At 38.3% G+C, this 72,089-nt stretch overlaps 3 pseudogenes; all 3 read right to left on the reverse strand.

Moving 5' to 3' along the window:
* Positions 1-5,104: 5,104 nt before the first annotated feature.
* Positions 5,105-6,597, reverse strand: LOC126063651 (olfactory receptor 6C3-like; annotated as a pseudogene).
* Positions 6,598-32,757: 26,160 nt separating this feature from the next.
* On the reverse strand, positions 32,758-41,070 carry LOC126064041 (olfactory receptor 6C1-like; annotated as a pseudogene).
* Positions 41,071-48,668: 7,598 nt separating this feature from the next.
* LOC126064040 (olfactory receptor 6C3-like) lies at positions 48,669-49,587 on the reverse strand (annotated as a pseudogene).
* Positions 49,588-72,089: the final 22,502 nt, after the last annotated feature.

Consider the following 72,089-nt stretch of genomic DNA (forward strand, 5'->3'; position numbering starts at 1 on the left):
AGCTTGGCTGCTAACGAAAAAGTCAGCAGTTCAAATCCAAAGCAGCTCCTTGGAAACCCTATGGGGCAGTTCTACTCTGTCTAGGGTCGCTATGAGTCAGAATCGACTCAAGGTAACAGATTTTTTTTTTTTTTTTGGTTTATCACTTCAAAAATTGCCCCCTCCTTTTTTTTTTTCCTTTCTTTTTCTGGAACCCCATTAATCCATCTGGTAGAAGTTCTCGCCTTATTCTCTTTGTCTCTTACCCTCTTCTCTAGTTTTCCTTTAGTATTTCTCAAATATTCACTCTTCTGAGTTCTGTTTCAGTACACTAGCTCTTTCTTTGGCTATGTTAATTTGTTCTTGAACTCCTCCACTGAGTTATTAAGGAGAGCTTTAAATATCAGATTTTTTTTCCCTCAGTAATTCTAAGAACTTGAATCAAAATTACAATTCTTGCTGTGATCTTTTGAATATATTAAGCATAGCTAATTTAACATTTGTGCCTTTTGAGTCTATTTTCTATAGCCACTCTCCCTCTGTTTTTATTGTTAGCTTTGTTTGATTTTATTTATATTGCTTTATCTGCTCATGTGCCAGGGTATTGTTTCTGATAGATGAGAGTTGTGTGACAAAGTTATAGAAATATATTGGTGTTTAGGGCAATGATATCTTCCTACAGAGACTTTATGCTTTTTTCTAGCAGATGATTAGGGACACTAGTATTCAAAGGCATATTAATCTAAATCTGTGAATTGATGTAATTTGAAGCTTTTCTTTAGGGTAAAGTCTATCTTCCCTCCCACTCTTATTTCTACGGCTTAACCTTTTAAATAAACTTTGGAAGTATAAAAGTTTTCTAGCTTCACAAACTTGGCAGGTCCTACACTCCAGTTTTTGTTCTCATAGTTCTATAACCTGTTAGAAATGATTTTCTGATTTATCTATTCAGCTGCCTCTTCCATTATGGGCAGGGAAAAGTGACCTCCTTTGCTGGGATTATCATTATGAATTCTTTATCGTATTTTAATCCTAAAATACTTTGCTTTTTTTTTTACTTTCCAATATCTTCAATAAAATGTATTATTATTTTTGCTTTCCTTTTGTTTCTGTGCAAGGGTTGTCTTGAACTAACTGATAATGAATACACTTGTTATCTATACTTTCAGATTTACTCTGAGGATAAACAACTGAGTCAGTGCATCTGAGGCTGAGTGAGTTTAGATGCCTTTTTAACTAATCAATGCGATGATAGACCTTTCCTTTGCCTAGTGTACTGTCGTACACCATAATTTTCATGAGAAAATTCACTTACGTGTATTTACTCATTCATCTGAACTTGGATGCTGGTTCCTCTACTGTATCAATTTACAAAGATATAAAAAATGGAAATAGTGCCAAGCTGTTTTCATGTCTTTGTAAGAGGATGCTAAGAAAATTTTCTTCTGTGTTGGCATTGTGGTTGACTTTCCAAAGCTATAAAAATCAAATGCTTAGTCCTCGTGTTTTAATTATCTTGTGTTGCTATAACAGAAATATAATAAGTGGGTGACTTTAACAAACACATTTATTTTCTCACATTTTAAGAGGCTAGACAGAAGTTTGAATTCAGGGCACCAGCTCTGTAGGAAGGCATTCTATCTATGTCTCTTCTAGGGGTAGGTCCTTGTCTCTTTTCAGCTTCTGTTCCTTGGCTCCTTGGTGATCTTCAAGTGGCATGGTATCTACCTTCTCCCAACTATGCTTGCTATCCCTGGCTTAATCTGCTCTTTTATATCTCAAAAGGGATCAATTTAAGACACACCCTACATTATTGGAAAACCTGGTGGTGCAGTGGTTAAGAGTTCTGTTGCTAACCAAAAAGTTGGCAGTTTGAATCCACCAGCCACTCCTTGGAAACCACATGAAGCCGTTCTACTTTTATAGAACGTCATACAGGGTTGCTATGAGTTAGAATAGACTCAATGGCAATGTTTGTTTGTATTTGCTACATTATTAACATAACAAAAAAACACATTCCCATATGGAATTACAACCACAGGTAGAGGGGTTAGGATTTGCAGCAGATATTTTGGGGCAGACACAATTCAATTTATAACGCCCTACAATCAAGATAATTTGGGGGTCAAGCAACCATTACAGAGCTAAATAACTGGCAGTTGGTCAGATTCTCCTACCAGCAATCATTATCTAGAATCTCTCATTATTCCATATACAGTGGAGTTTGCTAAAAAAGAAAGATTAATGGAACCATGTAATCATCAGCTTAGAAAAGATTTTCCCTCCATTTTCTGTGAATGTTGCAACCTGACAATGACTCTCAAGGTCAAGTAAGAAAGGTCTTAGAGAACCAGATACATGACTATGCAGTGCTTCTGAGAAGGACAGGCTTCTCTTTGCGATGATTTAGTATATCACACTGTATTTGCTGCTCTGCCCTCTCAATTTGAGTAGAAGAGAAAGAGAAGTTCAGAGAAACACTTGGGTGCAGAGAGTGAGCAGAAGTGAAGTAGTCACTGCAATCATTACTTGTTAAACCAAGAATGCGTAGGTTTCCCTTAGATCAATTAAACATCATAAAAGATAATCACACTTTAGGCATTTTGCAAGAACCCTTTCAAGTTTAGCTCCTTCCAGATTAAGGGACACTAATGCAATTTTCTATGTTGTGTACCTCAGAGTTAAATACTGTTTAGGGATTGGTTGTAGCACCGCAATTTGTGTGAAGTCCATTGAATTTACTCATATGCACCATATAGGGGTATCTGTATTTAGACACCCTCCCACAAAGATCCAATGTTAATCAAAAGAGATTTAAAGGAGCACCAGATAAATAAAAGGTGTTTGTCCTTTTCCATCTGTCTTCTGCCTTTGTCCCAACCATGAACTACCTCTGAGTACAGAAGAAGTAATGAAAGGAGCCCAAGACTCCATCCAAATTTCAATGCCTGGCCGAAGCTAGTTGAATATGAAGTTGATATTTTTTAATCGACCAGGCTAAACTCAATGTGACTAGCAAGCAATGGCTTTACATGATATGAAATTACTAGCTGGGAAAGGAATTTCACCTGTGCACAATAGGCTGAAGTGCCTAAAAAAAATTATAAATATATGTATATATATATACATACATATATATATTATTTCACATATAAACAGACAAAGTCATAGATTTGGAGCAAAACCTAAGCCCTTCATACTGTTGGATTCTTAAACATTAGTGTTACATTTGAATAACATTTCTTACTTTTCAAAAATTAATCTGTGTATATCCTTTATAATTTTATCTCACGGTAAGCATATAGCATAAAAACTAAAGTATTTTAATCCTTATTTTAAAAATGAGGACACTGAAGTTTGAAAAGCTAACATGCCTAATTTTCTTAAGTTCTTATGGATGGTAAGTTGAAAGTTAGATATCATAACTCAGTATTTCAATAACAGTCGTTCTCTCTTTAACCAGAAAAAAAGTACCTTATTGCTTTTAATGTGTTAAATAATTATAATTATGAATCCACCAAATATAACTCAATTTCAGATGGAACCCCAAATCTACATACATGGATAAGTATTTCTTTTTGTCTATAGTTGCAAAGACTGTCATTTACTTAGTTTGCTCAGAATGACAGCTATTGTTCTGGCATGCCAGATTCCAGTCAAGTTTAAAAACATAAAATGTAGTCATGTAGAATGATTACTACGTATGTGGTTAAAAAAAAAACTTTTGCTGTCCAGTCGATGGCAACCCCAAGTGCCTAAGAATCAAAATGTGCTTCATAAGGTTTTCAGTGGCTAGTATTTTGGAAGTAGATTTCCAAACCTTTCTTCTGAAGCAGTTTTGGGTGGACTCGAATCTCCAACCTTTTGTTTAGCAGTTGAATGCAGCGTTAATAGTTTGTACCACCCAAGGAACCTACCATGTCATAAAAAAAATTTTTTTTTTAGTAGTGTGTAAAAATAATTAAGCTTTTATACTTGGTAATGTATATAATATTTTTAAGTATTAACTAAATGTTAGTTATTAAAAGAATGTCTAGTTATGCAAAGCTTTGTAATGTAGCAAATTTTTCGCTTTATCTGCTGTCTCTATCATGACTGTAATCCTAATATAATACATAAAAATAACAATGATTGTGCCTTCCTTATCGCTGTAAAGTTTTTTCCAAATTCTGAATGATGTGGGCAAGCCTATTATATTCAAAACCTTAATATCCTCATGTGCCCGTATGGTGTATTCTCCATAGAGATATTATAGAATTCATACACAATTGGATTATAATCATCAATTTACTTCTTTTTTTGCTTACACTGGATATGAACAAGCACAAAAGCCATTCTTTTCCATTATTGAATCATTTCCTACGTAGATACTGAAATTTGGGAATAAAGAGATGAATAAATACGTGAATAAAAGGGATATGTAAAAGATCTCTGAGACTATTTAAATCACAGACAAGTGTAATGTATCACCAAGACTTACAGGTTTTAAATTCCTCAGAGAGAAGTCACCATGTTCATTTCTCATATTGGAACGCATTGTGTTCCAGATCTTAAAAGCATATAAAGACCAAAACTTATTGAATTATACTAGAAATCTGCATAACAACACTTTTCATGATTTGACAAGTACTTCAAATTTTTTTAAATTTTATTTTCTTATACTTCGCTTTGTAAGTAGTCTACAATTTAACAATGAAGTCTGTTAAAATTTTCTAGTCAAAGTAATTGGGAGAACAAGAGAAGAAAAAGAAAAATTGAAATTGTAATTCTTCTAAAATATAGCCATTAATTAATGTTTTATATTTTAAGCCAGATGAATCATTAGCACAACACTGTTCATATAATTAAAATAATCATAAAACCAAAACCTGCTGCCGTCAAGACGACCCCGACTCCTAGCGACCCTATAGGACAGAGTAGAACTGCCCCATAAAGTTGCCAAGGAGCGCCTGGCAGATTCGAACTGCTGACCTCTTGGTTAGCGGCCATAGCGCTTAACCAGTACGCCACAAGGCTTTCCAAAATAATCATAGTGTAGCCTAAATTTATTTTTGTAGTTTGCAACGCGGAACTTTTATAATTTACAGAAAAAATAGAAGTGAAATGTGTTTTAGTTTTAGTGCATTTACTTTGCATGTTTTAGAAAAACTATGAATATCTCCTAAGAAGTGACAAAAACATGAAAATTTTATAAAAATAACTTCATATCATGATCAATATTTATCCAGAAAATATACATTAAATTTCACAAAGTATAAAGCTCTGTATTCAAAGTGCAACACAATAGTATGTATTAAACTGAATTTAATGACGATGACACGCATGGAAATTCTATAAACATTACTGAAAACACTATCAATATTCATCCTGAAAATACACACGAAATTCCATACGTTTGAAACACTACATTTGAAGTATGAAGCAATAATAACGGTATCTTTTAAGAGCTGAGAAATTAAATAGAATTAAAACATTTTTACTCCATCCTAATTACAGTGTGCCTTCAAGGAAAATGTAAGGTTTTCAGAAAATTCAGTAGGAGAAATAAACTTTACCATATTTTAAAATATGTTAATGGACACTGCATTGGAGAACTCAAGCACAGAAGTTAAAGTGAGGGATTTGCTAAATATCAGATCAATTGATGTAACAGGTAAAGAGACTCTAAAAGAACAAGCATGCCTGTACAAACATCTATGAATTTCAGGTTTATATTTAATTGTTCTTTATACCCCCCCAAAAAAAGCAACTGTTGGTGTGCAGTCGATTCCAACTCATGTCAACCACAGGTATCTGTATTTTTGCTAAAAAAAAAAAAAAAAAAAAAAAGCTCCCAATTTCCTACATTCTGGAGGAAGTCTTTGAAGACTTGTTTTACTTGCTGGTTCCTCAGGGAATAAATGAAGGCTTTCAGCACGGGGGCAATAGATGTGTTGAGAATAGTGACTCCTTTGGTCAATGATGCTTTTCCCTTGCAGAGGGATTGGCATACATGAAGATGCAGCTTCCATAAGAGATGGAAATGACAGTCATGTGGGAGGAACAAGGGGAGAAAGGTTTTTTTCTCTGACTGGCAGAAGGGATTCTCAGAATAGTCCTGATGACATACATGTAGGACAAAATCATTAATGCCAAAGTGAATAGCAAAGTAACCAAAGCCACGTAAAAACCAATTACTTCTAGGGGCCATGTATTTGAGCAAGATAGCTGTAAGAGGGAAAAATAGTCACATGCAAAGTGATCAATGACATTGGAAGCACAGTAATCCAAGGGGGGAGGAAGCATAAGGGGTGGGAATATGGTCAGAAACCCTCTCAGCCACACACATGACACAAGCAGGGAGCAGAGTTTCCCGTTCGTGGTGCTTGCATAATGCAGGGGCTTGCAGATGGCCACATAGTGGCCATAATAGGTCTCCCTTGAGAAGAGTCGTGTTCATCGTTGTATCCCACAGAGGACCTAAGGTGGTGACTTTTACTTGCCATTCCCTTCTTTGACTAAGTCACAAAATATTTTATCATTATTTAATATTTCATGAATAATAAGTATGAAAGCCACTTTCTTACAAAAGTTGAGGTCTTCATCTAATTTGTAGCTAATCATCTTCATTAGAAACATGTTTCGGACGTATGCCTTTTTGTTGTCTTATTACCCTTATGTTTTGTTAGATGTCGAAACATAGACAAATGGTTATTTCATCATCCTTAATTGGTATCGTTAGGTTCCATCGAGTCAGTTCTGACTCACAGCAACCCTATCTGCAACAGAACGAAACACTGCCTGGTCCTGCATAACTTCACAATCATTGTTATGCTTCGGCTCATTGTTGCAGCCACTGTCAATCCATCTCCTTGAAGGTCTTCCTCTTTTTCACTGACCCTCTACTTTAGCACGCACGATGTTCTTCTCCAGGGACTGATCCCTTCTGATAATACGTCCAAAGTATGTGAGATGAAGTTTCGCCATCCTTGCTTCTAATTAGCATTCTGTCTGTGCTTCTTCTGTGTTCACAGTTTTTGAGATAAAAAATTACCCTTTAAATATGTGCTCAAGATCTTTTAGAAAAATTTTATTACATGGGTTAATTTGTTTAATTGTCCGTACAGATGGCAATATTTGTCAATTTTGCCCATCATTCTTTTCATCTTGACCTTTGAGTTCGTTTATCGACTTTTTAAATTCTGATGAAGTATATCACAGGGTATTACCCATTACTTACATGAAATGTGGTTAGTGGGGTTATTATTCATTTTTCTTTATTGTTGTTTTTATGTTTTCCAAATATTTTGACATTAGACATATAGGTAATATGAAGTCAGATAATAAGTATATATTTAATATGTAATCAAATGAATTTATAGAATTAAGTATAAATTATGTGCTTAAAAGGTACTTGTTAAGTATATTTGTACACAAATATTCATAACAGCATTATTCGCAACAGCCAAAAGGTGGGAACAATCCAAGTAACCACCATCATATGAATGGATAAACAAAATGTGATATAAACCCACAGTGGAATATTCTTCAGCCATATAAAGACTGACTTTCTGATACGTCCTATGACATAGTTGAACCTTAAAAACATTATGATAAGTGAAATAAGCCAGACAAATTGACAAATATTATATGATTGCACTTGTATGAAATATGTACAATAGGCAAATTCATAACGAAGTTTTCAGGAGCTGAAGGGAAGAGAGTATGGGGAGTTATTGTTTAATGGTTATAATTTCTACTTGGGCAACTTTGGCCTGTATTCCAGTAACAGTATACTATGCACCAATATCAGCACTCCATGGACTATCTCATTGGTCTATGTTATGTAGATGCATTTCTTAATATTTTGTAAGCACACAATCTTCTCTACCAGGTTTCCATAGATAGCCCTAATTAAAATTAAATTCCTCCTCATCTACTTTGGAATTTTATGTGTTTTTTCAACATTTATCATAATCATTTTATTTTTATATTTATTAAGTACTTCCTGAGTAGATTTGAAAATAATGAATGTGTTTGTCAGCTATAATAAACTGTGAAGTCCTAAACGGCTAGAAAAATGTCTTTTATTTCTGAATATATTCATAACTATCCCAGACTGATTTAGAAAACAACAATAATAACACTTTTTTCATCAACATAAATGGTGACTATACATGTGGACCTCTGTGGATGGAAAACACAGAAACCACATTGACTACATCTGTGCAAAAAAATGATGGAAAAGCTGAATATCATCAGTCAGAACAAGGCCAGGGTCTGACTCTGGAACAGACAACCGACTGGTCACTGGCAAGTTCATGTTACAGTTGAAAAAAAAATCACAACAAAGCAATGAGAGCCAAAATAGGACCTTGAGTATATCCCACCTGAATTTGGAGACCATCTCAAGAATAGATTTGAAGCACTAATGACCAAAGACCAGACGAGTTGTAGGATGATATCAAGGACATCATACACTAAGAAAGCAAAAGGTCATTAAAAATACAGGAAAGAAAGAAAAGACTGAAATGGATGTCAGAAGAGACTCTGAAACTTGCTTTTGAAGGTAGAGTAGATAAAGCAAATGGAAGAAATGATGAAGTGAAAGAGCTAAACAGAAGATTTCAAAGGTCAGTTTGAGAAGACAAAGTAAAGTATTATAATGAAATGTCCAAAGACCTGGAGTTAGAACACCACAAGGGAAGAACAAGCTCCTCATTTCTCAGAATCAAATAACTGAAGGAAAAAAAATTACACCTCAAGTCGCAATACTGAAGTATTCTGTGGACAAAATCTTAAAGGACACAGAAAGCATCAAAAGAAGATGAAAGAAATACACAATCACTGTACCAAAAAGAACTGGTTGACATTTAACCATTAAAAGAAAAAAAAACCCGTTGCTGTCAAGTCGCTTCCAACTCACAGCAAGCCTATAAGACAGAATAGAACTACCCCATAGGGTTTCCAAGGAGTGGTTCATGGATTTGACCTGCTGACCTTTTGGCTAGCAGCAGAACTCTTAACCACTGAGCCACCAGGGTTCCCTCAACCATTTTAGGAGGTAGCATGTGATTAAGAACTGATGATGCTGAAGGAAGAAACCCAAGATGCACTGAAGGCATTGGTGAAAAACAAGACTCCAGGAATTGAAGCAATACCAACTGAGATGTTTCAACAAAGAGTTGTAGCCCTGAAAGTGCTCACTTGCCTATACCAATTAATTCTGAAGACGACTGCCTGCCCAACTAAATGTAAGAAATCCATGTATGTTCCCATTTCAAAGAAAGGTGATTCAACAGAATAGGGAAATTATCGAACAATATTATTAATATCACATGCAAGTAAAATTTTGCTGAAGATAATTCAAAAATGGTTGCAATGGTACATCAAGAGTGAGCTGTCAGAAATTCAAACGAGATTCAGAAGAGGACATAAAACAAGAGGTAGCAGTGCTGATGTCAGAAGGATCTTGGCTGAAAGCAGAGAATACCAGAAAGATGTTTACCTGTGTTTTATGGACAATGCAAAGGCATTCGACTACACAGATCATAACAAATTACGGATGACATTGCTAAGAATGGAAAAGCAGAACATATTTTTGTGCTCATGGGAAACCTGTACGTAGACCAAGAGACAGTCCTTCAAACACAACAAGGGAATATTTCATGGTTTAAAAACAGGAATCATTGCCATCAAGTCAATTCCGACTCATAACGACCATATGCTGATGAAGATCAACCACCACAACCTTCAGTATGGATTACACCTCAATATAAAGAAAACAAAAATCCACACTACTGGACCAATTAGCAACATTACGTTAAATGGAGAATAGATTGAAGTTGTCAAGGATTTCATTTTACTTGCATCCTTAATCAACACCCATGGAAGCAGCAGTCAAGAAATCAAAAGGTGCATTGCATTGTGCAAATTGGCTGCAAATGACCTCTTTAAAGTTTTGAAAAACAAAGATGTCACCTTGAAGACTAGGGTCTGCCAGATCCAAGGCACTATGTTTTCAGTCACCTCATGTACATGTGAAAGCTGGACAGTGAATAAGGAAAACCAAAGAGAACTGACACCTTTGAATTTTGGTATTGGCGAGGAATATTGAATATATCATAGAGTACCAAAAGAATGAACAAATCTATCTTGGAAGAAGCACAACCAGAATGCCCCTTAGATGCAAGGATGGTGAGACTATGTCTCACATACTGTGGATGTGTTATCAGGAGGGCTCAGGCCCTGGAGCAGGGCATCATGCTTGGTAAAGTAGAAAGTCAGTGAAAAAGAGGAAGGCCCTCAAGAAGATGGATTGACACAATGGCTGCAACAATGGGACCAAGCATAACAATGACTGTGAGCATGGCCCAGAACTGGGCAGTATTTTGTTCTGTGGTACATAGGGTCACTATGAGTTGGAATCTACTCAATGGCACCTAACAAGAACAACCATGAATCTAAAGAGAGGGAGGGTGGGCAGGATCAGGCCTCCTCATCCCTCAGCCTCTGATGTCGTATTGCTCCAGGGAAGCTTTTGAAAGACCCTTTCCAACTAGGTGGAGACCTCTCTAGACAAAAGCTACTAATATTCAGAAAGAACTTACCTTGTACTTATAGAGACCCTAAAGGACAGAGTAGAACTGCCCTATAGGGTTTCCAAGCCTATAAATCTTTAAGGAAGCCAACTGCCACAACTTTCTCTGGCTCAGCGACTGGTGGAGTCAAACCACCGACCTTTTGGTTAGCTGCCTAGTGCTTAGCCACTGTGGCACCAGGGCCTCTTAACACAATAACAATAAATGAACTTATGTTAGGGATCTAGTGTGTATTTCTTCCCTATTTTTTTATTGTGTATTAGGTTTTAAGTTTACAATGCAAATAAATTTCTCATTCAAAAATTTATCCACAAATTGTTTTGTGTCAGTGGTTGCAATCCCTGCAATGCATCAGCACAGGCTTCCCTGTGTCCATTTGTCCATGTTTCCTGTTCAGTCTTGCTTTCATGTCTTTATTTTGGTCAGGTGTTGTCCATTAAGTCTCCTATATTTGATTGAAATAAGAAGCACATTCCTCATGTGTGTTACTGTCTGTTTTAAAGGCCTAATCACTGGCTGAGAGGTGGACTTCAGGAGTGGCTTCAGATCTGAGTTTACACGGTGTCCGAGGGCCATAGTTTTGAGGGTCTGTCAGACCAGTAAGTATGGTCTTTTTTGTGAATTTGGATTTTGTCCTACATTTTTCTCCTGCTCTGTCTGGACCACTCTATAGTGATCCCTGTCAGAGCAGAAGGTGGTAGTAATCAGTCACGATCTATTTATTTCTTCTAGGCTCAGGATGATGAAGACTTTGGTTCATGTGGCCCATTATTCCTTTGTACTGATATTTTGCTTGCATGTTTGATTTTCTTCATTCTCCTTTGCTCCAAACCTGTTGAGGAAAATAGGTGTATTTTAGATGGCTTCTGTTTTGTTTTTTTAGAGATGGACATCCAGCTTTGCCAGCACCATTTGTTTAAAAAGACTGCCTTTTTCTCATTTAATGTACTTGGGTCCTTTGCTAAAGATTAGCTGACCATAGGTGGATGGATCTACGTCTTGGTTCTCGATTCTATTCCATTCGTGTACGTCTGGTCGTTGTATCAGTACCAGGCTATTTTGACTACAGTGGCTGTACAGTAGGCTCTGAGATCAGGTCATGTGAAGTATCCTACTTTGATATTTTTCTTCAGTAATACTTTGATTATCTAAGGCCTCTTTCCTTCCCATATAAAGGCAGTGATTAGTTTTTCCATTTTGATAAAGAATGCTGTGGCTATATGGATCTGGATTGCATCATATCTGTAGATCGCTTTGTGTAAGATTGACGTTTTCACAATGTTGAGTCTTCCTACCCATAAGAAGGCATGTTTTTCCATTTATGTAGGTCTCTTTTGGTTTCTTGCAATAGCGTTTTGTAGTTTTCTTTGTATGGGTCTTTAAGTTTTTTTTTTTTTTTCCTGTGTGTAAACCTTTTCTTGAGTTCTTATAATAGCTGTCTCACACAATATTTGTCCTCTTCTGACTGACTTATTTTACTCACCTTAATGTCTTCCAGGTTCATTCAGGTTGTGCAGATTCATCACTATTCTTTATTGTTGCATAGTATTTCCTCATGTGTATGTACCATAATTTTTTATCCATTCATCTCTTGGTGTGCTTTTACATCGTTTCCATCTTTCTTCCACTCTGCTGCAATGAACATGAGTGTGCATGTGTCTGTTCTGTCCATTCATGTGGAGGCTCTTATTTCTCTAGGGTTAGGAGTGGGATTACTGGATTGTATGATATTTCTATTCCTAGCTTTTTAAGGAAGACCCATATCGTTTCCCAAAGTGCATAATTTTACATTCCCACCACAAGGCATAAGAGTCCCAATCTCCCTGCAACTTCTCTAACATTTGCTGTTTTGTGTTTTTTGGATCAGTACTACTATTGTTGGGGTGAGATGGTATCTCAATATAGTTTCGATTTGCATTTTTCTAAAGGCTAATGATCACAAATAAATCTTCATGTGTCTGTTAGTTGCCTGAATGTCTTCTCTCATGAATTGTCTGTTCATATCCTTTGCCCATTTTTTAATTGGAGAAATATAAAATCTGAAATGATAAAGATCACAGAAGAAAAAATAGGGACAATGCTAGGTGCCCTAATACACGGCATAACTAGGATACAAACCATAACCAACAATGCACAAATACTGGAAGAGAAACTAGATAACTGGGAGCTCCTAAAAATTAAACACTTAGCTCTTCAAAAGTCTTCACCAAAGAGTAAAAAGAGAACCTACAGACTGGGAAAAATTTTTTTTGCTGTGATATATCCCCCAAGGATCTAATCTATGATTGATTTTCGAATGTTGAACCATGCTTGCATAACTGGGGTGAAACCCACTTTTTCGTGGTGTGTTATTTTCTTGATGCACTGAATTCTTTTGTCTAGAATTTTTCATTTGTATTTATGAGAGATTTTGATCTGTAATTTTCTTTTTTGTGGCGTCTCTGTCTTTGGGATCAGGGCTATGCTGGCTTCATTGAATGAATTCAGGTGTATTTCTTCCTTTCCTATGCTTTGAAACAGATACAATAGTACTGTTCTGGGCTCTTCTCTGAATGCCTGGTAGAATTTTCCAGTGAAGCCATCCAGGCCAGGACTTTTTTATTTTGAGGGAAGTAAGTTTAATTACCTCTTCAATCTCTTTTCATGTTACAGGTCTGCTCAGATTTTCTATCTCAGCCTGTGTTAGTTTAGGTAGGTAGTGTGTTTCTAGGAATTTGTACATTTCCTCCAGGTTCTCAAATTCGTTGGAGTACAATTTTTCATAGGATTCTGTCATGATCCTTTTTTATTTCAGCTGCGTCTGTTGTAATGTTCCCCATCTCATTTCTTATTTGGGTTATTTGCTTCCTCTCCTGTTTTTCTTTTGTCATTTTGGCTAGCAGTTTGTCTATTTTGTTGATCTTTTCAAAGAACTAACTTTTGGTCTTTATTCTTTTTATTGTTTTTCCGTTCTCTCTTTTGTTTATTCTGGCTTTAATCTACATCATTTCTATCTTCTGATATCTGCGGAATTTTTTCATTGTTCTCTATTTGTTCAGGTAGTAGGGCCAACTTTTTGATTTTGGCCCATTTTCTTTTTTGATGTGTGCAATTATTGCTAAAAATTGACCTCTGGGCACTGCCTTTGCTGTGTCCCAAAGATTTTGGTATGATGTGTTTTGTTTTTTTTTTTTTAACTTTTATTAAACTTCAAGTGAACGTTTACAAATCCAGTCAGTCTATCACATATAAGTTTATATACATCTTTCTCCGTACTCCCACTTGCTCTTCCCCTATTGAGTCAGCCCTTTCAGTCTCTCCTTCCGTGACAATTTGCCAGCTTCCCTCTCTCTCTATCCTCCCATCCCCCCTCCAGACAAGAGTTGCCAACACACTCTCAAGTGTCCACCTGATATAATTCGCTCACTCTTCATCAGCATCTCTTTCCCCCCCGCTGACCAGTCCCTTTCATGTCTGATGAGTTGTCTTCGGGGATCGTTCCTGGCCTGTGCCGACAGAAGGTCTGGGGAGCATGGCCGCCGGGATTCCTCTAGTCTCAGTCACACCATTAAGTATGGTCTTTTTAAGAGAATTTGGGGTCTGCATCCCACTGACCTCCTATTCCCTCAGGAGTTCTCTGTTGTGCTCCCTGTCAGGGCAGTCATCGATTGTGGCCGGGCACCAACTAGTTCTTCTGATCTCAGGATGATGTAGGCCTCTGGTTCATGTGGCCCTTTCTGTCTCTTGGGCTCTTAGTTGTCGTGTGACCTTGGTGTTCTTCATTTTCCTTTGCTCCAGGTGGGTTGAGACCAATTGATGCATCTTAGATGGCCGCTTGTTAGCATTTAAGACCCCAGACGCCACATTTCAAAGTGGGATGCAGAATGATTTCATAATAGAATTATTTTGCCAATTGACTTAGAAGTCCCCACAAACCATGTTCCCCAGACCCCCGCCCCTGCTCCGCTGACCTTTGAAGCATTCATTTTATCCCGGAAACTTCTTTGCTTTTGGTCCAGTCCAGTTGAGCTGACCTTCCATGTATTGAGTGTTGTCTTTCCCTTCACCCAAAGCAGTTCTTATCTACTGATTCATCAATAAAAAACCCTCTCCCTCCCTCCCTCCCTCCCCCCTTCGTAACCACAAAAGTATGTGTTCTTCTCAGTTTTTACTATTTCTCAAGATCTTATAATAGTGGTCTTATACAATATTTGTCCTTTTGCCTCTGACTCATTTCGCTCAGCATAATGCCTTCCAGGTTCCTCCATGTTATGAAATGTTTCACAGATTCGTCACTGTTCTTTATCGATGCATAGTATTCCATTGTGTGAATATACCACAATTTATTTACCCATTCATCCGTTGATGGACACCTTGGTTGCTTCCAGCTTTTTCTATTGTAAACAGAGCTGCAGTAAACATGGGTGTGCATATATCTGTTTGTGTGAAGGCTCTTGTTTCTCTAGGGTATATTCCGAGGAGTGGGATTTCTGGGTTGTATGGTAGTTCTATTTCTAACTGTTCAAGATAACTGCCAGATAGATTTCCAAAGTGGTTGTACCATTTTACATTCCCACCAGAAGTGTATAAGAGTTCCAATCTCGGGGGCCAAGATGGCGGACTAGGTGGACGCTACCGCGGATCCCTCTTGCAACAAAGACTCGGAAAAACAAGGGAATCGATCACATACATAACAATCTACGAACTCTGAACAACAAGCACAGACTTAGAGACGGAAAACGAACAAATACGGGCAGACAGCGACTGTTTTCAGAGCTAGGAGCCAGCGCACCAGGCAGGTGACCTTCGGAGCCCGATCTGGGGCAGAGCCCAGGGGGGCAGATGGCACAGAAAGGGGGCCCACCCCTTCCCCCCCCGAACCCATCCCGGGAGGAAGTTTAGCAGGTTGGCGCAGGCAGCGTACGGGTGCAGCCGGAGGGAGAAGCACCCGGGAGGCAGTGACTGAACTGGGAGGGGGGAGAACAGCGTCCCAGCTGGGGTGCTGTCCCGCCGGGAGTTAGGTGAGAAGCCGACGGGGCGCGAGGGAGGGGGTCAACTATATTTCCCTAAAGTGACCCCAGGGCAGGGCCCACACGTTCGTGCGGGAGAACGCACACCCAGTCTGCGCGTGTGGCGCGGCACACCAGAGGGAGAAATCCCCGGAAGTGTCTGGTCTCAAAGCAGGGAAAGCAGCAACCCAGATGGGGAGCCATTCTGCTGGGATCTGGGCGCGTGCGCGCGTGCGCAGGCGGGGCATGAGCGCGGGGTCCATTTTTATTACCCTGAATTGACCCAGGGGGCGGGACCACCTGGTCGTGCAAGTGACGCCCTCCCAGTTTGCGCGAGCGGTGTGGCACACCGGAAGGAGAAGTCCCCGGGAGGAAGTGACTGGTCCCGAAGCGCGGAAAGTAGCGTCCCAGACGGGGTGCCGTCCTGCTGGGACTTGGGCGCACGCACGAGTGGGGCGTGAGCGCGGGGTCCATTTTTATTACCCTGAATTGACCCAGGGGGCGGGCCCACCTGGCCGTGCAGGTGACGCCAACCCAGTTCGCGCGAGAGGTGTGGTGCTCCGGAAAGAGAAGTCCCCGGGAGGAAGTGACTGGTTCCGGAACGGGGAAAGCAGCGTCTCAACCCGGAAGTCATCCCGCTGGGATTTGGGCGCGCGCACGGGCGGGGCGGGCGTGACCGCGGGACACAATTATAATCGCCTGAATAGACCCTGGGGGCGGGCCCACCCGTTCGTGCGGGAAACGCCCACCCAGTGCCCACAAGCGGTGCCGCGCACCGGAGGAAGTCCCCAGGAGGAAGTCACTGGTTTCCGAGCAAGGAAAGCAGAGTCCTAGCCAGGGACCTGTCCAGCCCGGATTTTGGCGAACGGGGGCGGAGCGTGAACGTGGTGTTCAGCTCTATATTCTGTGGTGCTACACTCCTAGCTCTCAGATCCCTCCCCCAACTTCCCCAGGCGACCCCATTAACATCCGAATACCTGGAGCCAGAGAGAGAATTCAGATAGGGATCTGACTGCATTTTTTCTTAGCCGACTACTTGGAAAATCTAGTTTCCCAGTGATGGTTCCGAGACAGCAGTCCATATCAAACCACATAAAGAAACAGACCATGACAGCTTCTCCAACCCCCCAAACAAAACAATCAAAATCTTCCCCAAATGAAGATACAATCCTGGAATTATCAGATACAGAATATAAAAAACTAATTTACAGAATGCTTAAAGATATCACAAATGAAATTAGGATAAATGCAGAAAAAGCCAAGGAACACACTGATAAAACTGTTGAAAAACTCAAAAAGATTATTCAAGAACATAGTGGAAAAATTAACAAGTTGCAAGAATCCATAGAGAGACAGCATGTAGAAATCCAAAAGATTAACAATAAAATTACAGAATTTGACAACGCAATAGAAAGTCAGAGGAGCAGACTCGAGCAATTAGAATCTAGACTGGGACTTCTGGAGGACCAGGGAAACAACACCAACATAGCTGAAAAAAAAATCAGATAAAAGAATTTAAAAAAATGAAGAAACCCTAAGAATCATGTGGGACTCTATCAAGAAGGATAACTTGCGAGTGATTGGAGTCCCAGAACAGGGAGAGGGGACAGAAAACACAGAGAAAATAGTTGAAGAACTCCTGACACAAAACTTCCCTGACATCATGAAAGACGAAAGGATATCTATCCAAGATGCTCATCGAACCCCATTTAAGATTGATCCAAAAAGAAAAACACCAAGACATATCATCATCAAACTTGCCAAAACCAAAGACAAACAGAAAATTTTAAAAGCAGCCAGGGAGAAAAGAAAGGTTTCCTTCAAGGGAGAATCAATAAGAATAAGTTCAGACTACTCAGCAGAAACCATGCAGGCAAGAAGGGAATGGGACGACATATACAGAGCACTGAACGAGAAAAACTGCCAACCAAGGATCCTATATCCAGCAAAACTCTCACTGAAATATGAAGGAGAAATTAAGATATTTACAGATAAACACAAGTTTAGAGAATTTGCAAAAACTAAACCAAGACTGCAAGAAATGCTAAAGGAGATTGTTTGGCCGGATGACCAATAATATCAGGTACCAGCACAATACAAGGTCACAAAACAGAACGTCCTGATATCAACGCAACTCAAACAAGGAAAGCACAAAAACAAACAAATTAAGACTAATTCTAAAAAATAAATAAATAAACAAAATAATACACATAACAGGAAATCATGGAAATCAATAGATAAACGATCAAAATAATCAAAAAGAGGGACTAAATATAGGAGGCATTGAACTGCCAGATGGAGAGTGATACAAGGCGAAATAGAAGGATACAAGCTAGGGTTTTACTTAGAAAAATAGGGGTAAATAAAAAGGTAACCACAAAAAGGAATATCAGTCCCATAACTCAAGAAAAAAACCAAGAAAAACGTAACGACTCAATAAACACAAAGTTAAACATTATGAAAATGAGGATCTCAAAAGCTACTAAGAAAAACGTCTCAGCACAAAAAAGCATGTGGAAAAATGAAATGGCCAACAACACACATGAAAAGGCATCAAAATGACAGCATTAAAAACTTACTTATCTATAATTACGCTGAATGTAAATGGACTAAATGCACCAATAAAGAGACAGAGAGTCATGGACTGGATAAAAAAACACGAAACATCTATATGCTGCCTACAAGAGACACACCTTAGACTTAGAGACACAAACAAACTAAAACTCAAAGGATGGAAAAAAATATATCAAGCAAAGAATAAGCAAAAAAGAAGAGGAGTAGCAATATTAATTTCTGACAAAATAGACTTTAGACTTAAATCCGCCACAAAGGATAAAGAAGGACACTATATAATGATAAAAGGGACAATTGATCAGGAAGACATAACCATATTAAATATTTACGCACCTAGTGACAGGGCTGCAAGATACATAAATCAAATTTTAACAGAATTGAAAAGTGAGATAGACACCTCCACATATATAGTAGGAGACTTCAACACCGCACTTTCGGAGAAGGACAGGACATCCAGTAAGAAGCTCAGTAGAGACACGGAAGACCTACTTACAACAATCAACCAACTGGACCTCATTGACTTATACAGAACTCTCCACCCAACTGCTGCAAAATATACTTTTTTTTCTAGCGCACATGGAACATTCTCTAGAATAGAACACATATTAGGTCATAAAACAAATCTTTGCAGAATCCAAAACATCGAAATATTACAAAGCATCTTCTCAGACCACAAGGCAATGAAGCTAGAAATCAATAACAGAAAAACTAGGGAAAAGAAATCAAATACTTGGAAAATGAACAATACCCTCCTGAAAAAAGACTGGGTTATAGAAGACATCAAGGAGGGAATAAGGAAATTCTTAGAAAGCAACGAGAATGAAAATACTTCCTATCAAAACCTCTGGGACAGAGCAAAGGCAGTGCTCAGAGGCCAATTTATATCGATAAATGCACACATGCAAAAAGAAGAAAGAGCCAAAATCAGAGAACTGTCCCAACAACTTGAACAAATAGAAAGTGAGCAACAAAAGAATCCATCAGGCACCAGAAGAAAACAAATAATAAAAATTAGAGCTGAACTAAATGAATTAGAGAACAGAAAAACAATTGAAAGAATTAACAAAGCCAAAAGCTGGTTCTTTGAAAAAATTAACAAAATTGATAAACCATTGGCTAGACTGACTAAAGAAAAACAGGAAAGGAAACTAATAACCCGAATAAGAAACGAGAAGGACCACATCACAACAGAACCAAATGAAATCAAAAGAATCATATCAGATTACTACATAAAATTGTCCTCTAATAAATTTGAAAACCTAGAAGAAATGGATAAATTCTTGGAACAATACTACTTACCTAAACTAACACATTCAGAAGTAGAACAACTAAATAGACCCATAACAAAAAAAGAGATTGAAACGGTAATCAAAAAACTCCCAACAAAAAAAAGTCCTGGCCCAGATGGCTTCAGTGCAGAGTTCTACCAAACCTTCAGAGAAGACTTAACACCATTACTATTGAAGGTATTTCAAAGTATAGAAAAAGACGGAATACTACCCCACTCATTCTATGAAGCTACCATCTCCCTGATACCAAAACCAGGTAAAGACATTACAAAAAAAGAAAATTTTAGACCTATATCCCTCATGAACATAGATGCAAAAATCCTTAACAAAATTCCAGCCAATAGAATCCAACAACACATCAAAAAATAATACACCGTGATCAAGTGGGATTTATACCAGGTATGCAAGGCTGGTTTAATATCAGAAAAACCATTAATGTAATCCATCACATAAATAAAACAAAAGATAAAAACCACATGATCTTATCAATTGATGCAGAAAAGGCATTTGACAAAGTTCAACACCCATTTATGATAAAAACTCTAACCAAAATAGGAATTGAAGGAAAATTCCTCAACATAATAAAGGGCATATATGCAAAGCCAACGGCCAATATCACTCTAAATGGAGAGAACCTGAAAGCATTTCCCTTGAGAACGGGAACCAGACAAGGATGCCCTTTATCACCGCTCTTATTCAACATCGTACTTGAAGTCCTAGCCAGGGCAATTAGGCTAGACAAAGAAATAAAGGGTATCCAGATTGGTAAGGAGGAAGTAAAGCTATCACTATTTGCAGATGACATGATCGTATACATGGAAAACCCTAAGGAATCCTCCAGAAAACTACTGAAACTAATAGAAGAGTTTGGGAGAGTCTCAGGATATAAAATAAACATACAAAAATCACTTGGATTCCTCTACATCAACAAAAAGAACACCGAAGAGGAAATAACCAAATCAATACCATTCACAGTAGCCCCCAAGAAGATAAAATACTTAGGAATAAATCTTACCAAGGATGTAAAAGACCTATACAAAGAAAATTATAAAACTCTGCTACAAGAAATTCAAAAGGACACACTTAAGTGGAAAAACATACCCTGCTCATGGATAGGAAGACGTAACAGTAAAAATGTCTATTCTACCAAAAGCCATTTATACATACAACGCACTTCCAATCCAAATACCAATGTCATACTTTAAGGGAATAGAGAAACAAATCACTAATTTCATATGGAAAGGAAAGAACCCCCGGATAAGCAAAACATTACTGAAAAAGAAGAAGAAAGTGGGAGGCCTCACCCTACCTGATTTCAGAACCTATTATATAGCTACAGTAGTCAAAACAGCCTGGTACTGGTACAACAACAGGCACATAGACCAATGGAACAGAATTGAGAATCCAGATATAAATCCATCCATGTATGAGCAGCTGATATTTGACAAAGGACCAGTGTCAGTCAATTGGGGAAATAATAGTCTTTTTAACAAATGGTGCTGGCATACCTGGATATCCATTTGCAAAAGAATGAAACAGGACCCATACCTCACACCATGCACAAAAACTAACTCCAAGTGGATCAAAGACCTAAACATAAAGACTAAAACGATAAAAATCATGGAAGAAAAAATAGGATCTACCCTAGGAGCCCTAATACAGGGCATAAACAGAATACAAAACATTACCAAAAATGATGAAGAGAAACCAGATAACTGGGAGCTCCTAAAAGTCAAACACCTATGCTCATCTAAAGACTTCAACAAAAGAGTAAAAAGACCACCTACAGACTGGGAAAGAATATTCAGCTATGACATCTCAGACCAGCGCCTGATCTTTAAAATCTACATGACTCTGTCAAAACTCAACCACAAAAAGACAAACAACCCAATCAAGAAGTGGGCAAAGGATATGAACACACATTTCACTAAGGAAGATATTCAGGCAGCCAACAGATACATGAGAAAATGCTCTCGATCATTAGCCATTAGAGAAATGCAAATTAAAACTACAATGAGATTCCATCTGACACCAACTAGACTGGCATTAATTCAAAAAACACAAAATAATAAATGTTGGAGAGGCTGCGGAGAGACTGGAACTCTCATACACTGCTGGTGGGATTGTAAAATGGTACAACCACTTTGGAAATCCATCTGGCGTTATCCTAAACAGTTAGAAATAGAACTACCATACAATCCAGAAATTCCACTCCTCGGAATATACCCTAAAGATACAAGACCCTTCACACAAACAGATATATGCACACCCATGTTTATTGCAGCTCTGTTTACAATAGCAAAAAGCTGGAAGCAACCAAGATGTCCATCAACGGACGAATGGGTAAATAAACTGTGGTATATTCACACAATGGAATACTACGCATCGATAAAGAACAGTGACGAATCTCTGAAACATTTCATAACATGGAGGAATCTGGAAGGCATTATGCTGAGCGAAATGAGTCAGTTGCAAAAGGACAAATATTGTATAAGACCACTATTATAAGATCTTGAGAAATAGAAAAAACGGAGAAGAACACATACTTATGTGGTTACAAAGGGGGGAGTGAGGGAGGGAGAGGGCTTTTTATTGATCAATCTGTAGATGGGAACTGCTTTGGGTGAAGGGAAAGACAACACTCAAAACAAGGAAGGTCAGCCTAATTGGACTGGATTAAAAGTAAAGAGGTTTCCGAGATAAAATGAAAGCTTCAAAGGTCAGCGAAGCAGGGGCTGGGGTCTGGGGAACTTGGTTTGAGGGGACTTCTAAGTCAATGGGCAAAACAATTCTATTATGAAAACACTCTGCATCCCACTTTGAATTGTGGCGCCTGGGGTCCTAAATGCCAACAAGCGGCCATCTAAAATACATTAATTGGTCTCAACCCACCGGGAGCAAAGGCAAAGGAAGAACACCAAGGTCACACGACAACTAAGAACCCAAGAGACAGAAAGGGCCACTTGAACCAGAGACCTACATTATCCTGAGACCAGAAGAACTAGTTGGTGCCCGGTCACAATCGATGTCTGCCCTGTCAGGGAACACAACAGACAACTCCTAAGGGAGCAGGAGACCAATGCGATGCAGACCCCAAATTCTCATGAAAGACCACACCTAATGGTATGATTGCGACTACAGGAATCCCAGAGACAATGCTCCCCAGAAATTCTGATGGCACAGGACAGGAACCATCCCCGAAGACAAATCATCAGGCATGAAAAGGACTGGTCAGTGGGGGGGAGAGAGATACTGATGAAGAGTGAGCTAATTAAATCAGGTGGACACGGGAGAGTGTGTTGGCAACTCTTGACTGGAGGGGGGATGGGAAGATAGAGAGAGAGGGAAGATGGTAAAATTGGCACGAAACGAGAGACTGTAAGGGCTGACTCAATAGGGGGAGAGCAAGTGGGAGAAGGGAGTAAGATGTATGTAAACCTGCATGTGACAGACTGATTGGAATGGTAAATGTTCACTTGAAGCTTAATAAAAATTAAAAAAAAAAAAAAAGAGTTCCAATCTCTCCGCAGCCTCTCCAACATTTATTATTTTGTGTTTTTTGGATTAATGCCAGCCTTGTTGGTGTGAGGTGGAATCTCATCGTAGTTTTAATTTGCATTTCTCTAATGGCTAATGATCGAGAGCATTTTCTCATGTATCTGTTGGCTGCCTGAATATCTTCCTTAGTGAAATGTGTGTTCATATCCTTTGCCCACTTCTTGATTGGGTTGTTTGTCTTTTTGTGGTTGAGTTTTGACGGAATCATGTAGATTTTAAAGATCAGGCGCTGGTCTGAGATGTCATAGCTGAAAATTCTTTCCCAGTCTGTAGGTGGTCTTTTTACTCTTTTGGTGAAGTCTTTAGATGAGCATAGGTGTTTGATTTTTAGGAGCTCCCAGTTATCTGGTTTCTCTTCATCATTTTTGGTAATGTTTTGTATTCTGTTTATGCCTTGTATTAGGGCTCCTAGGGTTGTCCCTATTTTTTCTTCCATGATCTTTATCGTTTTAGTCTTTATGTTTAGGTCTTTGATCCACTTGGAGTTAGTTTTTGTGCATGGTGTGAGGTATGGGTCCCGTTTCATTCTTTTGCAAATGGATATCCAGGTATGCCAGCACCATTTGTTAAAAAGACTATCTTTTCCGCAATTAACTGACACTGGTCCTTTGTCAAATATCAGCTACTCATACGTGGATGGATTTATATCTGGGTTCTCAATTCTGTTCCATTGGTCTATGTGCCTGTTGTTGTACCAGTACCAGTCTGTTTTGACTACGGTGGCTGTATAATAGATTCTGAAATCCGGTAGAGTGAGGCCTCCCACTTTTTTCTTCCTTTTCAGTGATGCTTTGCTTATCCTAGGCTTCTTTCCCTTCCATATGAAATTGGTGATTTGTTTCTCTATCCCCTTAAAATATGACATTGGAATTTGGATCGGAAGTGCGTTATATGTATAGATGGCTTTTGGTAGAATAGACATTTTTACTATGTTAAGTCTTCCTATCCATGAGCAAGGTATGTTTTTCCACTAAAGTATGTCCTTCTGAATTTCTTGTAGTAGAGCTTTGTAGTTTTCCTTGTATAGGTCTTTTACATCCTTGGTAAGATTTATTCCTAAGTATTTTATCTTCTTGGGGGCTATTGTGAATGTTATTGATTTAGTTATTTCCTCTTCGGTGTTCTTTTTGTTGATGTACAGGGATCCAAGTGATTTTTGTATGTTTATTTTATAACCGGAGACTCTGCCAAACTCTTCCATTAGTTTCAGTAGTTTTCTGGAGGATTACTTAGGGTTTTCTGTGTATAAGATCATGTCATCTGCAAATAGTGATAACTTTACTTCCTCCTTGCCAGTCCGGATACCCTTTATTTCTTTGTCTAGCCTAATTGCCCTGGCTAGGACTTCAAGTATGATGTTGAATAAGAGCGGTGATAAAGGGCATCCTTGTCTGGTTCCTGTTCTCAAGGGAAATGCTTTCAGGTTCCTCCATTTAGAGTGATATTGGCTGTTGGCTTTGTATAGATGCCCTTTATTATGTTGAGGAATTTTCCTTCAATTCCTATTTTGGTAAGAGTTTTTATCATAAATGGGTGTTGGACTTTGTCAAATGCCTTTTCTGCATCAATTGATAAGATCATGTGGTTTTTATCTTTTGTTTTATTTATGTGATGGATTACATTAATGGTTTTTCTGATATTAAACCAGCCTTGCATACCTGGTATAAATCCCACTTGATCAGGTTGAATTACTTTTTTGATGTGTTGTTGAACTCTATTGGCTAGAATTTTGTTGAGGATTTTTGCATCTATGTTCATGAGGGATATAAAAAAATGTATAATTTTCTTTTTTTGTAATGTCTTTACCTGGTTTTGGTATCAGGGAGATGGTAGCTTCATAGAATGAGTTGGGTAGTATTCTGTCATTTTCTATGCTTTGAAATACCTTCAGTAGTAGTGGTGTTAAGTCTTCTCTGAAAGTTTGGTAGAACTCTGCAGTGAAGCCGTCCGGGCCAGGACTTTTTTTTGTTGGAAGTTTTTTTGATTACCGTTTCAATCTCTTTTTTTGTTATGGGTCTATTTAGTTGTTCTACTTCTGAATGTGTTAGTTTAGGTAGGTAGTGTTTTTCCCGGAATTCATCCATTTCTTCTAGGTTTGCAAATTTGTTAGAGGACAATTTTTCGTAGTAATCTGAAATGATTCTTTTAATTTCATTTGGTTCTGTTGTGATGTGGTCCTTCTCGTTTCTTATTCGGGTTATTTGTTTCCTTTTCTGTTTTTCTTTAGTCAGTCTAGCCAATGGTTTATCAATTTTGTTAATTTTTTCAAAGAACCAGCTTTTGGCTTTGTTAATTCTTTCAATTGTTTTTCTGTTCTCTAATTCATTTAGTTCAGCTCTAATTTTTATTATTTGTTTTCTTTTGGTGCCTGATGGATTCTTTTGTTGCTCACTTTCTATTTGTTCAAGTTGTTGGGACAGTTCTCTGATTTTGGCTCTTCTTTTTGTACGTGTGCACTTATCGGTATAAATTGACCTCTGAGCACTGCTTTTGCTGTGTCCCAGAGGTTTTGATAGGAAGTATTTTCATTCTCGTTGCATTCTATGAATTTCCTTATTCCCTCCTTGATGTCTTGTATAACCCAGTCTTTTTTCAGGAGGGTATTGTTCATTTTCCAAGTATTTGATTTCTTTTCCCTAGTTTTTCTGTTATTAATTTCTAGCTTCATTGCCTTGTGGTCTGAGAAGATGCTTTGTAATATTTCGATGTTTTGGACTCTGCAAAGGTTTGTTTTATGACCTAATATGTGGTCTATTCTAGAGAATGTTCCATGTGCACTAGAAAAAAAAGTATATTTTGCAGCATTTGGGTTGAGAGTTCTGTATAAATCAATGAGGTCAAGTTGGTTGATTGTTGTAAGTAGGTCTTCCGTGTCTCTCTTGAGCTTCTTACTGGATGTCCTGTCCTTCTCCGAAAGTGCGGTGTTGAAGTCTCCTACTATAATTGTGGAGGTGTCTATCTCACTTTTCAATTCTGTTAAAATTTGATTTATGTATCTTGCAGCCCTGTCATTGGGTGCATAAATATTTAATATGGTTATGTCTTCCTGATCAATTGTCCCTTTTAACATTATATAGTGTCCTTCTTTATCCTTTGTGGTGGATTTAAGTCTAAAGTCTATTTTGTCAGAAATTAATATTGCTACTCCTCTTCTTTTTTGCTTATTCTTTGCTTGATATATTTTTTTCCATCCTTTGAGTTTTAGTTTGTTTGTGTCTCTAAGTCTAAGGTGTGTCTCTTGTAGGCAGCATATAGATGGATCGTGTTTCTTTATCCAGTCCGTGACTCTCTGTCTCTTTATTGGTGCATTTAGTCCATTTACTTTCAGCGTAAGTGTTTAGTGCTGTCATTTTGATGCCTTTTCATGTGTGGTGTTGGCCATTTCATTTTTCCACATACTTTTTTGTGCTGAGGCGTTTTTCTTAGTAAATTGTGAGATCCTCATTTTCATAGTGTTTGACTTTATGTTAGTTGAGTCGTTATGTTTTTCTTGGATTTTATCTTGAGTTATGGAGTTGTTATACCTTTTTGTGGTTACCTTATTATTTACCCCTATTTCTCTAAGTAAAAACCTAACTTGTATCGTTCTATATCGCCTTGTATCACTCTCCATCTGGCAGTTCAATGCCTCCTGTATTTAGTACCTCTTTTTGATTATTGTGATCTTTTACCTATTGACTTCCATGATTCCCTGTTATGTGTATTTTTTTTTAATTAATATTAATTTGTTTTAGTGATTTCCCTATTTGAGTTGATATCAGGACGTTCTGTTTTGTGACCTTGTATCGTGCTGGTATCTGATATTATTGGTTTTCTGACCAAACAATATCCTTTAGTATTTCTTGTAGCTTTGGTTTGGTTTTTGCAAATTCTCTAAACTTGTGTTTATCTGTAAATATCTTAATTTCGTCTTCATATTTCAGAGAGAGTTTTGCTGGATATATGATCCTTGGCTGGCAGTTTTTCTCCTTCAGTGCTCTGTATATGTCGTCCCATTCCCTTCTTGCCTGCATGGTTTCTGCTGAGTAGTCTGAACTTATTCTTATTGATTCTCCCTTGAAGGAAACCTTTCTTTTCTCCCTGGCTGCTTTTAAAATTTTCTGTTTATCTTTGGTTTTGGCGAGTTAGATGATAATATGTCTTGGTGTTTTTCTTTTTGGATCAATCTTAAATGGGGTTCGATGAGCATCTTGGATAGATATCCTTTCATCTTTCATGATGTCAGGGAAGTTTTGTGTCAGGAGTTCTTCAACTATTTTCTCTGTGTTTTTTCTGTCCCTCCTCCCTGCTCTGGGACTCCAATCACCCGCAGGTTATCCTTCTTGATAGAGTCCCACATGATTCTTAGGGTTTCTTCATTTTTTTTAATTCTTTTATCTGATTTTTTTTCAGCTATGTTGGTGTTGATTCCCTGGTCCTCCAGATGTCCCAGTCTGCATTCTAATTGCTCGAGTCTGCTCCTCTGACTTCCTATTGCGTTGTCTAATTCTGTAATTTTATTGTTAATCTTTTGGATTTCTACATGCTGTCTCTCTATGGATTTTTTCAACTTATTAATTTTTCCACTATGTTCTTGAATAATCTTTTTGAGTTCTTCAACAGTTTTATCAGTGTGTTGCTTGGCTTTTTCTGCAGTTTGCCTTATTTCATCTGTGATGTCTTGAAGCATTCTGTAAATTAGTTTTTTATATTCTGTATCTGATAATTCTAGGATTGTATCTTCATTTGGGAAAGATTTTGATTGTTTTGTTTGGGGGGTTGGAGAAGCTGTCATGGTCTGCTTCTTTATGTGGTTTGATATGGATTGTTGTCTCTGAGCCATCACTGGGAAACTAGTTTTTCCAGAAAATCCGCTAAAAAAAAAAATGCAGTCAGATCCCTATCAGAGTTCTCCCTCTGGCTCAGGCTATTCGGATGTTAATGAAGCCGCCTGGGGAGGGTGGGGGAGGGATCAGAGAGATAGGAGAGTAGCACCTCAGAATATAGCCAGAGTTGCTTGTCTTGCTTGGAATGACTATTATATCTGAGATTTCTGCCGGGCACGTCGCCTATGTGTGCTAGCTATGTGGAGATTGCCCCCAGGGGGTCTGGCCCGCTGGAGTCACGGTCAGATCCTGCGCTGCCAACCCCACGTCCAGCGTCAAGGTTCCCCTACTGGGACGGTGGACTCCCGACTCCAAAATCAGTCGCTGCCTCTCGGGGACTCCCCGTCCCGCCAGCCACGTCGCCGTGCCACCCTCGCGAATCGGCTGGGCTCCCCCCCGGGGTCAGCTCAGGCGAGCGGAGCAGCTCCCGGCGCCTGCGCCGGGACCGCGTGTCCCGGCTGGGACGCTGCTCTCCCCACTCCAAGACCAGTCGCTGCCTCCCGGGGACATCTCCCTCCGGCTGCGCCGCCACGCCGCCCATGCGAACTGGCTGGGCCCCCTCCCGGAATGAGTTTGGGGGCCAGGGCTGGGCCCCTTGTTTGTGCCGTCTTCACCCCTGGGCTCTGCCCCAAATCGGGCGCTGAAGGTCACCTGACTGGTACGCTGGCTCCGGGCTCTGAAAACAATCACTGCCTCCCCATATTTGTTTGTTCTCCGTCTCTAAATCTGTGTTTGTTGTTCAGGGTTCGTAGATTGTTATGTATGTGATCGATTCACTTGTTTTTCCAAGTCTTTGTTGCAAGAGGGATCCACAGTAGCGTCCACCTAGTCCACCATCTCCAGTATGATGTGTTTTAATTCTTATTTGATTCTAAGAAATGTTTTATTTCTTCTTTCATTTCTTCTGTTACCAAAAAGTTGTTTTTAGGCAAGATGTTATACGGTTTTGTGTATTTGACTTTTTTCTTTGGTCTTTCTGTTATTGACTTCTATTTTTACGGCATTGTGATGAGAGAGAATGCTCTGTAATATTTCATTGTTTGGGATTTTATTGAGGGTTGCTTTGTGGTCTAAAATGTGGTCTATTCTGGAGTATGTTCCGTATGCATTGGAAAAGAACGTATACTTTGCTCTTGTTGGGTGGAGTGTTCTCTACATGTCTGTGAGGTCAAGTTGGTAGACTGTGGCCTTTAGATGTTCTGTATCTTTGTTGAGTTTCTTTCTAGATGTTCTGTCCTTTACCAAGAGCAGTATGTTGAAGTCTCCTACTATTATTGTGGAATTGTCTATATATGTTTTCAGTTCTGTTAGAGTTTGTTTTATATATTTGACAGCCCTACTGTTGGGTACACAGATATTCATTAAGGTTATATCTTCTTGGTGGACTGTACCTTTAATCATTGTATACTTTTCTTCCTTGTCTTTAATGGTTGATTTTATATTAAAGTCTATTTTACCTGAGATTAGTATTGCCATTACTGTTTTTTTTTTTTTTTTGGTTACTCTCTACCTGTGATGGTGAAGTATGGCCTGGCAGGAAGGAGTAGAGGTGCTGTATAGGGCTAGTTGGGTGGGAGAAAGAAAAGAAAGATTAAAAAAAGAGAGAAAGAAAAAAGCGGTGTGGTAGGAGCTGGTAGGTGAGAGTGGGGTAGACCCCAGTAGCTCACTAGCCAAAATGGTACAGCTTTGCCTGTCGTGAAGGGATGGAGGTAATGTATGAAGTTTAGCAAGAGGGAGAAATGAGGGGAAGAAGGGAAAAAATGACACAAAAAGACCCAGGGGGAGGGGGTGGGGCAGACCAGGGGCAATGGCAGGCCAGTAGCTCTCTAGCCAAGCAGACAGAGTAGCCGGTCAGGAAGGGCTGATGTGGCATACAGGGCAGAAAGTTGAGGGACTGAAAGCATGTTTTTCTGCTTACGGGGTGCTATCTCCTGTTGGGAGCTCCATGGAGTAGCCTTCCCTTACTCCCTGCCCAGGGTCATTGGTTGCTGTGCTCCAAGATGGCAAAGCTGTGCCATGTTAGTTGGCAGGCGACCTCCACTCCATATCTCTCCCCATTCTGTTTTTGATCATTTTTTTCCTTCCATTCAGTGTTCGATCTAGTTCTTTATCCCTTCATTCAATGCTTAGGGTTCCAGGCTAGAGATTTTTATCTGTTTTACTTTGTTGCGTCTTTGCTGTACAAGGACAGCATCATATGTCTGCCTAGGGTGCCATGTTGACTCTGCCTCTCCATTCAGTATTTTTTGACAGCATCTGTGTATGTATGTATGTATGAAACTCTGAAACTTGCTCTCGAACGTGGAGCAGCTAAAGAAAAAGGAAGAATTCATGAAGGAAAAGAAGTGAAGATTTCAAAGGGCATCTCGAGAAGACAAAGTAAAGTATCATAACGACATGTGAAAAGAGCTGGAGATGGAAAACCAGAAGGGAAGAACACACTCGGCTTTTCTCAAGCTGAAAGAACTGAAGAAAAAATTCAAGCCTCAAGTTGCAATAGTGAAGAATTCTATGGGGAAAAAGTTAAACGATGCAAGAAACATCAAAGGAATACACAGAGTTATTATACCAAAAAGAATTAGTCAATGTTCAACCATTTCAAGAGGTTGCATATAATCAGGAACCGATGGTACTGAAGAAAGAAGTCCAAACTGCTCTGAAGGCATTGGCTAAAAACAAGGTTCCAGGAATTGATGGAATATCAATTGAGATGTTTCAACAAGTGAGCTGGAGGTGCTCGCTTGTCTATGCCAAGAAATATGGAAGACAGCTCCCTGACCAACTAACTGGAAGAGATCCATGTTTATGCACATTCCCGAGAAAGGTGACCCAACTGAAAGCAGAAATTATAGAACAATATCATTAATATCACATGCAAGCAAAATTTTGCTGAAGATCACTCAAAAACGGCCGTAGCAGTATATCAACAGGGAACTGCCAGAAATTCAGGCCAGTTTCAGAAGAGGACGTGGAACCAAGGATATCATTGCTGATGTCAGATGGATCCTGGCTGAAAGCAGAGAATACCAGAAGTATGTTTACCTGTGTTTTATTGACTATGAAAAGGCATTCAGCTGTGTGGATCATAACAAAATATGGATAACATTGTGAAGAATGGAAATTCCCGAACACTTAATTGTGCTCATAAGGAAATTTTACATAGATCAAGAGGCAGTTGTTCAGACAGAACAAGGGGATACTGATTGGTTTAAAGTCAGGAAAGGTGTGCGTCAGGCTTGTATTTTTTCACCATACCTATTCAATCTGTATGCTGAGCAAATGATCCAAGAAGCTGGACTATATGAAGAAGAACAGGGCGTCAGGATTGGAGGAAGACTCATTAACAACCTGCATTAAGCAGATGATACAACCTTCCTTGCTGAAAGTGAAGAGGACTTAAAGCACTTACCAAGGAAGATCAAAGACCACAGCCTTCAGTATGGATTGCACCTCAACATAAAGAAAACAAAAGTCCTTACAACTGGACCAATGAGCAGCATCATGATAAATGGAGAAAAGATTAAAGTTGTCAAGGATTTCAGTTTACATGCATCCACAATCAACAGCCATGGAAGCAACAGTCAAGAAATAAAAAGGCACACTGTATTGGGTAAATCTGCTGCAAAGGACCTCTTTAAAGTGTTAAGAGCAAAGATGTCACCTTGAAGACTAAGGTACGCCTGACCCAAGCCATGGCATTTTCAGTCACATCATATGCATGTGAAAGCTGGAGAATGAATAAGGAAGACCGAAGAAGAATTGACGCCTTTGAATTGTGGTGTTGGCGAAGAATATCGAATATACCATGGACTGCCAAAAGAACGAACAAATCTGTCTCGGCAGTACAACCAGAACACTCCTGAGAAGCAAGGATAGCAAGACTGCGGCTTACGTACTTTGGATATGTCAGAAGGGATCAGTCCCTGGAGAAGGAAGGAGGAAGACCCTCAGTGAGGTAGATTGACACAGTGGCTGCAACAATGAGCTCAAGCATAACAACGCTTGTGGCAATGGCTCAGGACTGAACAGTGTTTCGTTCTGTTGTGCACAGGGTCGCTATGAGTCAGAACCGACTTGACAGCATCTAACAACACCACCACCTACCTACCTATTTATTGAGAGAGATTACAGGATTTGAAAGAGGTCTATTTAACACTTATACCTAAAGAAATACATATTGATAATGATCTTTGCTGCTTTATTAACATGTAAATCATATTTGGAAACCCTGGTGGCCTAGTGGTTAAGTGCTACAGCTGCTAACCATGAGGTTGACAGTTCCAATCCGCCAGGCGCTCCTTGGAAACTCTATGGGGCAGTTCTATTCTGTCTTATAGGGTCTCTATGAGTCGGAATTGACTTGACGACAGCGGGTTTGGTTTTTCTGGTTAACATATTGAAGTGAGGAATAATTTTTTTTTTTTTGCTTTTACAAACAAATGTATTTGCATTTTTCTTTAAATTATATGGAATCCCCCACACCCATATTTCCTAGAGAAGCTACAAGATGGTGAGGCAAATTCCTGTCAAAAATAAATACAAATGAAAAAATTATGTTCTCTGTATAATAAGTGAAATATTATATCAATATTTTTAGAGTGGCTCCTATATTTGTAGGATTATTGTTTTGCTAGCCACAACTCAAAACATAATTTTGCCTTTCAAAATAATTATTGTTAGAGAAATTATGATTTAACAAACCTGTCTAGAAGAAGGGGGAGTTAGAAAGATAAAAGAAGCATTTTAAGAAGATGGGAAATATATTAAACAAATATCCCTGTGAATTATTAGGGAAAAATTAAAGAAAAGAACGCATGAACATGAATGAAAGGGAGGCCATTTTGATTTGAACAGGATACTGAAAATTCATGTTTATTTTTAAATTGCCCTTCAGTGTGCCTCTAATTCATGACACCTCATCTTTTCATTTCCTTGTGAAAAATACAGTCCTCCTTGCCAAGTCCATGAAGCTTGCTTGACTTGTTGATTCCTTAGGCTATAAATAAAGGGGTTCAGCATGGGAGTTACTGAGATGTTTAGCACAGCTACTCCCTTGCTCAAAGACACCCTGTCTTTTGCTGAGGGTTTAATGTACCCGAAAATGCAACTACTATAAGAGATGGATACAACAATCATGTGGGAAGAACATGTGGAAATGGCCTTTGTCCTCTGACTAGCAGAAGGAATCCTCAAAATTGTTCTGATGATATATATGTAAGACAGAAATACTAATGCCAATGTGAACATTAGAGAAAACACAGCATAGGAAAAACCCATTATCTCCAGGAATTTTGTATCTGAACAAGAAAGTTGCAGCAGGGGAAAATAATCACAGGTAAAATGGTCAATAATGTTAGATCTACAGTAATCAAGCTTTAACAGCAACATGAGCACAGGGAATACGATTAAGAATGAAGGCAGCCGGGGGCGGAGCCAAGATGGCGGACTAGGCAGACGCTACCTCGGATCCCTCTTACAACAAAGACACGGAAAAACAAGTGAATCGATCACATACATAACAATCTACGAACCCTGAACAACAAACACAGATTTAGAGATGGAGAACGAACTAATACGGGGAAGCAGTGATTGTTTTCAGAGCCTGGAGCCAGCATACCAGTCAGGTACGGCACAAGCACAGAGAGCTGCTCCACCCCCCTGAACTAACCCCGGGAGGGGAACCAGCCTGTTCCGCGGGCGGCGTGGGACGAAGCCGGTAGGAGAAGTCCCCGGGAGGCAGTGACTGGTCTTGGAACTGGGAGAGCAGCGTCCCAGCCAGGGAACCATCCCGCCAGGATTTGGACTGGACGCAGGTACGGCATAAACACGGAGAGCTGCTCCACCCCCCTGAACTAACCCCGGGAGGGGGCCCGGCCGGATCGCGCGGGTTGCGTGGGAAGCAGCCAGTAGGAGAAGTCCCTGGGAGGCAGCGACTGGTATTGGAGCGGGAAGAACAGCGTCGCAGCCGGGACACTTGGTCGCGGCACAAGCACGGGAAGCTCCTCCACCCACCTGAACTAACCCCGGGAGGGGGCCCAATCGGTTCGCGGAAGTGGCACGGCAACGCGGCTGGAGGGACGAGAAGTCCAGGAAGGAAGCGACTGATATTGGAGTCGAGAGTGCACCGTCCCAGTAGGGGAGCCTTGACGCTGGACGTGGGGCTGGAAGCGGAGGATCTGACCGTGACTCCAGCGGGCCAGACCCCCTGGGGGCAATCTCCACACAGCCAGCACACATAGGCGATGCGCCCCACGGGAATCTCAGATATAATAGTCATTCCAAGCAAGACAAGCAACTCTGGCTATATTCTGAGGTGCTACTCTCCTATCTCTCTGTTCCCTCCCCCACCCTCCCCAGGCGGCTTCATTAACATCCGAATAGCCTGAGCCAGAGGGAGAACTCTGATAGGGATCTGACTGCATTTTTTTTTTAGCGGATTTTCTGGAAAAACTTGTTTCCCAGTGATGGCTCGGAGACAACATTCCATATCAAACCACTTAGAGAAGCAGACCATGACAGCTTCTCCAACCCCCCAAACAAAACAATCAAAATCTTTCCCAAAAGAAGATACAATCCTGGAATTATCCGATACAGAATATAAAAAACTAATTTACAGAATGCTTCAAGACATCACAAATGAAATAAGGCAAACTGCAGAAAAAGCCAAGGAACACTCTGATAAAACTGTTGAAGAACTCAAAAAGATTATTCAAGAACATAGTGGAAAACTTAATAAGTTGCAAGAATCCGTAGAGAGACAGCATGTAGAAATCCAAAAGATTAACAATAAAATTACAGAATTAGACAACGCAATAGGAAGTCAGAGGAGCAGACTCGAGCAATTAGAATGCAGACTGGGACATCTGGAGGACCAGGGAATCAACACCAACATAGCTGAAAAAAAATCAGATAAAAGAATTAAAAAAAATGAAGAAACCCTAAGAATCATGTGGGACTCTATCAAGAAGGATAACCTGCGGGTGATTGGAGTCCCAGAACAGGGAGGGGGGACAGAAAACACACAGAAAATAGTTGAAGAACTCCTGACAGAAAACTTCCCGGACATCATGAAAGACGAAAGGATATCTATCCAAGATGCTCATCGAACCCCATTTAAGATTGATCCAAAAAGAAAAACACCAAGACATATTATCATCAAACTCACCAAAACCAAAGATAAACAGAAAATTTTAAAAGCAGCCAGGGAGAAAAGAAAGGTTTCCTTCAAGGGAGAATCAATAAGAATAAGTTCAGACTACTCAGCAGAAACCATGCAGGCAAGAAGGGAATGGGACGACATATACAGAACACTGAAGGAGAAAAACTGCCAGCCAAGGATCATATATCCAGCAAAACTCTCTCTGAAATATGAAGGCGAAATTAAGATATTTACAGATAAACACAAGTTTAGAGAATTTGCAAAAACCAAACCAAAGCTATAAGAAATACTAAAGGATATTGTTTGGTCAGAAAACCAATAATATCAGATACCAGCACAATACAAGGTCACAAAACAGAACGTCCTGATATCAACTCAAATAGGGAAATCACAAAAACAAACAAATTAAGATTAATTAAAAAAAAAATACACATAACAGGAAATCATGGAAGTCAATAGGTAAAAGATGACAATAATCAAAAAGAGGGACTAAATACAGGAGGCATTGAACTGCCAGATGGAGAGTGATACAAGGCGATATAGAATAATACAAGTTAGGTATTTACTTAGAAAAATAGGGGTAAATAATAAGGTAACCACAAAAAGGTATAACAACTCTATAACTCAAGATAAAAGCCAAGAAAAATGTAACAACTCAACTAACATAAAGTCAAACACTATGAAAATGAGGATCTCACAATTTACTAAGAAAAATGCCTCAGCACAAAAAAGTATGTGGAAAAATGAAATTGTCAACAACACACATAAAAAGGCATCAAAATGACAGCTCTAAAAACTTATGTATCTATAATTATGCTGAATGTAAATGGACTAAATGCACCAATAAAGAGACAGAGAGTCACAGACTGGATAAAGAAACACGATCCATCTATATGCTGCCTACAAGAGACACACCTTAGACTTAGAGACACAAACAAACTAAAACTCAAAGGATGGAAAAAAATATATCAAGCAAACAATAAGCAAAAAAGAAGAGGAGTAGCAATATTAATTTCTGACAAAATAGACTTTAGACTTAAATCCACCACAAAGGATAAAGCAGGACACTATATAATGATAAAAGGGGCAATTGATCAGGAAGACATAACCATATTAAATATTTATGCACCCAATGACAGGGCTGCAAGATACATAAATCAAATTTTAACAGAATTGAAAAGTGAGATAGACACCTCCACAATTATAGTAGGAGACTTCAACACCGCACTTTCGGAGAAGGACAGGACATCCAGTAAGAAGCTCAAGAGAGACACGGAAGACCTACTTACAACAATCAACCAACTTGACCTCATTGATTTATACAGAACTCTCCACCCAACTGCTGCAAAATATACTTTTTTTTCTAGTGCACATGGAACATTCTCTAGAATAGACCACATATTAGGTCATAAAACAAACCTTTGCAGAATCCAAAACATCGAAATATTACAAAGCATCTTCTCAGACCACAAGGCAATAAAACTAGAGATCAATAATAGAAAAACTACGGAAAAGAAATCAAATACTTGGAAAATGAACAATACCCTCCTGAAAAAAGACTGGGTTATAGAAGACATCAAGGAGGGAATAAGAAAATTCATAGAAAGCAACGAGAATGAAAATACTTCCTATCAAAACCTCTGGGACACAGCAAAAGCAGTGCTCAGAGGTCAATTTATATCGATAAATGCACACATACAAAAAGAAGAAAGAGCCAAAATCAGAGAACTGTCCCTACAACTTGAACAAATAGAAAGTGAGCAACAAAAGAATCCATCAGGCACCAGAAGAAAACAAATAATAAAAATTAGAGCTGAACTAAATGAATTAGAGAACAGAAAAACAACTGAAAGATTTAACAAAGCCAAAAGCTGGTTCTTTGAAAAAATTAACAAAATTGATAAACCATTGGCTAGACTGACTAAAGAAATACAGGAAAGGAAACAAATAACCCGAATAAGAAACGAGAAGGACCACATCACAACAGAACCAAATGAAATTAAAAGAATCATTTCAGATTATTATGAAAAATTGCACTCTAACAAATTTGCAAACCTAGAAGACATGGATGAATTCCGGGAAAAACACTACCTACCTAAACTAACACATTCAGAAGTAGAACAACTAAATAGACCCATAACAAAAAAAGAGATTGAAACGGTAATCAAAAAACTTCCAACAAAAAAAGTCCTGGCCCGGACGGCTTCACTGCAGAGTTCTACCAAACATTCAGAGAAGAGTTAACACCACTACTTCTGAAGGTATTCCAAAGCATAGAAAATGACGGAATACTACCCAACTCATTCTATGAAGCCACCATCTCCCTGATACCAAAACCAGGTAAAGACATTACAAAAAAAGAAAATTATACATTTTTTTATATCCCTCATGAACATAGATGCAAAAATCCTCAACAAAATTCTAGCCAATAGAATCCAACAACACATCAAAAAAATAATTCACCCTGATCAAGTGGGATTCATACCAGGTTTTTTTTATGCAAGGCTGGTTTAATATCAGAAAAACCATTAATGTAATCCATCACATAAATAAAACAAAAGATAAAAACCACATGATCTTATCAATTGATGCAGAAAAAGCATTTGACAAAGTTCAACACCCATTTATGATAAAAACTCTTACCAAAATAGGAATTGAAGGAAAATTCCTTAACATAATAAAGGGCAACTATGCAAAGCCAACAGCCAATATCACTCTAAATGGAGAGAACCTGAAAGCATTTCCCTTGAGAACGGGAACCAGACAAGGATGCCCTTTATCACTGTTCTTATTCAACATCGTTCTTGAAGTCCTAGCCAGGGCAATTAGGCTAGACAAAGAAATAAAAGGTGTCCGGATTGGCAAGGAAGAAGTAAAGTTATCACTATTTGCAGATGACATGATTATATACACAGAAAACCCTAAGGAATCCTCCAGAAAACTACTGAAACTAATAGAAGAGTTTGGCAGAGTCTCAGGTTATAAGATAAACATACAAAAATCACTTGGATTCCTCTACATCAACAAAAAGAACACCGAAGAGGAAATATCCAAATCAATACCATTCACAGTAGCCCCCAAGAAGATAAGATACTTAGGAATAAATCTTACCAAGGATGTAAAAGACCTATACAAAGAAAACTACAAAGCTCTACTACCAGAAATTGAAAAGGACATACTTAAGTGGAAAAACATACCTTGCTCATGGATAGGAAGACTTAACATGGTAAAAATGTCTATTCTACCAAAAGCCATCTGTACATTTAACTCACTTCCGATCCAAATTCCAATGTCATATTTTAAGGGGATAGAGAAACAAATCACCAATTTCATATGAAAGGGAAAGAAGCCCCGGATAAGCAAAGCACTACTGAAAAGGAAGAAGAAAGTGGGAAGCCTCACTTTACCTGATTTCAGAATCTATTATACAGCCACAGTAGTCAAAACAGCCTGGTAGTGGTACAACAACAGGCACATAGACCAATGGAACAGAATTGAGAACCCAGGCATAGATCTATCCACGTATGAGCAGCTGATATTTGACAAAGGACCAGTGTCAATTAATTGGGGAAAAGATAGCCTGTTTAATAAATGGTGCTGGCATAACTGGATATCCATATGCAAAAAAATGAAACAGGACCCATGCCTCACACCATGCACAAAAACTAACTCCAAGTGGATCAAAGACCTAAACATAAAGACTAAAACGATAAAGATCATGGAAGAAAAAATAAGGACAACATTAGGAGCCCTAATACAAGGCATAAACAGAATACAAAACATTACCAAAAATGATGAAGAGAAACCCGATAGCTGGGAGCTCCTAAAAATCAAACACCTATGCTCATCTAAAGACTTCACCAAAAGAGTAAAAAGACCACCTACACACTGGGAAAGAATTTTCAGCTATGACATCTCCGACCAGCGCCTGATCTCTAAAATCTACATGATTCTGTCAAAACTCAACCACAAAAAGACAAACAACCCAATCAAAAAGTGGGCAAAGGATATGAACACACATTTCACTAAAGAAGATATTCAGGCAGCCAACAGATACATGAGAAAATGCTCTCGATCATTAGCCATTAGAGAAATGCAAATTAAATCTACGATGAGATTCCATCTCACACCAGCAAGGCTGGCATTAATCCAAAAAACACAAAATAATAAATGTTGGAGAGGCTGCAGAGAGATTGGAACTCTTATACACTGCTGGTAGGAATGTAAAATGGTACAACCACTTTGGAAATCTATCTGGCATTATCTTAAACAGTTAGAAATAGAACTACCATACAACCCAGAAATCCCACTCCTCGGAATATACCCTAGAGATACAACAGCCTTCACACAAACAGATATATGCACACCCATGTTTACTGCAGCTCTGTTTACAATAGCAAAAAGTTGGAAGCAACCAAGGTGTCCATCAACGGATGAATGGGTAAATAAATTGTGGTATATTCACACAATGGAATACTACGCATCGATAAAGAACAGTGACGAATCTGTGAAACATTTCATAACATGGAGGAACCTGGAAGGCATTATGCTGAGCGAAATTAGTCAGAGGCAAAAGGACAAATATTGTATAAGACCACTATTATAAGATCTTGAGAAATAGCCAACCTGAGAAGAACACACACTTTTGTGGTTACGAGGGGGGGAGGGAGGGAGGGTGGGAGAGGGTTTTTTATTGATTAATCAGTAGATAAGAATTGCTTTAGGTGAAGGGAAAGACAACACTCAATACATGGAAGGTCAGCTCAATTGGACTGGACCAAAAGCAAAGAAGTTTCCGGGATAAAATGAATGCTTCAAAGGTCAGCGGAGCAAGGGCGGGGTTCTGGGGAACATGGTTTGTGGGGACTTCTAAGTCAATTGGCAAAATAATTCTATTATGAAATCATTCTGCATCCCACTTTGAAATGTGGCGTCTGGGGTCTTAAATGCTAACAAGCGGCCATCTAAGATGCATCAATTGGTCTCAACCCACCTGGAGCAAACAAAAATGAAGAACACCAAGGCCACATGACATCTAAGAGCCCAAGAGACAGAAAGGGCCACATGAACCAGAGGCCTACATCATCCTGAGACCAGAAGAACTAGTTGGCGCCCGGCCACAATCGATGACTGCCCTGACAGGGAGCACAACAGAGGACCCCTGAGAGAGCAGGAGATCATTGGGATACAGACCCCAAATTCTCATAAAAAGACCAAACTTAATGGTCTGACTGAGTCTAGAGGAATCCCGGCAGCCATGGTCCCCAGACCTTCTGTTTGCACAGGACAGGAACCATCCCCGAAGACAACTCATCAGACATGAAAGGGACTGGTCAGCGGGTGGGAGAGAGACGCCGATGAAGAGTGAGCTAATTATATCAGGTGGACACTTGAGATTGTGTTGGCAACTCTTGTCTGGAGGGGGATGGGAGAATAGAGAGAGAGGGAAGCCGGCAAAATTGTCACGAAAGGAGAGACTGAAAGGGCTGACTCAAGAGGGGGAGAGCAAGTGGGAGTAGGGAGTGAGATGTATGTAAACTTATATGTGACAGACTGATTGGATTTGTAAACGTTCACTTGAAGCTTAATAAAAGTTAATTAAAAAAAAAAATTAAAAAAAAAAAAGAATGAAGCCAGCCGCGAAGAGAAGACAAGCAGTGTGCAGACTCTGCGATTCATGATAGTCACATAATGCAAGGGTTTGCAGATGGCCACATAGCGGTCATAGGACATGGCAGCCAGAAGGTAAAACTCTGTGACCCCCAAGAGAATTAAAAAGAATAACTGAGCAATGCAGTTATTAAAGGAAATGGTTTTATCTCCTGTAATAATGATGCCCAGGAACTTGGGTATACTGACAGTTGTGAATGAAACCTCTAATAAGGAGAAATTCCTGAGGAAGAAATACATGGGTGTCTGGAGGCGGGAATTCAGCAGTGTGAGCCTGATAATGGTCAGGGTTCCAGTGGTGCTGAGCATGTAGGTGATGAACAGAAAGACAAAAATCACACTCTGAAGCTTTGGGTCATCTGACAATCCCAAGAGGACAAACTCTGTTATTGCTGTATGGTTTCTCATTCTTCAGTTGCTTATTTGTTTTTCTCCTGCCAGATCTGTAGGAGAAAGCACAAAGGACAAACTTGAAAAGAAGACTACATTAACAAAATATCCAAGTGTGGAGCTGGAAGTTGGCTAAAAGCGTATGTTTTTTCACCTTCAAGGGAAATTTAAAGCACCCACATAATGACAGCAATGCTTTAGTTTCTTTTATTTCACAGGTGAACACTTGGGTGAAAGCCAGTTACAAAACCAAACTCAAAAACTTGACAGTATCACACTGCTTAAAGTGATTCAAAAAAAGCTCAAAAAACTTGACATTATCACACTGCATAAAGTGATAGGGCAGGGTATTTAACCCAACTTTTCTGACCCAAAATACTACCTCTAAACTTTCAAAGAGACATGCCGCAATGTTCTTCCTTAAGCAGAAGCACCTTTGTATCATTGCTTCAACCCCAGTGAAATTTTCCTACTTTATTTTTATTTTTTTCTTATTTTGGGAGAGTAAAAAAAAAAAAAAAACTAGAGTAGATGAGTACAAAAGACAAAAAGTCAGTTAAAGATTTAACTTTTCTCAGAACAGGGAAGGAGAGTTTGACATTTCTTACATTCTGACTCTTGTCCTTAGTCATCTATCCACTTTTGCTTTTCCAACACCTACTAACTACCTTATTGAAAGTCAGAGATACTGAAGCCATTGTCACCAGCAAGCTCAGATGTTAGGTATGGCTGGGAGAAACAGGTAGAAGCCAAGGGTGAGAGAAATGGGAGGGGTTTAAAACTGATTGATTGTGCCTGAATCTGGAATATTTTATGACATTTCAGGCTATTTATGTGTTATTATAACACTTATTCCTATACGATTCATTTCCCTTTCTTTGTAAAATAATATAAGGAGCCTTGATGGCACAAATGGTTAAGTGGTTGGCTGCTAAACAAAAGGTTGGCAGTTTAACCCTACCCAGGAGCTCAGAGGGAGAAAGACCTGGCGATCTGCTTCCTTAAAGATTATAGCCCAGGAAACTCTATAGGGCAGTTCTACTCTGTCACATGGGTCACTATGAGTCAAAATCTACTTGATGGCATCTAACTACAACAACAATGGAAATAATTAGCATTAGTACAGAACTCTTACCCTCAGTCAAACAGATACATAGGTATACTCCAAGAAAGTTGGTTTTAAAATTTTTTATTTACATGTGTTTTTAAAATATCACGTTTTAATTTTTCTTTTTTTAAAATACAATTTAAAAGGTTTTACTATAGGTGTTTTCATAGGGAAGAGTGAGAAGCTCTGGGTTTCAGTCCAAGGCATTTACTAGGTCTGAAAATCATTAATTTCTCTATGCTTAAGTCTCTTCATCTGTAAATATACTGTTTCTTTCTCTGTATACCTGTCTACCTCATAGGGTTTTTATGAGCATTAAACGAGTTAATGAATCAAATGAGTTAATAGGACTCCCCAGGTCGTACAAACATATAGCACTCAACTAATAGCCAAAAGGTTGGCTGAAAGGTTGGCAGTTTGAATCCATTCAGAGGTACCTTGAAAGACTTGCCTGGCAATCTGCTTCTGAAAGGTCGCAGCCTAGAAAACCCTATCGAGTAGCCTACTCCGCACACGTGGGGTTACAATGAGTCGGAATCAACTAGATGGCAACGAACTACCAAAAATGAATTAATGTATTGTAACATTTAGAAAAATATCCAGCATTTAATGAAAATGATACAAGGATTAAACTACTGAAAAAATGTTCCTTAACCACAGAGCTGAAAACCTGTGGGATTAAGATGTATGACCTTTGCAAAAGACCATGTCTAAGATAAATTCAGTACCAAGAGAAATAGCATAGGAATAATACTAATAATTTAAAAAATTGGCTTTTACATTCTCTGGCCTTCTAGGCAAGTGAATCTTAGACTTGTTTTTCCATCTCGTTTACATGATGCTGACCTCTCTCATCCTGGTATCTTTTTTCTCTACCTTGTCGTCACCATACACCTCCCGCTGCTCCCATCTCAGCTAGGATTTGATTACCAAGTTGCAGGTAGGTGTTTACAAGATGTCAGTACTACCACCAATGGCTACTTAGTTTCTCTGTTCCTCGTTAGTAATAATAACCTTTCTAAGAGTGCTTGTGAGACTGGAATGAAATAATATATGTGGATGTAAATAGCTTTGTGGGTAGCACATTGCAATGACAACCAAAACCAATTCCCTACTTAACTCAACACAGCCGTGGATTTTATGTCCATTACATGTGTCTCCATAATCACCTTACAGTTATTCTTCCCAAACCCACCATCCTTAACACACTGCGCTGAAATCTGTGGATTTTCCCACTACTATGTGCATTCTTGAGAGTTAGGACAGTGTCTAATCATCAAAATAATTGCAACCATATGGTTTCCAAGGAGTGCCTGGTGGATTCGAACTACTGACTTTTTGGTTAGTAGCTATACCTCTTAAGCACTATGCCACCAGGGTTTTCTGCTTAATATATAGTAGGTTTAAAATAAACACTTGTCAAATAAGCAAACAAACAGAAGTTGAGTTTGTTGTTGAACCAGACATTGACATCATGCGCAGTTCTCTATTTTATGCTATATTATAGCTTGGATGTTTCTTAAATTCATGTCTATATTTTGCAAGATAAATTATTTTCCCATTTACCAATAATGTTTGGCCCAAACTCTCTGCATTAAATAAATTGCAAACAAATGATATGTAAAGGAAGAAAAATATTATTGATATTATTTTTATATATTATCGATATATAAAATTAAAAACAAACTTCATAAAACGTTTTTTAAAATTACTTCCCTTTAAATTACTTTACAATCCGTCCTCTCAATTCACTCTGTTAGTTCAGTGACATCATTCTTCCTTTTCAGAGGTCACTGTTCATTAAGTCACTAGTTTTTCATGACAACTTAAAGTCTCAAAGGACATCCTCATCAAATAGGAAAGATTTTATTTCAATCTCAAGATTGAAGTTCCTTCAATAGCTTACTGGCTTTGGGAACCAAGGGTTATTATTACTACTGTTTTATAATTATTATTATGCAGTGAGTAACATTATCATTGCACAGTATTTTTAAATGTACACAACTTTAAAAAAAGTATCTGTTTTTCCTCTTAACTTTAGCATTTTCTGAGTAATGGTACCATGATTTACTCATTCTGGAGACTGATTAAAGCTCTGAAGAAGTGTACAAAGAGCTGCAAAGAAATGTATGAAGAGATAGTTTACTTGAGCATCACAAAGAATTAACACTTCTATTCCCAGTCTGCAAGGACTATTAAAAAAAAAAAAAAAAAAGCCTAGCAAAAAGAAACTGTAGCAGGACATGATCCAATACCATAAGATTAGTGGCAGTACATCAAACTTTTATGTAAAAATGTCTTGGAAACCCAACGAATTATATTTATTTCCCAACATCAAATAAACTGATAAAAATGTTCACCATTCATAATCCTTAGAGAGAAATAAACTTCAATGTTCCACAAGGTCATATGATTTGTAGAGTCTTAAGTCATCCCAAGGATGTACTCAGGGTAGTGAAGGACATCTTCAAGATTTAACTCAACATTTCAGCTTTGTATTGCTGAGTGCAGATCCCTATTTTTCCCTGGCTGAACATGGGTCATGTTACCAACCTTTACATTTCTTTCCACCCATTTCTTCAAAATAGATTCTTAATTACCTTCAAAGGACCCCTGAGACAGACTCTGTGAATCATTCTAAATACAAATTAACAGTAATCTGTAACACTGGTTAAGTAAAATGACTGGAAAGGATTTTCAGGGCCTTCCTTCTCAAAGCACTCCTAGATTCTGCTCTTCCAAAATCCCTACCATCAAGTAAATACTAACAATCTCCCTTTGAATACTGAAGACAATTTCTTTGATGCACAAAATAAAAAAAGAACTTTATTTTAAAGGTCAAGTTAGATTTGAAGATCGAAGGATATACCTTTGACAAACTAAGATGAACTTTTGACTGGTTCCACTTCTTTTCTGGTGTGTCTTTTTTTTTTTCTTTCTTTCTTTTTAGTGCTTTATGTTACACTGGGAGGGAATGCCAGTTGGTGATTTAATGACTTTGAAAGCCTACTTTTGTCATCTTCCTCTATGTTCACTCAGTTCTCTCTTCTTTAGTTAAGTCTCATTAAAGGCCATTAGAAAAACAAGGACAGAGTGAATCTCCGAAGCAATCTGCTTTACTGACCATGTCACCCTGTTTCTTTTTACTTTACTGAATTTAAAGATTTGTTTAGTGTTTAAGCTAATACATTAGAAAAAGGAAAAGAGTCTAATATAGTGTTGTGAGCAACATTCAACATAGCTTCATAATTACACTAAAATATACATTTGGCACTGCTCAATCATTCTTGGCTTTGAATAACACGGGGCTCATCTGAGACCTTTCCTCTTCCCGAATGAAACAAAGTCTCCACAGGGGACGGCGCTGACTTGCTGGCAGAACTGTTTTATTAGAATTTTTTTTTTTTTTTTTTTTACCATTTTTCATAGAAATTTTATTGTTTCCCTGGAAAAAGTTAAATAATTTATATTTCTTCATTTCAATAAAGACGGGAAGGTTCATTTCTCAGATTTTATACCAGTGTGTATGGAAACAAATGAAAGGTAAATAGACATCCCAAAGTCACATTTAATGATAACTTCAGAAACAAAACAACATTCATACATGTAAGAGTTTATGGAGAATATCAACTTGTAACCTCACACTTTCAGTTCATTAATTTGCCACCTATAATATAACAGACCATTTCACACAGAAGCAAGATACCCATTGCCATCAAGTCAATTCCGACTCATAGCGACCTTACAGGACAGAGTAGAACTGCCCCATAGGGCTTCCAAGGAGTGGCTGTGGATTCGAACTGCCAACCTCTTGGTTAGCAGCCATAGCTCTTAACCACTTCCCTGCCAGGGAAACAAGAAAAGGAAATAATTATTAATAAACTTACAGTATCAAAACTTAATATTAATTTTCCACTTTTGGTATTATAAGGTCAATTTATTATCCTAGAAAATATATGGGCTTTGTGGATAGAGAGACGTGCATTAAAAATTCAAACAGGCCACATCATGGATTTGTGACTTTGAGTGAGTTACTGAATTTCTTTTAAAAATAAAGTGGAAATGTCAAAGGTGTTTTTGAGAATTAATTGAAATAACATAAATGAAAGTGCTTCATAAATTCTATCATACTAAGTTGGTGCTTAAAAGTAACGGTTTAATTAAATTTGTTTTTATTTTAATTGGAATAAATGCTCAACTTTGGAAAAGATATTCATATTTGTGAATTTTCAAAGGCACTATTTCACTGAAAGACTAAAGATTTTATGATTTATCTCATTTATTCTTTGTAACAATTGCTATGAAATTTTTATCTTTATTCTTAAATGAAAAAACTAAGGCTGGGAGAAATTACGTGACTTAAATAAATTCCTATAGCTAAAAAAAAAAAAAAGCTAGCAAGTGTTAAATGTAATGTCAGACTGCCTGAAATGCAATTCTGTTCCCTTAAACTGCACAGCCTATGTACAATTAGAGACACAGACACAGAGACAGCAGTTGTCTGCCTTTAATTAATTGGGAATAAATAAATTGATACAATAAAATAATGCTCAACTTTTTAAAAATACTTTTTAATATATTTGGTTTTAAATTTTAACCCCTAAGTTTTTTTATATATCCTATTTAATTTCATTAAAAGTTGATACAAAACGAATCAATGCTAAGAATGGGGAATTTTCATTGCCTTTTATATGCCCAACTTACCTCTGCTATTCGTATAGTTTCACACACACTCAGAATGCCTAGGATGGTAAAAATGCCATCGTTGTAATCCAGGGAAGCCAGCATTCCTGAAACCATCCCCTCCCCTTCCCACCGAACATAGGATCTTATAATGCCCTATTACAGATATGTCTCATTTTACCCTTGAGGAATATATAATTGCAGAGAGTGAGAAAGGAGCAAAAATATAAAAGAGGGAAAATGTCAGAAGGTGTTTTGAAACTCTATGACATGGTTTCTACACAGATTTTACTTGCACAGATACTTAAAGTTTTATCTATTTGAACTGCCACTGGCTCAAGGGGATTAATTCAGGGAATCAAAATTTCCAGAAGAGGAATGTATACAAAACACTAAGGAATATAAAACATAACACACATTAGTATTGAAATTGGAAAAGAGAGCCTGTGAGACAGGGAATAAAAACTAACAACAACAGTTAAGTCTGAAGTTTTTCCCCTTGATTCCCCTGCCCCCCAGACAAAGACAAGAACCCAAATATCTTATCTCCAAATTCAGATTTCTTCTCAGTACTCTATGCCATTTTTTAAAGCTAAAAATCTACCACATTGTTGTAAATACATATATGAATCTTATTATTTTTAATCTGCCTTCTAATACAAATTTTTGCTGCCATATACTGCTAATACTTTATGCTTTTTTTGTGATCAGTCTGCTACTGCTCACCAGCAATAGCAAAATGAAGAGTGTACCTTATTTTGATTGAATAACGTTGTACCTTATATTCCAAAATAATAATTGGAGTTAGTATCTTCCCTGCCTACATTCAATAATACACTTACACTCAAATTAGATAATTTGAATAATAAAAAAAATTGTTCAGATTCTCCGGAATCTATACAAAATCTGTGGGTTATTTCAGAGTTCCAACTATGTATAAAACTAGAACAAACTCAAGCTTTTTTTTTCTGTTGTTTGTTTTGTTTTTTACTTCAGGCTATCACACTAGATAACAAGCAAGTTACTCAAATTGAGAATGAATTTACACGTTTTTAAAAGGAAGATAATCATGTTTAGTATGCCATATATCTAGTAAATAAAATTTAGTATAGAACTTACCTAGTTGAGTAAATGCACAGAGTAGGTATTCTCTTCAGAAGAGCTATTATTATTTATTACACATCAATGAGACTTGCAGGTTATATAATGGTAATAGTGGCTCCCTAAATATTCATCTTTGTTATACATTTTCAAAAACAAATACAGATAACGAGGAGATTATAAAAAGCCAGAGATAATACGTCTTCAACATAACTAGGAAACAGAGTATTTATGAATTCTCAATTACTTGTAAGTAGGAAAATAATACCCAAGTCCATCAGATAAGTGGAAATAATTGTACAGACACTGCAGGGAGTGTACAAAACATGGTGTCAAATTTCATATTTCATATAATTTCTAAGAAGAAACTACTTTATTGTGCTAGTAACAGAAAATTTAAGAGTTAATTAAAACTGCTCTTTTAAGCAATTACAATGTAAAACATTTTTAATGTTCAGGATAATTAGCCAAATGGATTATATCTTATAGTCACTGGTTTTCTGTTCAGAAAGATAAATCGACGATTACATGGAATTTACTGAAAGTTTTAAAGGAAGGCACAACATAGACACTTCTGTGTTAAAAAGAACGTTTAAGTATTTGAGTTCGCCATTGGGGTAGTGGAGAGATGGATTTAGGGTAGTGAAGATTAGAAGAAGGCTAGAATTTCATTTATTTTTTATTGAACCTTCATAATAACATTCATTCATGCCAATAAATACTTTCATTTATTTTCTGGAAATCCTATTTTATGGATCAAGTCTTTGAAGGCTTGTTTTACTTGCTGGTTCCTCAGGGTGTAAATGAAGGGGCTCAGCATGGGGGCAATGGGAGTGTTGAGAACAGCTACTCTTTCTTTGCTGAAGGGTTGACATACATGAATATGCAGCTGCCATAAGAGATGGAAATGGCAATCATATGAGAAGAACAAGTGGAGAAAGCCTTTTTCCTCTGACTGGCAGAAGGGATTCTCAGAGTGGTGATAGCGATGCACAAGTAGGATACAATCACTAATGCCGATGTGAATAGCAAAGTAACAAAAGCAAAGTAAAAGCCAATCATCTCTAAAGGCCAGGTATCTGTGCATGAGAGTTGTAAGATGGGGAAGTGGTCACAAGAGAAGTGGTCAATGACATTGGAAGAACAGAAATCTAACTGGAGGATAAGCATGAGTGGTAGGAAAATGGTCAGGAATCCTCCCAGCCATGAACAAAGAACGAGCAGGGTGCAGATTTTCTTGTTCATGACGGTGGTGTAATGAAGGGGCTTGCAGATGGCAACATAACGATCATAAGACATGGCAGTTAGAAGAAAAAATTCAGGCACACCCATAAAGATGAAGAAAAATAATTGAGCTAAACAATTGTTGTAAGAAATGGTCTTGACTTTAGTAATGATTGCCCCAGAAATCTGGGGATAGACACAGTGGTGAACGTAATCTCTAAGAAGGAGAAGTTCCAGAGGAAGTAGTACATGGGAGTCTTTAGATGAGAGTATATCAAGGTGAGGAGGATGATGGTCAGGTTGCCTGTGACGGTTAATACATAAGCTATACATAAAAAGGTAAAGACCAGAGCCTGAAGCTTTGGGTCGTCTGATATGCCCAATAGTACAAACTCTGTAATCATTGTGTGATTTCTCATACTGATGTATTTTCCTCTTTGAGCAAAATCTATTGGTGAAAAACAAAACATAAAGAATGAGCAAGCATTAAAGATTTAAATATTAGTATTAATAACCCCGATGACACTAAATAATGGACCCTTTTTTCTCTTTCAGCTCTTTTCCAATATCTTGTCACCCTTATGAAAATGGAACATTTTCTTAGAGACTCTTTGAAAAGAAAATTATTCACAGACCTATGTTAAAACCCAAATCAGTGTCAGTGTGTATAACCTCTACATAGAGTCAAATTTTCTATATTTTCAGTATATCCTTGAATCATAAATTTCCACACCAATATTAATGAATTATATGTATAGTTTATATACTGAAACATTGTTTTCCAGCTTTGAAGGCTGTGTGATTTTAGGAATGAATCTGATTTTGAGTATTTATCCTGGTGCCAAAATTTTAAAAATTTTCTTATCTAATGTTGTAGGGTTCTTAACCAATGTCATAGAACAATGTGTGTACTGACTATTTAATGAGGAATTAGTTTATCCTGTAAACCTCCATCCAATGCACAATAAATTAAAAAGAAAAAAAAAGAAGGCAAAAACAAAACTCAAAAGTTTTTATTGTTTACTAGGGCTTTGGTGGTAATTGGAACCCAGTGGCAATCCCTGAACTTAATAGTATCTGAAATTATTTTTATTCTTAATGCCTTTTATTTTAAATACAATCAGCAAAAATAAAGGTGTTTTCCAATCACATAAACATATCACTAGAATGACCTTGATTGTAAACAAGAGTAAAGCTTAGTTTTCATTAATGGGAAAGAAAACAGAAACCAGAGAGATGAATCAATACTCACATAGATAGGGCGTATCGTTAATATATTTCTACAACATGATTAGTGGTATCATTGTTTGTGTTTTTTATTAAAATTGACAATTATTAAATGGACTTTTTTTTTTTTTACTACTATTCTCTTTGGTCTAAAACCTGACTGAGGACAAGAATGAACTCTTAAAGAAAGTTTTAATGCCAAATATCTCATTGTCTCCTTTTTAGAAGACTGATTACGGGAAATATAAAAAAAAAAAAATTTTATGTATATACATATATTTTAGGATTTACTATAGGGAAAACAGAAATTGCTAAAATATAAGCTCAGCGGTTTTTATCTGTTTTTTTTCCACTGCTCTATCCTTTACAACCAGAATTGTATCTGTGTATAAGTTCACTCTTTTGGCAGTTCATGGTATGTTCCATATTTTTTGCCAACACCACAGTTCAAAGTTGTCAGTTCTTCTTCAGTCTTCCCTAATCATCATCTAGCTTTCCTATGCACGTGGAGCAATTGAAAACACCATGGCTTGGGTCAGGCTCACTTTAGTCTTCAACATTTTGCTTTTCATCACTTTAAAGAGGTCTTTTGCAGCAGATTTGCCCATTGCAATGTGTCCTTTGATTTCTTTTTTTTTTTAATTAATTTTTATTAAGCTTTGAGTGAACATTTACCATTCCAATCAGTCTGTCACATGTAGGTTTACATACATCTTACTCCCTTCTCCCACTTGCTCTCCCCCTATTGAGTCAGCCTTTTCAGTCTCTCGTTTCATGCCAATTTTGCCATCTTCCCTCTCTCTCTATCTTCCCATCCGCCCTCCAGTCAAGAGTTGCCTACACACTCTCTAGTGTCCACCTGATTTAATTAGCTCACTCTTCATCAGCATCTCTCTGCCCCCCCACTGACCAGTCCTTTTCATGCCTGATGAGTTGTCTTCGAGGATGGTTCCTGTCCTGTGCCATCAGAAGTTCTGGGGAGCATTGTCTCTGGGATTCCCCTAGTCGCAGTCATACCATTAGGTGTGGTCTTTTTATGAGAATTTGGGGTCTGTATCCTATTGGTCTCCTGCTCCCTCAGGAGTTGTCTGTTGTGCTCACTGACAGGGCAGACATCGATTGTGGCCGGGTACCAACTAGTTCTTCTGGTCTCAGGATAATGTAGGTCTCTGGTTCATGGGGCCCTTTCTGTCTCTTGAGTTCTTAGTTGTCGTGTGACCTTGGTGTTCTTCCTTTGCCTTTGCTCCAGATGGGTTGAGACCAATTGATGTATCTTAGATGGCCGCTTGTTGGCATTTAGGACCCCAGGCACCACAATTCAAAGTGGGATGCAGAATGTTTTCATAATAGAATTATTTTGCCCATTGACTTAGAAGTCCCCTCAAACCAAGTTCCCCAGACCCCAGCCCCTGTTCTGCTGACCTTTGAAGCATTCATTTTATCGCGGAAACCTCTTTGCTTTTAGTCCAGTCCAATTAGGCTGACCTTCCTTGTATTGAGTGTTGTGTTTCCCTTCACCCAAAGCAGTTCTTATCTACTGACTGATCAATAAAAAGCCCTGTCCCTCCCTCCCTCCCTCCCCCCTTTGTAACCACAAAAGTATGTGTTCTTCTCCGTTTTTTCTATTTCTCAAGATCTTATAATAGTGGTCTTATACAATATTTGTCCTTTTGCCTCTGACTCATTTCACTCAGCATAATGCCTTCCAGATTCCTCCATGTTATGAAATGTTTCAGAGATTCGTCACTGTTCTTTATTGATGCGTAGTATTCCATTGTGTGAATATACCACAATTTATTTACCCATTCATCCGTTGACGGACACCTTGGTTGCTTCCAGCTTTTTGCTATTGTAAACAGAGCTGCAATAAACATGGGTGTGCATATATCTGTTTGTGTGAAGGCTCTTGTATCTCTAGGGTATATTCCGAGGAGTGGGATTTCTGGGTTGTATGGTAGTTCTATTTCTAACTCTCTAAGATAACGCCAATGGATTTCCAAAGTGGTTGTACCATTTTACAATCCCACCAGCAGTGTATGAGAGTTCCAATCTCTCCGCAGCCTCTCCAACATTTATTATTTTGTGTTTTTTGGATTAATGCCAGTCTAGTTGGTGTGAGATGGAATCTCATCGTAGTTTTAATTTGCATTTCTCTAATGGCTAATGATTGGGAGCATTTTCTCATGTATCTTTTGGCTGCCTGAATATCTTCTTTAGTGAAATGTGTGTTCATATCCTTTGCCCACTTCTTGATTGGGTTGTTTGTCTTTTTGTGGTTGAGTTTTGACAGAATCATGTAGCTTTTAGAGATCAGGCGCTGGTCTGAGATGTCATAGCTGAATATTCTTTCCCAGTCTGTAGGTGGTCTTTTTACTCTTTTGGTGAAGTCTTTAGATGAGCATAGGTGTTTGATTTTTAGGAGCTCCCAGTTATCTGGTTTCTCTTCATCATTTTTGGTAATGTTTTGTATTCTGTTTATGCCCTGTATTAGGGCTCCTAGGGTTGATCCTATTTTTTCTTCCATGATCTTTATCGTTTTAGTCTTTATGTTTAGGTGTTTGATCCACTTGGAGTTAGTTTTTGTGCATGGTGTGAGGTATGGGTCCTGTTTCATTCTTTTGCAAATGGATATCCAGGTATGCCAGCACCATTTGTTAAAAAGACTATTATTTCCCCAGTTGACTGACACTGGTCCTTTGTCAAATATCAGTTGCTCATACGTGGATGGATTTATATCTCGGTTCTCAATTCTGTTCCATTGGTCTATGTGCCTGTTGTTGTACCAGTACCAGGCTGTTTTGACTACTGTGGCTGTATAATAGGTTCTGAAATTAGGTAGAGTGAGGCCTCCCACTTTCTTCTTCTTTTTCAGTAATGCTTTGCTTATCCGGGGCTTCTTTCCCTTCCATATGAAATTAGTGATTTGTTTCTCTATCCCCTTAAAATATGACATTGGTATTTGGATTGGAAGTGCGTTATATGTACAGATGGCTTTTGGTAGAATAGACATTTTTACTATGTTAAGTCTTCCTATCCATGAGCAGGGTATGTTTTTCCACTTAAGTATGTCCTTTTGAATTTCTTGTAGCAGAGTTTTATAGTTTTCTTTGTATAGGTCTTTTACATCTTTGGTAAGATTTATTTCTAAGTATTTGATCTTCTTGGGGGCTACTGTGAATGGTATTGATTTGGTTATTTCCTCTTCGGTGTTCTTTTTGTTGATGTAGAGGAATCCAAGGGATTTTTGTATGTTTATTTTATAACCTGAGACTCTGCCAAACTCTTCTATTAGTTTCAGTAGTTTTCTGGAGGATTCCTTAGGGTTTTCCATGTATACGATCATGTCATCTGCGAATAGTGATAGCTTTACTTCCTCCTTGCCAATCTGGATATGCTTTATTTCTTTGTCTAGCCTAATTGCCCTGGCTAGGACTTCAAGTACGATGTTGAATAAGAGCGGTGATAAAGGGCTTCCTTGTCTGGTTCCTGTTCTCAAGGGAAATGCTTTCAGGTTCCTCCATTTAGAGTGATATTGGCTGTTGGCTTTGCATAGATGCCCTTTATTATGTTGAGGAATTTTCCTTCAATTCCTATTTTGGTAAGAGTTTTTATCATAAATGCGTGTTGAACTTTGTCAAAGGCCTTTTCTGCATCTATTGATAAGATCATGTGGTTTTTATCTTTTGTTTTATTTATGTGATGGATTACATTAATGGTTTTTCTGATATAAACCAGCCTTGCATACCTGGTGTAAATCCCACTTGATCAGGGTGAATTATTTTTTTGATGTGTTGTTGGATTCTATTGGCTAGAATTTTGTTGAGGATTTTTGCATCTATGTTCATGAGGGACATAGGTCTAAAATTTTCTTTTTTTGTAATGTCTTTACCTGGTTTTGGTATCAGGGAGATGGTAGCTTCATAGAATGAGTTGGGTAGTATTCTGTCTTTTTCTATGCTTTGAAATACCTTCAATAGTAATGGTGTTAAGTCTTCTCTGAAGGTTTGGTAGAACTCTGCAGTGAAGCCGTCTGGGCCAGGACTTTTTTTTGTTGGAAGTTTTTTGATTACCGTTTCAATCTCTTTTTTTGTTATGGGTCTGTTTAGTTGTTCTACTTCTGAATGTGTTAGTTTAGGTAGGTAGTATTGTTCCAAGAATTTATCCATTTCTTCTAGGTTTTCAAATTTATTAGAGGACAATTTTACGTAGTAATCTGAAATGATTCTTTTAATTTCATTTGGTTCTGTTGTGATGTGGTCCTTCTCGTTTCTTATTCGGGTTATTTGTTTCCTTTCCTGTTTTTCTTTAGTCAGTCTAGCCAATGGTTTATCAATTTTGTTAATTTTTTCAAAGAACCAGCTTTTGGCTTTGTTAATTCTTTCAATTGTTTTTCTGTTCTCTAATTCATTTAGTTCAGCTCTAATTTTTATTATTTGCTTTCTCCTGGTGTCTGATGGGTTCTTTTGTTGCTCACTTTCTATTTGTTCAAGTTGTTGGGACAGTTCTCTGATTTTGGCTCTTTCTTCTTTTTGTATGTGTGCATTTATCGATATAAATTGACCTCTGAGCACTGCTTTTGCTGTGTCTCAGAGGTTTTGATAGGAAGTATTTTCATGCTCGTTGCTTTCTAAGAATTTCCTTATTCCCTCCCTAATGTCTTCTATAACCCAGTCTTTTTTCAGGAGGGTATTGTTCATTTTCCAAGTATTTGATTTCTTTTCCCTAGTTTTTCTGTTATTAATTTCTAGCTTCATTGCCTTGTGGTCTGAGAAGATGCTTTGTAATATTTCGATGTTTTGGATTCTGCAAAGATTTGTTTTATGACCTAATATGTGGTCTATTCTAGAGAATGTTCCATGTGCGCTAGAAAAAAAAGTATACTTTGCAGCAGTTGGGTGGAGAGTTCTGTATAAGTCAATGAGGTCAAGTTGGTTGATTGTTGTAAGTAGGTCCTCCGTGTCTCTATTGAGCTTCTTACTGGATGTCCTGTCCTTCTCCGAAAGTGGTGTGTTGAAATCTCCTACTATAAATGTGGAGGTGTCTCTCTCACTTTTCAGTTCTGTTAAAATTTGATTTATGTATCTTGCAGCCCTGTCATTGGGTGCATAAATATTTAATATGGTTATGTCTTCCTGATCAATTGTCCCTTTTATCATTATATAGTGTCCTGCTTTATCCTTTGTGTTGGATTTAAGTCTAAAGTCTATTTTGTCAGAAATTAATATTGCTACTCCTCTTCTTTTTTGCTTATTCTTTGCTTGATATATTTTTTTCCATCCTTTGAGTTTTAGTTTGTTTGTGTCTCTAAGTCTAAGGTGTGTCTCTTGTAGGCAGCATATAGATGGATTGTGTTTCTTTATCCAGTCCGTGACTCTCTGTCTCTTTATTGGTGCATTTAGTCCATTTACATTCAGCGTAATTATAGATAAATAAGTTTTTAGTGCTGTCATTTTGATGCCTTTTCATGTGTGTTGTTGGCCATTTCATTTTTCCACATGCTTTTTTGTGCTGAGACGCTTTTCTTACTAGCTTGTGAGATCCTCATTTTCATAATGTTTAACTTTATGTTTGTTGAGTCATTACGTTTTTCTTGGCTTTTTTCTTGAGTTATGAAATTGATATTCCTTTTTGTGGTTACCTTATTATTTACCCCTATTTCTCTAAGTAAAAACCTAACTTGTATCATTCTATATCGCCTTGTATCACTCTCCTTGTGACAGTTCAATGCCTCCTATATTTAGTCCCTCTTTTTGATTATTGTGATCGTTTATCTATTGATTTCCATGATTTCCTGTTATGTGAATTATTTTGTTTATTTATTTATTTTTTAGAGTTAATCTTAATTTGTTTGTTTTTGTTCTTTCCCTATTTGAGTTGCGTTGCTCCTAGTTCTGAAAACGGTCACTGTCTGCCCGTATTTGTTCGTTTTTCGTCTCTAAGTCTGTGTTTGTTGTTCAGAGTTCGTAGATTGTTATGTATGTGATTGATTCACTTGTTTTTCCGAATCTTTGTTGCAAGAGGGATCCGCGGTAGCGTCCACCTAGTCCGCCATCTTGGCCCCCGTCCTTTGATTTCTTGACAGCTGCTTCCATGGGTGTTGATTGTGGATCCAAGTAAAATGAAATCCTTGACAACTTCAATCTTTTCTCCCTTTATCATGATGTTGCTTATCGGGCCAGTTGTGAAGATTTTTTGTTTTCTTCATGTTAAGGTGTAACCCATACTGAAAACTGTGGTCTCTGATCTTTATCAGTAAGTGCTTCAAGTTCTTCACTTTCAGCAACCAAGGTTCTGTCATCTGCATAATGAAGGTTGTTAACGAGCCTTCCTCCAATCCTGATGCCCTGTTCTTCCTATAGTTCAGCTTCTTGGATTATTTGTTCAGCATACAGATTGAATAGGTATGGTGAAAGGATATAACCCTGACATACACCTCTCCTGACTTTAAACCATGCAATATCTCCTTATTCTGTTCGAACTACTGCCTCTGGATCTATGTACAGGTTCCTCAGGGTCACAATTAAGTGTTCTGGAATTCCCTTTCTTCACAATGTTATCCATAATTTGATATGATCCACACAGCCAAATACCTTTGCATAGTCAATAAAACACAGATAAACATTTTTCAGGTATTTCTGGTTTCAGCCATGATCCATCTGACATCAGCAATAACCCTTGTTCTGCGTCCTTATCTGAATCCAGCTTGAATTTTGGCAGTCCCCTGTCAATATACTGCTGCAGCCACTTTTGAATGATCTTCAGTAAAATTTTATTTGTGTGTGATATTAACGATATTGTTCGATAATTTCCACATTGGTTGGATCACCTTTCTGGGGAATAGGCATAAATATGTATTTCTTCCAGTGGATTGGCCAGGTAGCTGTCTTGCAAATTTCTTGCCATAGACGTATGAGAACTTTCAGCACTGCATCCATTGTGTGAAACATCTCAATTGATATTCTGTCAATTCCTGTAGCTTTATTTTTGCCAATGCCTTCATTGCAGCTTAGACTTCTTCCTTTAGTATCATCGGTAACTGAACATATGCTACCTCCTAAAATGGTTGAAAGTCAAATAATTCTTTTTAGACTATGAGTCTGTATATTCCTTCCATCTTCTTTTCATGCTTCCTGCTTCGTTTAATATTTTCCCTGTGGAATCCTTCACTATTGCAACTTGATGCTTTAATTTTTTCTTCAGTTCTTTCAGCTTGAGAAATGCCAAGGGTGTTCTTCCCTTTGGGTTTTCTATCTCCAGGTCTTTCCACAGGTCATTATAATACTTTACTTTGTCTTTTCAAGTAACCTTTTGAAATATTCTGCTCAACTCTTTTACTTCATCTTTTCTTCCTTTTACTTGAGCTACTTGACATTCAAGAGCAAGTTCCAGAGTCTCTTCTGACATCCATTTTGGTCTTTTCTTTCTTTCCTGCCCTTTTAAAGACCAAAAAGATCTTGAAATATTCTTTTTGGCAATGAATGCAACACCATTCCTCTTCAAGTTGTCATTCCCGGTATAGTAGACCGTATGATTGTTCAATTCAAAATGGCCAGTACCAGTCCTAGGGTATATATGTTTATGCCTAGGATATTGATGTTTATACATTCCTCTTCATTTCTGGCAATTTCCAGATTTCCTAAATTCATACTTCAGACATTCCACATTTCTATTACAAATGGATGTTTGCTGCTGTTTCTTCGCATTTTGTATTGTGCCACATCCACAAATGAAGGTCCTGAAAGCTTGTCTCCAACCACATCATTCAGGTTGATTCTAATTTAAGTAGGCAACTCTTCTGCAGTGGTATTTTGCATTCCTTCTAATCTATATAAATATTCCTTTATATTTAATACTGCCATGGTTATGCTTTTTAAACTGACATCTTTAATCCATCCAGAATCTATATATAATTCATGCTTGTTTTTGTGAGATATGGATTTAATTTTATGATTTTCTCAAAACCACCTACCCTAACACTGCTAGGCTAGAGACAATATAAGCACCAATGTCATGTTATCCTCTGTTAGTGATATTTCTAGCCCAGAGTTCTCACCTACAAGGTCTACACATAATCCTTCAGCTGGAGATAGAGATGAGTCTACTGAAATAGAACCTTGGTCTAAAAAACAATCTAATATCCCTGGAACTATCTTCGCCTCCATGTGGAGACAGAAGTATATCATAATTAAAAAATTCCTCTCTTGATCTTTTAACTTGTAGTGCAACCAGAATGATGCATGTAATATATAAATATCATCTCACTTTTCAGGTAAAGAACAAATTGGGCTCCTACTGCCCTCATTATAAAGTATGTAAATAACTAAATTTAATACCTTCAAGGCCCTGTAATTATTAACACACTCCTCCCCTTTCAGACTCACTTTGTACCATCTCACCTGACTTTTTCCATTCCAGTAAACCTGCTTTTGTTGTTGTTGTTTGTTCCTGTTTTTGTTGTTTGTTTTAATAATTCAACACTTTCTCTCCTCCTTCATGACATTCATACATGTTTTTCTGCCTGCTGGATGTGGCTTCTCTGGCACCTCAGTTGGTTTGTACTTTAATTGTACTCTCTTAGAGGAGACTTCTCTGATTCTCTCAAACTCTTACGTGTTTTTATAATACCCTGTGCTTCATCTTTATAGCAGTAATTGTATTTTAATTACTAACCAGGTATCATCCTTGCTCAGCAGAAAGTTATGTATGTGGTTATTTAAATTCACTATAAATTAATTCAAATGAAATCAAATAGAGGTTTAACTCCTCAGTCACACTAGCCACATTTTAAATGCTCAGTAGCCACATGTGGCTAATGGCTATTGTATGGGACAGCACAGATTAAAGACCATTTATATATTGCAGAAAATTATATTGGACAAGTGCTGAGGAATTAGTTATTGCTCCTTTTCATTGTTCTTTGGGAAGCAGCTAAGTGTATGACATCTTTTCCAGAACCAAGACTATGCATAACCATTGCTCTAATATCATCAAATCATTTCTTTTATTTCTTCAAATTGTGAGGTATTTTCAGACACGGGCACACAAATTTATACTTTCCTTTAATTTTTAATCTAAATATCATAAAAGCTTTGAAATCTTCCCTATCTGTAAAACCAGGATTAGATGCTTTCTCTTTTCCCTCCCCACAGTTTGTACTCTTATCTTACTCCATTGCATTTATTTGTAGAGAAATCTGTTTCTATTAAAAAGCATCTTAAGGAGGAGGCATTAGGCCTTGGTTATTTTATATACCTGCTCTTCATTTACTATCGCATTAACCTACCTTTCCCATTTACGTCATTAGTGAAAAATCTACTGACTTAATTTGCGCATTGACGATGTATGTCCCGCAGTAAGGAATGCAAGGGTGCGAGACAAGAGTAACACTGGTTGCAGTGGCGTCACTAGGGTTGATGTCACACAGCGTGGTAACTCATGGACCTCCTCCCATACAAGCCCCAGTGCGAGCTCCAGCTCGGGAAGCGCCCTGAACTCCCAGAACTCCCATCCAAACGTCGGGAGCAGGTGCCCAGCTACGGGTGACTCGCCAAGAGGCTCTAGGCTCCAGGCTCCAGGCAACAAAGCACTGCAGGGGCAAGCCAGGAGGGCTGGAGAACAGTCTGGGAACATAAAAAATGTCTTCCGATCCCCAGCCTGGTGCCATTGGTGCAGTCCCACTCAAGGCTTGAGCGCTAGGGTCCCACCAGAGCGACCATCCTGCCCACGCAGTCTCCAACTAGCTCCCAACCATGCACAAAGGACAAAGGAGAGTGGAGGGATGAGGAGACCGAGGAATTGGAAAGAAGGAGGGAGAGGCATAAGGTTAGGAGTTGGGGGCAAGGGAAGAGAAGGAAGGGAATGGAAATGAAAGGAAGAAGGGGTTGGAGCAGACATGCCACAGAGGACACACCAGCGGCCAGCCGCGAGGCGCACCAAAGAGTGTGAGGGGAACCCTGTGTCTTGGGTCATCTTTCATTTTTCATAATGCCTACTTTTGCATAACAACCTGGTCTTTAGAACTTAACCACGTCCATAAGTGAGTAGTGGGTGTATTTGTATCTTCAGTGCCTGGTAGAAGTAATATAATTTACACTCAGTAAATATTTCTGTAATTATTCAAAGACATGAAACCTCTGTATTGTCCTCCCACTAGTGAGCATTTTGGTTTAACCAAAAAATCTTACTGGTATTAAGTAAAAAAAAGAAAAGAAAATCTTTCTATATATGTAGATAGATAGCTAAATAGATATAGATGTGATATCTTAGCTAATTTTTCAGAGATATTAATATAAAAAGAAGCCTACAAGCTACTGCTTTTTATGGAGTAAAATATTAAAGACACAGGAGGGAAAAAATTGGGACTGAGTGAAACACAGAAAGCCAGTCCAAACTTCATTACTGGAATGTTGTGCCAGTTATTTATCAAGCATAACTGATAGTTCGACCTTACTACCTTCTTTCAAAAAGGAGCCCTGGTAGTGCAATAGTTAAAGCTTTTGGCTAACTGAAAGGTGGGTGATTCAAATCCACTAGATGCACCAGGATTTACAGCCTCGGAAACCCTATGGGGCAGCTCTACTCTGTCCTATGGGGTCACTATGAGTCGAAATCTACTCTATGACAGCGAGTTTGGTTTAGTTTAGTTACCTTCTTTCAAAGGTCCTATGAATGGATATGTCTCAGAAGAACCCAACCAGGAAGAAGAGGAAGAATTTAACTCACTGACCTGCTTTTCCATTGGTCAAAGATTTGCCCTATATTGCGTTGATTGCTCAGTACTTCACTTTTCGAACTGAGCAGGTATGGCAATGTCTTTAGCCTCAGAAAGAATAACAGAGTCTAGTACAGGATGCACGAGGCATATGATACAAGAAAAGACAATAGATTTTCAGGTTGTAGCCAAATGAATTTAGCTAGAGCCTATTTTGGATTCTATCATTAAAGTGGTGCACAAGATGTAAACACCAGAGTCTTCTGACACAGTATACTCATTGTGACACTCAGATCAGCTGAAGTCCTCCCATTTTAACCAGCCCCCATGGTACAATATTGGGGCTTTATTTTCGTGAAAGCAATATGTCTCAATCAACATCGTCTTGTGGTGAAAATAGGCAAATTCAAACAGCCATGGAGGCACTTCAAGGAGAGGCCAGTTTTAATCACTGAACAAAACATAATGCAAGAAAGCATGGATGTCCCAATTTTGCTACTTCTAGTTCATTAGTGTGTTGCTTTCATTAATTCCAACAGAATGGTTGATTTTTTTTTTTTTTTAGTTCATTAGTGTATTGCTTTCATTAATTCCAGCAGAATGGTTGATATTCCTTGTCACTCTGCTTCACCAAGCAGTCTAGGTTTCCTCAGTCTGAGCCAGAAATTTGTTGATCAGGGTTGCCAGACCTTTCATTTTCAAGGTGTTTGTTCTTTAGCTATTTTAACTTTCTTAGGCCATTGTAATTTTTAGTGCCTGTGCACCATTATTTATCATTAATTTTCTAATGCAAGAATGTTACATTCAGGGCTTACCATCAAATTCTGCTTCTGGCAGGTTGAGAATTCAATAGTGTTAGTAAGTGCATCAGCTTTGGTGAGAGTAAAAAAAAAAAGTTTATTTTTTATTTTTTATTATTGGGCTTATGCATAGTCTCCAATACTATTTACCATGGCCAGTCTGATCATTGGCACAGAGCACCAGTACTGACATGGCTAACAAGAAGGACTCACTGACATCCACATGACACTGGTTGTTGGTAATCTTCTCTGTAGTGGAAACTCCATAGTTGACATGATATGAGAAAATTAGTTTTGCATATTTTTTGTTCATTTCCATAGATTGAACCACACACCACTTCTACAGCCCTTGCCCCAAACTTGCAGTCTTGATATTTTCAGAACTTTCATCAACTAACTAAGCCATTTACCACTGCCCAGAAGTCCATGTATATTGACATCTCAGGCCAGTTCTTCTACATATGAAGTCTTTTAAGATCTTCCCTAAATTGAACTATTATGTGGTAACAATCCATTTATGAGCAGAATCAGCTGTCACATCAATCCATCTATATAAAACATGCGTGAACATTTTCTTCTATTGTCAGTTTCCATAGGAAGAATCAATGAGCTTATACTATCTGAGGAGAGAAGTATATATAAGTAAAGTATAATTATGTGTTATAAAAGTGATATAAAGTCTTTTTATTTTAAGACTTTCTAAAGCCTGTCCAGAACGCATTGTATAATACATTGCTTCTTGGCTTGCCCAAACATACAATTCTATATCTCATAATACCCAGATCATGCTAGGCAGCACCTCTCTCCAGACACCTGCAGACGTGTTGATGTTCGGAGCCATCGAGTCAGTTCTGACTCACAGCAACCCTATGTACAACAGAATAAAACACTACCCGGTCCTGCACCATCCTCACATTTTTTGTTATGCTTATGCCCATTGTTGCAGCCACTGTGTCAATCCATCTCATTGAGGGTCTTCCTCTTTTTTTGACCCTCTACTTTACCAAGCATGATATCCTTCTCCAGGGACTGATCCCTCCTGACAACATGTCCAAAGTATGTGAGAAGTAGTCTCGCCATCCTTGCTCCCAAGGAACAACACTCTGGCTGTACTTCTTCCAAGACAGATTTGGTTTGTTGTTTTGGCAGTTCATAGTGTATCACAATCCAAAGGTGTCAATTCTTCTTCGGTCTTCCTTATTCATCATCCAGCTTTCACATGCATAGGAGGCGACTGAAAACACCATGGGTTGGGTCAGGCACACCTTAGTCTTCAAGGTGACATCTTTGCTTTTCAACACTTTAAAGAGACCTTTTGCAGCAGATTTGCCCAGTGCAAGGCATCTTTTGATTTCTTGACTGATGCTTCCATGGGTGTTGATTGTGGATCCAAGCAAAATGAAATCCTTGACAACTTTAATCTCTTCTCCATTTGTCATGATGTTGCTTATTGGTGCAGTTGTGAGGATTTTTGTTTTCTTTATGTTGAGGTGTAATCCGTACTGAAGGTTGTGGTCTTCGATCTTCATCAGTAAGTGCTTCGAGTCCTCTTCATTTTCAGCAAGCAAGGCTGTGTCATCTGCATAAGACAGGTTGTTAATGAGTCTTCCTCCAATTCTGATGCCCGTTCTTCTTCATACAGTCCAGTTTCTCAGATTATTTGCTCAGTATGCAGATGGAATAGGTATTGTGAAAGGATACAACCCTGATGCACACTGTCATGGATTGAATTATGTCCCCCCAAAAATGTGTGTATCAACTTGGTTAGGCCATGATTCCCAGTACTGTGTGGTTGCCCTCCATTTCGTGATTGCAATTTTACGTTGCAAGGATTAGGGTGGCACTGTAACATCACCCGTACTCCAGTCCCTTCCCTGATCCAAGGTAAAGGGAGTATCCCTGGGGTGTGGCCCGCACCACCTTTTTTTAAGAAATAATTTTTATTGTGCTTTAAGTGAAAGTTTACAAATCAAGTCAGTCTGTCATATATAAGCTTATATACACCTTACTCCACAGTCCCACTTACTCTCCCCCTAATAAGCCAGCCCGCTCCCTCCTTCCAGTCTCTCCTTTCGTGACAATTTGGCCAGTTTCTAACCCTCTCTACCCTTCCATCTCCCCTCCAGACAGGAGATGCCAACACAGTCTCAAGTGTCCACCTGATACAAGTAGCTCACTCTTCATCAGCATCTCTCTCCAACCCATTGTCCAGTCCCTTCCATGTCTGATGAGTTGTCTTCAGGAATGGTTCCTGTCCTGGGCCAACAGAAGGTTTGGGAACCATGACCACCGGGATTCTTCTAGGCTCAGTCAGACCATTCAGTCTGGTCTTTTTATGAGAATTTGGGGTCTGCATCCCACTGATCACCTGCTCCCTCAGGGGTTCTCTGTTGTGCTCCCTGTGAGGGCAGTCATCCGTTGTGGCTGGGCACCATCTAGTTCTTCTGGTCTCAGGATGATGTATGTTTCTGGTTCTTGTGGCCCTTTCTGTCTCTTGGGCTCATAGTTATCATGTGACCTTGGTGTTCTTCATTCTCCTTTGATGCAGGTGGGTTGAGACCAATTGATGCATCTTTTTTTTTAATTTAAAACATAAGTTTAATGAAATTATACTAATATAATGCCAAAAGGATTGCTTATAGCCTTAAATAAATTACTAAAGAGTTAAGAGTAGAAAGAACATGGGACTTAATATCAAGCAATTATCTTATTGTCACAGGGCCTTATCTCATTCATTTTTAGCTTGCTTCAGAAAATTCTAATTTATATATATTTTTAATTTTTATTGAACTTCAAGTGAACTTTTACAAATCAAGTCAGTCTGTCACATACAAGTTTATATACACCTTATTCCATACTCCCACTTTCTCTCCCCTAATGAGTCAGCCCTTCCAGTCTCTCCTTTCGTGACAGTTTTGCCAGCTTCCAACCCTCTCTACCCTCCCATCCCCCCTCCAGACAGGAGATGCCAACACAGTCTCAAGTGTCCACCTGATACAAATAGCTCACTCTTCATCAGCATCTCTCTCCTACCCACTGTCCAGTCCCTTCCATGTCTGATGAGTTGTCTTCGGGAATGGTTCCTGTCCTGGCCAACAGAAGGTTTGGGGACCATGACTGCCGGGATTCCTCTAGTCTCAGTCAGACTATTAAGTATGGTCTTTTTGTGCGAATTTGGGGTCTGCATCCCACTGATCACCTGCTCCCTCAGGGGTTCTCTGTTGTGCTCCCTGTCAGGGCAGTCATCGGTTGTGGCCAGGCACCAACTAGTTCTTCTGGTCTCAGGATGATGTAAGTCTCTGGTTCATGTGGTCCTTTTCTGTTTCTTGGGCTCATAGTTATCGTGTGACCTTGGTGTTCTTCATTCTCCTTTGATCCAGGTGGGTTGAGACCAATTGATGTATCTTAGATGGCCGCTTGTGAACATTTAAGACCCCAGAGGCCACATTTCAAAGTGGGATGCAGAATGTTTTCATAATAGAATTATTTTGCCAATTGACTTAGAAGTCCCCTTAAGCCATAGTCCCCAAACACCTCCCCCCGCCTTGCTCCACTGACCTTCGAAGCATTCAGTTTATTCTGAAAACTTCTTTGCTTTTGGTCCAGTCCAGTTGTGCTGACCTCGCCTGTATTGAGTATTGTCTTTCCCTTCACCTAAAGTAGTTCTTATCTACTAACTAATCTGTTAATAACCCTCTCCCACCCTCCTTCCCTCCCCCCCTGTAACCACAAAAGTGTGTGTTCTTCTCAGTTTACACTATTTCTCAAGATCTTATAATAGTGGTCTTGTATAATATTTGTCCTTTTGCCTCTGACTAATTTCGCTCAGCATAATGCCTTCCAGGTTCCTCCATGTTATGAAATGTTTCATAGATTCATCACTATTCTTTATTGATGCGAAGTATTCCATTGTGCGAATGTACCATAATTTATTTAACCATTCATCCATTGATGGACACCTTGGTTGCTTCCAGCTTTTTGCTATTGTAAACAGAGCTGCAATAAACATGGGTGTGCATATATCTGTTCGTGTAAAGGCTCTTATTTCTCTAGGGTATATTCCAAGGAGTGGGATTTCTGGATTGTATGCTAGTTCTATTTCTAACTTTTTAAGAAAACGTCCGATAGATTTCCGAAGTGGTTGTACCATTTTACATTCCCACCAGTAGTGTATAAGAGTTCCAATCTCTCCGCAGCCTCTCCAACTTTTATTATTTTGTATTTTTGGGATTAACGCCAGCCTTGTTGGAGTGAGATGGAATCTCATTGTAGTTTTAATTTGCATTTCTCTAATGGCTAATGATCGAGAGCATTTTCTCATATATCTGTTAGCTGCCTGATTATCTTCTTTAGTGAAGTGCATGTTCATATCCTTTGCCCACTTCTTGATTGGGTTGTTTGTCTTTTTGTGGTTGAGCTTTAACAGAATCATATAGATTTTAGAGATCAGGCGCTGGTCAGAGATGTCATAGCTGAAAATTCTTTCCCAATCTGTAGGTGGTCTTTTTACTCTTTTGGTGAAGTCTTTAGATGAGCATAGGTGTTTGATTTTTAGCAGCTCCCAGTTATCGGGTTTCTCTTCATCATTTTTGGTAATGTTTTGTGTTCTGTTTATGCCTTGTATTAGGGCTCCTAATGTTGTCCCTATTTTTTCTTCCATGATCTTTATTGTTTTAGTCTTTATTTTTAGGTTTGATCCACTTGGAGTTAGTTTTTGTGCATGGTGTGAGGTATGGGTCCTGTTTCATTTTTTTGCAAATGGATATCCAGTTATGCCAGCACCATTTGTTAAAAAGACTATCTTTTCCCCAATTAACTGACACTGGGCCTTTGTCAAATATCAGCTGCTCATATGTGGATGGATTTGTATATGGGTTCTCAATTCTATTCCACTGGTCTATGTGCCTGTTGTTGTACCAGTACCAGGCTGTTTTGACTACTGCGGCTGTATAATATGTTCTAAAATCTGGTACAGTGAGGCCTCCAACTTTCTTCTTCTTTTTCAGTAATGCTCTACTTATCCGAGGCTTCTTTCCCTTCCATATGAAGTTGGTGATTTGTTTCTCCATCACATTAAAAAATGTCATTGGAATTTGGATCAGGAGTGCATTGTATGTAGGATAGACATTTTTACTATGTTGAGTCTTCCTATCCATGAACAAGGTTTGTTTTTCCACTTACGTAGGTCCTTTTTAGTTTCTTGCACTAGTACTTTGTAGTTTTCCTTGTATAGGTCTTTTACATCTTTGGTAAGATTTATTCCTAAGTATTTTATCTTTTGGGGCAGCTACTGTGTGTGAATGGTATTGATTTGGTGATTTCCTCTTCGATGTTCTTTTCGTTGATGTAGAGGAATCCAAGTGATTTTTGTATGTTTATCTTATAACCTGAGACTCTGCCAAACTCTTCTATTAGTTTCAGTAGTTTTCTGGAGGATTCCTTAGGGTTTTCTGTGTATAAGATCATGTCATCTGCAAATAGAGATAATTTTACTTCCTCTTTGCCAATCCGAATGCTCTTTATTTCTTTGTCTAGCCTAATTGCTCTGGCTAGGACCTCTAGCACAATGTTGAATAAGAGCAGTGATAAAGGCCATCCTTGTCTGGTTCCCATTCTCAAGGGAAATGCTTTCAGGCTCTCTGCTTTTAGGGTGATGTTGGCTGTTCGCTTTGTATAGATGCCCTTTATTATGTTGAGGAGTTTTCCTTCAATTCCTATTTTGGTGAGAGTTTTTTTCATGAATGGGTGTTGTTGGACTTTGTCAAATGCCTTTTCTGCATCAATTGATAAGATCATGTGTTTTTTGTCATTTGTTTTATTTATATGGTGGATTACATTAATGATTTTTCTAATACTAAACCAGCCTTGCATACCTGGTATAAATCCCACTTGGTCATGGTGGATTATTTTTTTAGTATGTTGTTGAATTCTATTGGCTAGAATTTTGTTGAGGATTTTTGCATCTATGTTCATGAGGGATATAGGTCTGTAATTTTCTTTTTTGAGGTGTCTTTACCTGGTTTTGGTATCAGGGAAATGGTGGCTTCATAGAATGAGTTAGGTAGTATTCCATCATTTTCTATGCTTGGAAATACCTTTAGTAGTAATGGTGTTAACTCTTCTCTGAAAGTTTGGTAGAACTCTGCAGTGAAGCCGTCCGGGCCAGGGCTTTTTTTTTGTTGGGAGTTTTTTGATTACCTTTTCAATCTCTTTTTCTGTTATGGGTCTATTTAGTTGTTCTACTTCTGATTGTGTTAGTTTAGGTAAGTAGTGTTTTTCCAGGAATTCATCCATTTCTTCTAGGTTTGCAATTTTGTTAGAGTACAATTTTTCGTAGTAATCTCATATGATTCTTTTAATTTCAGTTGGGTCTGTTGTGATGTGGCCCGTCTCATTTCTTATTCGGGTTATTTGTTTCCTTTTCTGTGTTTCTTTAGTCAGTTTGGCCAATGGTTTATCAATTTTGTTAATTTTTTCAAAGAACCAGCTTTTGGCTTTGTTAATTCTTTCAATTGTTTTTCTGTTCTCTAATTCATTTAGTTCAGCTCTAATTTTTATTATTTGTTTTCTTTTGGTGCCTGATGGATTCTTTTGTTGCTCACTTTCTATTTGTTCAAGTTGTCGGGACAGTTCTCTGATTTTGGCTCTTTCCTCTTAATGTATGTGTGCATTTATCGATATAAATTGATCTCTGAGCACTGCTTTTGCTGTGTCCTAGAGGTTTTGAAAGGAAGCGTTTTCATTCTCGTTGCATTCTATGAATTTCTTTATTCCTTCCTTAATGTCTTCTATAACCCAGCCTTTTCTGAGCAGGGTATTGTTCAGTTTTCAAGTATTTGATTTATTTTCCCTAATTTTTCTGTTATTGATTTCCACTTTTACGGCCTTGTGGCCTGAGAAGATGCTTTGTAATATTTCAATGTTTTGGATTCTGCAAAGGTTTGTTTTATGACCTAATATGTGGTCTATTCTAGAGAATGTTCCATGTGCGCTAGAAAAAAAGTATACTTTGTAGCTGTTGGGTGGAGTGTTCTGTACAAGTCTATGAGGTCAAGTTGGTTGATTGTAGCAATTAGATCTTCCGTGTGTCTATTGAGCTTCTTACCGGAAGGCCTGTCCTTCTCAGAAAGTGGTGTGTTGAAGCCTCCTATTATAATTGTGGAGGTGTTTATCTCACTTTTCAGTTCTGTTAAAGTTTGTTTTATGTATCTTGCAGCCCTGTCATTGGGTGCATAAATATTTAATACGGTTATATCTTCCTGGTCTATTGTCCCTGTAATTATTATGTAGTGGCCTTCTTTATCCTTTGTGATAGATTTAACTTTAAAGTCTATTTTTTCAGAAATTAATATTGCTACTCCTGCTCTTTTTTGCTTGATATTTTATTTTCCATCCTTTGAGTTTTAGTTTGTTTGTGTCTCTAAGTCTAAGGTGTGTCTCTTGTAGGCAGCATATAGACGGATTGTGTTTCTTTATCCAGTCTGAGACTCTCTGTCTCTTTATTGGTGCATTTAGTCCATTTACATTTAGCATTATTATAGATAAGTATGTATTTACTGCTGTCATTTTGATGCCTTTTTGTGTGTGTTGTTGACAGTTTCATTTTTCCACTTACTTTTTTGTGCTGAGATGTTTTTCATTGTAAATTGTGTGTTCCTCATTTCATAGTAGTTGAATTTATGTTTGCTAAGTTGTTATGTCTTTCTTGGTTTTTATTTTGAGTTATGGAGTTGTTATACCTCTTTGTGGTTATATTTACCCCTATTTATCTAAGTAAAAACCTAACTTCTATTGTCCTATATCACCTGGTTTCCCTCTCCATATGACAGTTCTATGCCTCCTGTATTTAGTCCCTCTTTTTGATTATTGTGATCTTTTACATATTGACTTCAATGATTCCCTGTTTTGAGCATTTTTTTTTAAATAATTTTAATTTGTTTTTGTGATTTCCCTATTTGAGTTGATATCAGGATTTTCTGTTCTGTGACCTTGTGTTGTGCTGGTATCTGATATTATTGATTTTCTGAATAAAGAATTTCCTTTTGTATTTCTTCTAGCTTTGGTTTGGTTTTTGCAAATTCTCTAAGCTTGTGTTTATCTGTAAATGGTTTAATTTCGCCTACATATTTGAAAGAGAGTTTTGCTGGATATATGATCCTTGGCTGGCAGTTTTTCTCCTTCTTCCCTTTGCCTTCTTGACTGCATGGTTTCTGCTGAGTAGTCTGAACTTATCCTTATTGATTCTCCTTTGTAGGAGACCTTTCTTTTCTCCCTGGCTGCTTTTAAAATTTTCTCTTTATCTTTGGTTTTGGCAAGTTTGATGATCATATGTCTTCATGATTTTCTTTTTGGATCTATCTTATATGGGGTTCGATGAGCATCTTGGATAGATATCCTTTCGTCTTTCATGATGTCAGGGAAGTTTTCTGCCAAGAGATCTTCAACTATTCTCTGTGTATTTTCTGTTATCCCTCTCTGTTCTGGGACTCCAATCACAAGCAAGTTATTCTTCCTGATAGAGTCCCACATGATTCTTAGGGTTTCTTCTTCTTTTTTTTTTTTTTTAATTATTTTATGTGATTTTTTTCAGCTATATTGGTGTCAACTCCCTTGTCCTCCAGGTCACTCACTCTGTATTCCAATTGCTCAGTTCTGCTCCTTGGACTTCCTATTGAGTTGTCTAATTCTGTAATTTTACTGTTAATCTTTTGGATTTCTGAATACTGTCTCTCTATGGATTCTTGCAGCTTATTAATTTTTCCACTATGTTCTTGAATAATCTTTTTGAGTTCTTCAACTGCTTTATCAGTGTGTTTCTTGGCTTTTTCTGTGGAAAAATTTTTTTTGTGTGTAGATTGCCTTATTTCATTTCTGAGGTCATCCCTGATGTCTTGAAGCATTCTGTAAATTAGTTTTTTATATTCTCTATCTGGCAATTCCAGAATCGTATCTTCATTTGGGAAAGATTTTGATTCTTTAGTTTGGGGAGTTGTAGAATCAATCATGGTCTGCTTCTTTATGTGGTTTAATATCGACTGCTGTCTCCGAGCCATCTATAAGATATCATAGTGATTTATTTTATATTTGCTCACTGAGTCTTATCTTGTTTTGTTTTCTTTCAAGATACGTAGATGGGCTACTGGATTGCACTGTCTTGTGTGTTGTAGCCCTTGAATCACTTATGTCCTATTACCAGCTGGTTTGGGCTGTTACCAGATTTATAAGCCTAAGAGTCCATTCACTATTCTTGAGTAGAATCTGATTTTGGATCATCAAGTGTGTGATGCAGACTGTCACCTATCCACCTAGAGAAGTAATGGTGATAGTTGTGTGCACCAGATTCTAGTAGCAGCAGGGGGTCACACTCCAGGCGGGGTAGGATGCTAACAGTCTTCCCCCAGTGCCAGTGAGGTAGGTGTGTCTCTCTTCCTAAAGCACTTTGGTGGGTGTGCTCTGCAGCTGTACCTTAGGCACCCAATGCAAGTACCTCTACAGATTGGTAGGTGTCACCATCCTTAAACCCCTAAGACAGGAGGCTACATGGTTTTGGGGGGAGCTTTAGCCCTCAGTTCCCCATTGTGTGTCAGTGAGGGCTCTGTTGAATATGCAGAGATATCAGACCTGGGAAACTTGTCTTTCCAGTAATCAGCTAAAACAATTACAATCAGGTCCCTATCAGAATTGCCTTTGCATTATAATAGCCACCTTGTTCCCTGTAGGGATGAAAGCCCAAGACTGTGGATCTCATATGATTGGCTGGAGCTGGTTCTGTAATTTTGTCCAATTAGGGAAGAATTTTTGGTCCCCGTGTTTTTTGTAGCTGCTTCTCTCAGGCCAGGAGAATGGGTTAGGAAAAGACCAAAAAAAAAAAAAAAAAAAAAACGCAGAGCACTTCACTCTCTGGCTCAGGAAATTCCAATGCTAATGAAGCCACCTGGGAAGGGGAGGGGAGGGATCAGATAAATAGGAGAGAGTAGCACCCCGGAATATAGACAAAGTTACTTCTCTTTCTTGGTGATGACTGTTTTATTTGAGATTCCCTAGGGGTGTGTAGCCTGTGTGCGTTGGCTGGGTAGAGATTGCCCCCGAGGGTCAGGCCCACGTCCTGTGCTTGTGCTGTCTCAGAAACCGTGGTCAGTTCCTCTGCTTCCAGTCCAAAGCCCAGCGCCAAGGTTCCCCAGCT

Source organism: Elephas maximus, chromosome 20, assembly GCF_024166365.1.
Source record: "Elephas maximus indicus isolate mEleMax1 chromosome 20, mEleMax1 primary haplotype, whole genome shotgun sequence".
Classification (NCBI taxonomy): domain Eukaryota; kingdom Metazoa; phylum Chordata; class Mammalia; order Proboscidea; family Elephantidae; genus Elephas; species Elephas maximus.